Below are 72,089 nucleotides of genomic sequence, written 5' to 3' on the forward strand. Positions count from 1 at the left end.
TTTTTTTTTTTCGTTGTTAAAATTATTATTTTTTTATTTTTTTGTTAGTTTCATGGTTGTTTAAATACCCTAAAAACTATTTTGTTGAGTAAGTATTAAGAATGAAATGAAATTGGGTCGATTACAGTTAGTTTATGATGAAGGAGGAGGTAAGAAACAGATAAGGGTTAAGAATAATTAGAAACAGGATTAAAACAGGAATGTAATGGCAGTCGAGTGGTTTGTGTGAGTGTCGAGTATGCGGGAGGTCTCGAGTTCGATTCCAGGCAAAGGCATATTCTTTTTAAAGCTTGATTTTAAAGGTAGTTTTGATTATTATTATTGTTATTATTATTGTTGTTGTTATTATTATGAGTATTATTATTAGTATTGTCAATATTATGATTGATATATTTAAGTAGTATAGTTATAATTATTAATATTATCATAGGTATAAGTATTAAAAATTTTATTTTTATTATTATTATAAGTATTACTAATTACTAATGTTATTATTATTATTATTTTTATAATCTTAGTATTAATATCATTATTAAGATTACAATTAGTATTAGGAACATAATAAAATTTATTATTATTTTCATTAATATCAATACTAGTATCATTTATAAATATTAGGATTTTTATTATAAACATAAGTATAAGTATTATTATTAATATTAGTATTAGTAATAAAATGGTTAAAATTATTATTATTAAGTATTAGGTATTATTATTAAAAATGATTATAACCATCATTATTAAATTTCTCATTTTATTAAAAACTACTATAATTATCGTTATTATAAGATTTATAATTAAAACTAACATTAACAGTAAAGATTAATATTTTTATATTTATTATTATACCATTATCACTAAGATTATTAACAATATTATTTTTTTTATTAGTAATATTAAGTATTATAAATATTATCATTTTTACCGTTACAAATATTATTTTAGTATTATTACAATTAGTAGTTTAAACAAACAAATGATATATAAAAAAAATATATTTAACTTATATAACTTAACTATATTAACACTTTTATATACAAAATGAATATATTTAATGAAACAATGAAAAATATATAAGTTAATAACATAAAAATTATATCATTAATAATAACATATATATTTATTCGATTACGATTACGTGCGTTAATATATATACAAATGATATAGGTTCGTGAATCTGAGGCCAACCCTGCATTGTTCAGTTCCGTCGTATGTATATTTTTACTACAAAATATCGTATTGTGAGTTTCATTTGCTTCCTTTTTAAATGCTTTTGCAATATATATATTTTTGGGACTGAGAATACATGCGCTGTTTTTATAAATGCTTTACGAAATAGACACAAGTAATCGAAACTACATTCTATGGTTGAATTATTATATCGGATATCGCCCTTGTTGAACTTGGTAACCTAAGAATTGGTGTTTATTATAATTGCCACCAATTGACGCGAATTCTAAAGATAGATCTATGGGCCTTGACCCACCCCAGTCAGAGAATTTGAACTGCTTTAGTACTTCGATGTTATATGTTTGGGGATATTCTAGATGCATTTTGTTAATGTCGGTTACCAGGTGTTCAATCCATATGAATGATTTTTATGTAGATGCATGATATTTATGAGAAATGGAAATGAAAATCTTGTGGTCTATTAAAATGATGAAAATGATCGATTATGATAAACTAATGAACTTACTAACCTTTTGGTTGACACTTTAAAGCATGTTTATTCTCAGAATTGAAAGAAATCTTCAGCTGTGCATTTGCACATTTTAGAGATATTACTTGGAGTCATTCATGACATATTTCAAAAGATGTTGCATTCGAGTCGTTGAGTTCATCAAGATTATTACTAAGCCAATTATATTTGGATATATTATGAAATGGTATGCATGCTGTCAACTTTTGATGTAAAGAAAGTTTGTCTTTTAAAAATGAATGCAATGTTTGTAAAATGTATCATATAGAGGTCAAGTACCTCGCGATGTAACCAGATGTAATGTATTTGTCCAGATGGATTAGGACGGGTCTCTACATGTGGTATCAGAGTGGTGGTCTTGGCGAACCAGGTCTGCATTAGTGTGTCTAACTGATAGTCGTTAGGATGCATTAGTGAGTCTGGACTTCGACCGTGTCTGTATGTCAAAAGTTTTGCTTATCATTTCGTGTCAAAAATTATTTGCTTATCATCCTTAAAGTCTAGACACGTCTTACTGCCTCTATTGCATAGACAGTGTATAGATAAATCCATATCTTAGCGTATCTGTTATTGTTACCTTTGCCTGACAGCTTCCGTAGATTCCTCCGTAACTTATGGGATTTTAGTATTATATATGCATATGTAAATTATGTATTGCAGGGTACTAATCTAAATCCTATAATCTATTTCTTATCGAAAATCCTTCATCTGATCGTACGAGATGAATCCCTCAATCAGTTCGAATTCCTCGAATTCCGACAGCTATTCCGATATGGATTCTCACTCGAGCTCCGAAAGTAGTGTGACCGGAATGGATCAACCAATTAGCCATCATCTATTCTGTATGAAGTGGAGATGGGTTCGTAGTCTACTTAGTCATTGGAAACAAGAAGAAAGGTGATCCCTTCCATCAACCACATTGCGCTCTTGGCGAAGAATCTAAAGCACTTACCGGCGAACCTATCCGAAACACCATTTTCTCTCTCATTTCCAGGGTATTTCGACATGATTATATTCTATCCACAATTCTAAACCTTATTCATCCATTCGTTCCGACCGACAATCATCCTGAAATAATAGAAGAAGTCAACGAGCTCCGCGCTCGAGTAATCAATTTGGAAAACGTGATGCAAAACCTACCAGCTTCAACAACAGCACCGGCAACACCAGTACCACCAACAACCCAAGTTTCCACATCACACGCCTCAACATCTCATTTTGTACCTCGAGCATAATCATCGTTCTACATATCGTTCTATATCATTTATCTTCGTTCTACATGACGATTATGTAATTTCTAATGTTTTAGAGATTATATATTCTAGTTCTACCGGTAAATCAAATGAGATTAATATCATATTGACTCATTAAATCCATGATTACATCTGAAGTAAATATATATGTATATATATTTTCATAAAGATTGTAATTAAAAGTCTTTAGTACAAACTGTTAATGGTGAAAATATTTTAACGGGTAGGTAATACCCGAGGAATATTTAGATTTCACATTAATAAGTTACACTATACATTCTTCGAAGCTGATTCAACAGTCATTTACTATCCTACTAACACCCACAGATATACGTATCCGTTCACCGCAGAATAACTATTTTCATTTAATTTCATATTTGGATTTTGACCTATCAGAATCCAACAAGTGGCATAATGAAGAAAACATTGGACAAAAATAAAATTTGTAAGAAACAAACAATTTAACTATGAGAAGAATTTTGATAAGAATCCATGCTAACTGTTCCTAGCTAACTGTTCCTAGATAACTGATTAATTCCGTATTATATTTTATTTATCGCAATTTAATTATCGCAATTTATTTATCGCAATTTAAATTCTCGCACTTTTATTTATCGTCATTTAATTTCTATTATTTATTTTACGTACTTTAAATATCGGGACACGTATACAATGTTTTGACATATCATATCGACGCATCTGTATATATTATTTGGAATAACCATAGACACTCTATATGCAGTAATGCTGGAGTTAGCTATACAGGGTTGAGGTTGATTCTACAATAATATATATACTTTGAGTTGTGATCGAGTCTGAGACATGTACACGGGTCACGATACGTATTAATTAATTCGAATATTATATATTAAGCTATATATGAATTATTGGACTGTTAACTGTGGACTATTAACTGTGGACTGCCGACATTGGACAATTAAAATGAATTAAAATATTGATTATAACATATGAAACTAAACAATTTTTCAAGTTTGCCACTTGATTTCGTCTTAAACCTCATTTGTATCTTGACGATTATAATCTGCGTTCAAACCTTTCATGATTCTTGAAAACACCTCAATCGAGAGAATGAACCAACCGCACTTCATCTAAAGAAGGAAAGATTTATACATATAGTTATGCACATGAAAAACTCTCGGAACCTGAGTAGACGTTTAACACGTATATGTGCTAGCTTCTTTGGCGTTGTTATTACCGAAAATAACTTTGCGATCCCTTTCAAAGTAGCAAATTTTGTCACAGCTCTAACAAGTCAACTTCGACTTTTCATTCGGATTAGCCTTATTATAACCTCGATATATAAGTTCGCCCTTCGTCATCGTTACTGGAGAACCTTTTATATCTCACCACATTAGCAGTAAACTTACCAGCAACTTCGTTACTCATTGGCTTGAGTCTCTCCGAAAAACCATTATATTTGTTCATTTAAAACCTTATCATATACTCATCCGCATCTTGTAACGAGAATTGCCATACCAATTACCGGGACTTAGCAATCAGTATTTTGAAATCTCGCAGCATGTCTGCATCAACAGTTATATATACATATAACGTCTATCTCCAAGACTTACATACTTCGAATGCGAAGTTTCTGAAAAACACCATAAACTGCGAATTAGTTCTCAAAATTTTGAAAAATGCTGATGAAGTAGCAAAAACTGTAAATGACATTAACAGCCAAAAGTTTGATGATAAAGAATAGTGTGTTGGCAAAGCTCAAAAAAAGAGAAGGTTTGGAACTGGAAAACGGATTGAGCAAACCATGAAGGAGGATGTGGACAAATCACAGAGATTAAACCTACCTTCAAAGAATCCAAATGATTCAGTGTCTGCGGAAGTTATTATCGAATACCTTGCTCATGACTCTAAACTCTTGCGGACAAATTTTCTTCATCATCCATCGATATTAGAAATTTTAAGATATCATCGTATCTTTCTTTATTAATATCCTCAATATTTCTGAAGATATCTTCATAAATATTCTCGTCCGATATTAATTATCTCTCCGTGCTATCTGTATTATATCATAAAAAGGAAACGGTTTTAGTTTTTATATTATGTGAACCTTCGAATTTAGAATATGAGTGTTTTTTGAAGTAGTGTTGGAAATTGATGCATGAGTTAGTATAATATAATGACACCTGATCAACGTGATTATATTACAGTAAGTCATGCTGAGTTTCTAATGAAACGTGATGATTCACATACCATAACATCATCATGTTCCATGTTACACGACTCTTACATTCTATCTAGTATATAAACATATCAAGAACAAAATTTCTTGATAGTTCTATCTTTTCTCTTGAGTTCTGATAATTTAACCAATCTGGATTGTGCTATTATCATCTCTCTCTTAGAACATTAGCCATGTTCATTCGAAACACCATACCTACGAATTCTGGACCTTTACTTACTGTACTTAAGGTCGAGAAGAGAAGACAAAAACATGAAGCTTCGAAGTATAAAGAGGAGTGTAAACCACATTAAATTGGAGAGAGTATTAACTGTGGATGTCAATGATTATAGAAAGACAGAAGCAGAGACATCAAAATATAAGGGAAGATATAAAGTCCAACAACAACTCAGAAATTACAAACCGTGTATATCAGTGCGTATAGCAATATAAAGACACGGGAGAATGAAAAATACTATAACCCCAAGGTAATAGTAGAAATGAATAGATTCCTCCGGTGGTAGATGAAAAAGGAGAATGATCGATATGAAAGTCAGGAATATATCCAGAATTAAAACTGAATGAAGCATATTGACTGATGATTTGGAAGTATGAATTAAAGTATAGAAAATTGGAGTGGTGGGAAATAATGGAACTGAAGAAGTTCTTTTATAGTGGAAATACCAGACAAAGCAATCGAGACAGATGATCGCATTTAATTAAAGAAATCGTAATTTCCATAAATCCCTAAGAATCATATCTTATAGATTTCCAAGATTTTCTTTTAAATCCCTTGAATTCCGGAATTCAAACGTGAATACGTCAAAAGTAAGACGAATCTTAAATTCCTCATTTCACTCTTTTGTGACAGCTTCACTGGTACGCTTCACATAATCGAATCGTTTTATCTTTTTTAATCAATAATGATAAAACTCTATTTATCAACTCATATTCGTCATGAAAACATTTTTATGGTTAGCCATGACGACCTCACTCAAATTTCGGGAAGAAATTTCTTTAACGGGTAGGTACTGTGACGACCCGGAAATTATCGACCAAATTTAAACTTAATCTTTATATAATTTCGACACGATAAGCAAAGTCTATAATGTTGAAATCTTAGAAACTTTGAACTGTGTTCATGTATTCATTTACCCTTCGACTATTTCCGACGATTCACGAATAACTATTTGTAAATAGATATGTGTGTGTATATATATATATATATATATATATATATATATATATATATATATATATATATATATATATATATATATATAATAATTGGAATCTTATGTGATGTAATTGTTAGAGATAATAATGTAAAATAAAATAATATATAATAATTATTATTTAAAACATATCTATATATGTAAATGAAGTATATTGACTATATATATATAGTTTCAAATTCATTTTTTTAATCAACGGTAACGCTCATTTGTCATTTGATCGTTATTAAACGAGTTTAATACAAACTTTTGAGGTTTTAAATAAACATTGGCTCATAAATAGGTTACGTATATTATAGGTATATTGTAATATAAATAAAATGTATAAATATTCAATTATATATATTATATAGTTAGTAAACATTACATAATTAATACATTGTAAAGATAATATATTAAAGGTAACTCCAAGTTGCAATATAGTTATTATATTAATATTATTATTACTTTCATTATTATTGAAATAAATATTAAATACAAACGTTAATATTAGTATTAATAATATTATTATATATAATATATATAGATATGAAACTTGATATATTTGTTGCTAATTATTGTCATCATTACTAATAACATTATTATTATTATGATTATTATGATTTTTTAGTTATTATTAGGATTAGTATTATTATTATTATAAAAAATTATTATTTTTATTATTGTCATTATCTTTACTTTTATCTTTATTATCATTAGTATTATTGGATGTTATTAATTATTTCTATCATTAAGACTAATATTATTTCTATTATTATTAGTATTTTTATTATTATTATTAATCATTAATTTTAATTACCATATATATAAAATCTACTAAATAACGCATGAAATCTATTTTCTATCAGTGTCATCTTATATTTCTGCCCTTGAAATTGTACATGTCGAATTCTGTCAACCTCAGAGTTATTTTTATTCATAAATTCCCTATCTGCTTTATATTGTTTTTGGTTGTTACTCCCTGTCCCGAATAAGCTGTCGATTACTTTAAATCTTATATAGTAAACGATTATTGTTGACAGAAATCAATCAACCTTTACCCCTATCATTATTAACTATCGATTTCATCTGCAAAAGGTAACAGAAAAGAAAGGAAAACAGGTACATCTCCTGTACGCGTATTTTTTTTTCAATAATCCAATTTCGAATGAGGTTTCAAAATCTGTAAATGTAGTTAGGATAGGATTCATCAAGTCAATCTATCCGTAAAATTTCAGATTCTAATTCTTCGAATTGAATACGAATTTTCGAGTCAAAGTTTTCGAGTAAAAAGTCAACTAGATCGTTCTTCATGAAATTCGAGTTATAGTCAATGTTTTTGGTTCAATTGATAATGCTAATGTATTTTAATGAGCATTTGAAAGATAGTTCATGAAGATAACATGGTCTCAAAATGTTTCAATTGAGGAATCAATTTTTTTTTATTTTTTTTTCAAACCGACGAACAAACAGACATTGTATTACTGTTTTTCTTTCATTTTTTTTTCCGTTGTTAATTTTTTTTTATTTTTTTTTGTTAGTTTCATGGTTGTTTAAATACCCTAAAAACTATTTTGTTGAGTAAGTATTAAGAATGAAATGAAATTGGGTCGATTACAGTTAGTTTATGATGAAGGAGGAGGTAAGAAACAGATAAGGGTTAAGAATAATTAGAAACAGGATTAAAACAGGAATGTAATGGCAGTCGAGTGGTTTATGTGAGTGTCGAGTAAGCGGGAGGTCTCGAGTTCGATTCCAGGCAAAGGCATATTCTTTTTAAAGCTTGATTTTAAAGGTAGTTTGGCCCGGACCGGACCGATACCCAAAAAAATGGAAAAGTATAGACCAAGGACCGGACCAAATAACTTCGGGTATTTCGATTTTGGGCCGGTTCCTCATCGGTTCTCGATTTTTTTCGGTTCTACCCGAACCATGCACACCCCTAGCTATAATAATGTATTCCAAATAAATAACTAAAACTTGACCAACCTCATTGACAAAAAATAAAAAAATTAATCAACATGTTTATTTTGTACAAGTATCTGGGAAATATTCATTTACATCATTAATTTTGCTTGAAAATTAGGAAATAGATCTTATCTCTTGAATCAATATAATCAATGGCTATTATTAAAAACGCGGGACAATCACATGTGATTGACTATGAATAACAACACAGGACAATCATATGTGATTGTTATGACAATCACATGTGATTATAAGATCCAATAACATTTAATTGTGATTGTAAGATCCTAAACAAAATTAAGAATTCAAATGACTATTTTACACAACTATATATATTATTTCTGAATCCATGATAATTTGTTTGTTATGTTGATCAATATTTGAAAGTACTCTCTTACTTCCTGGACCTAGGGAGACCCCCTTTTGTTTTTGACTGCAAGAATCTTTGTATGTCCACCATGGGCTATTAAAAATAATACAAACACTTTTGTTCACAACTTGAACGATCAAGTTGTTTAAGACCACAGCTAGTGTTATGTTGAGTTGTCATGATTAACCGCCAAGATCATTATTTAATTATTATTATAATTGTAGTTAAACGAAAAGGCTAGGATTCTAGCTAAGCACCATACAAACTGTGAGAGTATTAATTATCACAAAGATAATCGTTAGTGGGAGTGAACATGTGAAGATGTACTTTAAACATACTCTAATCGGGCAACCCTTAGAGTTCTTGAAAGGCAATATAGGCCTTTGATCAAGACCAAAAGAATATATAGCTGTTAAACTTAATTAATTGTGATTATATTTCAAGTTAATTGGAAGATCTCTTTTAAATCTATACAATCATATATGTAGACTTGTGTGATAATTTCAAATATTATAACTTTGATTTTAGATCCAATCACCTAGGAGCCGTACAATTCTTTTAAGTTTTTAGTGCAATGTGAGGTTATCTTTACTGGTCAAAAGTAGGATCACTATACATAAATTTTTATCATGATCTTTAGACACCCATATATATTTATAGTTGAATTTTCAATTGCTATATTAGGTAGTAACCAATTTATTAGTACTAGCTAAGCTACTAGCTACTAACCTTTGAGGCGATACTCAAATTTCCAATTCAAATTAACAAAATTTCAATCAACTAACCCTAACATGTGTAACTTACCTTCCGAAAGTGAATTTGTATTCGTGATCAAATTACTTATCGTGATATTACATACGTATGTGAATATGAAAGAATCAAATACATTCGGGTTCACATATATACACGTTAAAGAGTGAAGTACTATACCTCTATAGAAATTTTTGCAGATGCAAAGTTCATTGGAGGACAAGAAAGATTGAATAACTTAACTCCTAGCTAGCACGGCAGCTCATAAATACTATTGGGATTGTGTTATTGTGGTTCTTGATCTTGTTCATATTAGCGTTTGTTATCTTTGTATGTTTGTTGCTCGATTGGTTCTGGTTTTGTCACGACCCACTAAAATCGCTATTAACGCAGTCATTAACAAACGCTCTCATCGTATGCGTTATGTCCTCTATATGAGACATTAATTATTAATTAACCATATATACTCATAGCCACCAAACTTTTTGTAGTTTCAATGTATTTGGGATGTAGTTTTGCATTTGCGTTCACACTGCATTCGACCCCTCATCTTTGCCTCAATTTACACAACGACCCCTCAAAGTGTAAATATTCAATTAATTATTAACCATTAATTAACCATATATGCTAATAGCCACCAAACTTTTTGTAGTTTCAATGTATTTGGGATGTAGTTTTGCGTTTGCGTTCACACTGCATTCGACCCCTCATCTTTGCCTCAATTTACACAACGACCCCTCAAATTTACATTTTCTCGGGGGTAAAAAGTGTAAATATACAATTTTATTAAAATAAAAAAAACTAACTCCACTCAACTGTTTAGCGGGCTCTATCTTCTTGCTCGGTGCGAGTTAAATTTTTACGAGCCCACCGTTCAACTCAAAAAAATCCTACGAACACAACGAGTATGCTAATAGCCACCAAACTTTTTGTAGTTTCAATGTATTTGGGATGTAGTTTTGCGTTTGCGTTCACACTGCATTCGACCCCTCATATTTGCCTCAATTTACACAACGACCCCTCAAATTTACATTTTCTCGGGGGTAAAAAGTGTAAATATACAATTTTATTAAAATAAAAAAAACTAACTCCACTCAACTGTTTAGCGGGCTCTATCTTCTTGCTCGGTGCGAGTTAAATTTTTACGAGCCCACCGTTCAACTCAAAAAAATCCTACGAACACAACGAGTATGCTAATAGCCACCAAACTTTTTGTAGTTTCAATGTATTTGGGATGTAGTTTTGCGTTTGCGTTCACACTGCATTCGACCCCTCATCTTTGCCTCAATTTACACAACGACCCCTCAAATTTACATTTTCTCGGGGGTAAAAAGTGTAAATATACAATTTTATTAAAATAAAAAAAACTAACTCCACTCAACTGTTTAGCGGGCTCTATCTTCTTGCTCGGTGCGAGTTAAATTTTTACGAGCCCACCGTTCAACTCAAAAAAATCCTACGAACACAACGAGACTAACTATACGCGAAACGGACACTTAAAAAAACGCTCAATACCTCGGACTATATTCAATACATATACACACCTATAACACGCTCCGTTAACTATGAATACGCAACCCAAAGGTCCCGCGGCATCGCGCGGGCTCATTTTTCTAGTTTTAATCAAAAAGTGCATTATTTAAACAGAGGTTTTCAACTCAAAGTATTGATGAACAATTCCAAAAGTAATACATATCAAATAATGTATAAAGGGTATGAATGCAACGTTTCATAAACTTTGTAGACCAATCATGCGACTCTCTCTAAGCTTGATCTCTATAGCACAGCTGAAGCAATAACTAGGTACCTGAGAAATACATGCTAAAATATGTCAACATAAAGTTGGTGAATTCACAGGTTTGTATAACATTAGCATAAAATAGATCACAAGATTTTCGTACCTGCATAAAAGACACTCCTAACCCGAGTGTTAGAGGTCAAACGATTATGCTCCCGTTTATGACCAACAGTCAAAAGTTAGACTAAACCCGGGTGGAGATTGTCAGTCTCAATAAATCTATTCATAACAGTCCGCGCTTACCAAACCCAGTAATTAACCGATATCAAGCTAGGGATTTATGGTTACAACTCACGTGTAGGAATGTAAATAATTGTACTTGTGTCTATTGCGTAAAACAGTAAAAGCATGCATGATTTCTCACCCTAAATAAAACAGTAAAAAGGGGTTGTGAACCCACCTTAAGCACATCAATGAATTACTAATTAAACAACGCGCAATAAGCATAACCGAAATTGGTCAATAGTCAACCTAGAATAATAGAATATGTTAATAACTAACTAACACTCTAGGTCGAGTCATGGTGTATTCGTAGTCCTGATACTTTAATTAATATTTAAATAAATAGTATACACATTATTAGTAACGTTAGACTTGATTTAATTAAAATAGTATTCTTGTTTTTTCAGAATAATTCAACTCAAATAGTCAGCTCAAAAAGTCAACTCAAGAATTCAACTGTCAACAATCAACTCAAAAGCCAATTTCAAAAAGTCAACATAACCCAAAAACTACTTTTAAAATCCATATATGTTTATTATATAATTATATTATCGTAGAGTAAGTCTCAGTAGTTGAATGACTCAATAATATGTAAAACTCAAAATGTTGCAAAAATGACTAAACTGCCAATTCATTAATTTTTAGAAAAATCAGCAGGACTCCGTTTGACAAACTTCCAAAGCCAAGAGTTTCTCGTTACAGCAAAGATACTATAAAACAATTTTCAGAAGCTAACTCAACCTGGGCAACTTATAACGACTGACGCGGTTTTGACATTTTAAACAAGGTGCAATCAGTTTTCCGAAAAATTTGCATATATGACCAAGTGACCCACGTTGACAATTTTTAGAAAAATCCTCGAGACTTGGATTGGCGAACAGCCAGAGCCGAGAACTTCTTCTAGTCACAAAGATATTGCATGATTTATTTCAGAAGTTAACTCACATTTGAACGACCATGACGATCGATACGATTTCGACATTTCACATAAATTCCGTCAGTTTTTAAAATAAAATAAAATATAAAACTTTAAAAATTCATATCTAATTCAGGAAATATGCAAATGACGCGTTTCAAAAGCCTAAACTTATTATATTTCGATGACGCACGCAGTCGTGAACCCAGAATTCTGATGTCAGGTTGCACGCATCCCGAGGAAGCACTTGATGAGTCCAGAATTTATTACAATTAATATCTGAAAAACCAAATTTGATATGGCCATAACTATTGACTCGTTCAATGGATTTTGACGAAATCAAAATGAAATTTAACTACTTGACGAGACCAACACAATTAGCAACAATTTACAAATTAAAAATAAACGCACGCATACCCAAAAACCTGCTCAAATCGGCTATATATATATATATATATATATATATATATATATATATATATATATATATATATATATATATATATATATATATATATATATATATATATATGTATATCAAATGTTCGTATTTTCGCACAAAGTTCAATATTCAATACCAATTCAAGCACCATAACATTAATACACTACAAAATTAAATAAATAATAAGAATTAAAAATTAAGGTTTTATAAACTTTACCCTAGAGCAAAATTGAATAGAGATACGGATAGAGAAGAACGCGAGAAATTCGAATACGTAAGCAATTTAGAGATTGGGTAATTATTGAATAGGGTTTGAGTGAGATTTTTAGTTGATGATGGCGGGGTTTTCGGTTGTAACAATCACGAGGGGGAGGGAGTAGTCGACCAAAAAAGGCAGTGGATAAATGCTTAGGTTTAGGGTTAAGGTGGTTATTTATATCTAGCAAGTTTCAACAAATGATAAAACACACCCCACACATGGGTGCCGATCGGTTTTGGGAGAAAAGGAAAGCCGAAAACTTATAATTTTTCTTATTTTGGTCACTAACATGTAAAAGCTCGTCATTAGGAGTCTTCGAAACGTAAATCGAACGCAAAAATGCTACGTGGATAAATGTTTAAAATAAAGAATAAAAATCCTCAAATAACTATTATAAATAATTTTATTAATTTAGTCCGACATATAAATGCCTTGGGATTATTCGGATTCTTAAAAGTCTCAAAAGACGTTGTCGAGTTTGAAAACTGAAAGGATTTCTAAAATAATCGTCACCGTATCACATAAACACATAATATAACATGAAAGATATAATTATGGTTTTCAATTAATATTAAAATATTATTAATTATGTCGGAGTCACATATATGAATATACTATGAGTAAAGCCCCTGCGATGCACGGGTTCTTTTCTTCATTCTAATATTTGCGTATTAATTAGCTATTTTATTTTTTCGGTACCATTAAAACTATGTTCAAATTTATATAATCACATATATGATTGTTATTAAAAAAAACCCCAATAACATATAAATGTCGATTGTGCTTCTTATTTGTGACTTGTTGAAAATCAAAGTATCACATAAACTAATTTACCACTACATTGTTTGAATCTTACACAACCGTATTGTTATTGCATCGAATATTTTTGTCATCTAAATACAAAACTATGTTATGGACTTCAATTTCTAGATGCAATGTACTTTTTAGATATCATAAACACATGTAAATATATGAATCAAAACCTTCTCATATCACATATACACAATAAAATACAAAATCAAATGTATAAAAATCAACGTACCTTATTTAAATCTTCATCACTATTCGAACCATCTAACTTTGAGTTGAGTTGTGTTGATGTTCACTACTATTGTGAAGATTATTATATCATTTTACTTGAGTGTGTGTTCTTATTCCCCATTTGAAGTTAAGTTACTAATGTTTCTACATAAAACTTTTCATTTTCTTTTCTAAGAAAGTTAAATATTATACATGTTAAATATAATATAGGTTACTTATTATTATTTCGTTTATAATGATTAACTATAATAACAAAGTTGATTATCCGATGCATTCTAAATCAATTTATATTTTATATTTATAATTATTACCAATTTCAAAAATTTATTACATTAAGACTCAAAAAGGGAAAGAATAAAAAAGAAAAAAAAAACCTGACTACATTAGGAGTCAAAAAGAAAAGATAAATAAACCTTGTAATTTCATGCAGGTTTTAAACTATACCAATTTTTTTAAACAAAAATCTAATTTGAATTTGTTTATATATATATATATATATATATATATATATATATATATATATATATATATGTGTGTGTGTGTGTGTGTGTGTGTGTATATATATATATATGTGTGTGTGTGTGTGTGTGTGTGTGTGTATATGTGTGTGTGTGTGTGTGTGTGTGTGTGTTTTCACGAAAAAAAAATATTAAGGAAGAAACAATAATTTTGAATTGAAAAGTGAATATATCTTGATTGTTAGTTAAGAGATGCAACAAATAATAATTTGAAAACTAAAATACAAATGCTAATAATACTTAGATGAAATCTCTAAAACCAACTTAATACTTCGTAGAAACACTAAAGAAAACATACTACAGTATTTACTTAACTATAAACAAAATTGTACACGAAATTATACATCTATAGATGAACTTCAAATGACTTAAAGATGATAAAAAAAACTACAAAAATCGAAGAAAAACATTATATGTACAATAATAATATTTTAATGAAGTGATAACGCAATACACACAACGTTATGTGAATCATGAATTGGACATTAGAAGAGCAAATCAACTTATATAAGTGATGTTCATGATGAGTTTCACACTTTCATTTATGAAATGTGAGTAATGTGTAGATGAAAATTGAGTATTTATAGGAGAAAATGTAATAACTCAAGGAAAATGAAAGGAATAGAAAAAATGAGGTATTTAATTTAAGAAAAATGAAAAATTTATAACTCTTGCTATTATTTATGACATAACTTAATTAAGTTTAAATTTTATTTACTTTAAGAGTAATGTTTGGTTAAATGGTTAAAAGTTCATTAATATATCATATATATGACTCAACTTTATGAGTATTGTAAAGAACTTAACTTTAAAAGTATTGTAGATAGATTGTAAATGTAGATGTAGCTTTGAGATGCTATAAAAAAATTTACGATAATTTAAGATTAAAGAATCATCATAAACTAACAATGAACGGATTGAATAATTAGTTAAACTAATAGTTAATAATTAAGTATAATAAAATAGGACTAATAATTTTTTTTACTATAACTTAATTTTATCATAATTAATAATTAAGTATATTGAAACTATTACTATTATGTATGACAAAATAATTAATCATAAGATTGTTAAATAACAATTATACTTGAAATATTTAAAATATGTTAATCAAAATATTTCACATTTTAAATTTTAAACATCCTTTATCATAATGGTTAATCAATCATTGTTACCTCTAGAAATTAATAATTTATGTATTTATTTTATCATGATTATTATAATACTATTTTATATAAGAAAAATAAAAATATTAAAAATATTAAGTAATTGAATTAATTGTGCTTATTTATTGTCCTGGAAGTCAATATTTAGTTATGTATAGATATTAATAACTTATGAATACTTAATGAACAGTGAGTTTAATACACAATAACATATAACAGTCTTAAATGTTTTTTAAAAAAAATCCTGGTGTAGAAAAACATAGAATTTAACTAACGACCGTCAAGTATTTAACGAAAAAGTAAACAAAAAATGTCAGGTTGTTATAGGTTTGTTGCGGTAGTATTAGGAGTTTGTTCGTTGTTTAGCTTCTTTTCCTTTGTTTTGGGGTCATTTTTTCGTACTGGTTAGGCTCATTAGTAGATAGCGTTTTCTAGTCGATTTGGTAGTTTTCTAGTCGATTTGGTTAGTGTAGTTTTTTAATTACAAGCCTTCTGTTCCCGTTTTGTAACTTTTGTTGGTGCCTTTCATCTTTCGATGAAAGCTCCTTCAAATATAGTCTTCATTATATTCGTCAAAAAAAAAAAATCAATGCTTGTAGGAGTGCTCTTAGACCGCTCACACCGTGTTGATGGTTAGGAGTAAATAAGTGAATTGGTAGCTCAGTGTCATCATTTTCTTAGTCAGTAAGACTGAACACTAACTATCATGATATTATTCAAAGATGAACTATTATGTGTTCTACATTTACTAATAATATATTTGATATGTGTAAAAAAATTACTCAGTTGGTCCCTGTGGCTTAACCCAGATTACGCGGGTGGTCCTTGCAATTTTTTGACGTGGTTAGTCACTGTCGGTTGCAAACGTTACGCGGGTGTCCCTGTCACCCTCCACCATCTCATTCCTTCGTACAAGCAATGGTCTCATACAACATGGCCTAGATGAACCGTAACACAATCAAAGTAATTTTATCTTTCACAATAGTCTGTAAAATTTTACGCGTATATACAATCCTATGTGTTTTTAATAATATTTGCTTTTTGAAAAAAAAAAGAAAAAAAAAAACAATCCTATGTGGCTATATAGTGTGCATATTTGTTGTAGCTTCCATTTATTACATAAATCTCTTCAAGTTACTTGGCCACCAGCTTTTGTACGTATTAGCTTTTGTACGCATTTCTAAGTACAACTACAACTATACATAATTTTATACTCCGTAGCTTTCTAGCACTAGCATATGTTACATGTATATATATTTCATCTGCGCTTCAAGTAGTTAAGCGACTGCTTTACAATTGGATCCTTTATTACACAAAAAATTTGAGAAACCTAACATCATACAGATAGATTTTGCATCATAAGTTGGGGATCCATGTAATTACTAGTAATATATTAGTATATATTAATAACTCATCATAAATAAATAATACGTGGTAATAATAATAATAATAATAATAATAATAATAATAATAATAATAATAATAATAATAATAATAATAATAATAATAATAATAATAATAATAATAATAATAAATTAATAATAATAATAATAATAATAATAATAATAATAATAATAATAATAATAATAATAATAATAATAATAATAGTATGAAGCTGGGTTATCCACCCAGTAGTTCTTTAAACCCAGATCCACTGTTTCGTTAATTGCACATCATCGTTAATTATTTGTTGGTTGGAAGAACTTTTTAATCCGTCGTTCTAGGGTTGTACCAAATTGGGTGTGACCCGTAATTTGTGGCTACGATTGACCGGGAAAAAAAAAAAATTAGGCCGCCGGTCCCAAGTTCGCCGGTTATTTTTTCTTGGTTGGTGGCTGTCGGTAGCGACGGTGTTCATCATCTTCCTTTAACAGTGAGTTTGGTATCGATTCATTCCCTTCAATTTGTTTGTTTGCTTTTTTGCTTCATTTATTTGGTGAATGGATTGAGGGTTGTAGCAGCTAGCAGGAAGATTTTGGGAGAAGATTGAGTTGTATCATTACTCAATTGAATTTGTGCCCACAAGGTGTTTGTTAAAAGTCCCCTATGAGTTTTTTCTTGGCTTCATGGTTATAATTTTATTGGTGTATGGGGATTTTGTCTCTGTCATTTTAGCTATGCACTACAACTAAAGGTTGTGTGCAGTTATGTCGCATGCCACAGTGAAGTTTCATTGTCCCTTTGTGGGTCTTAGTGGCTGTCAAAATGGGAGTGGAAATGGGCTTGTTAGAAGTTCTCTTATCAAGCATCTTAGTGATCGTCATTGTGGTATCGATGCGCGGGATATCACTCGACATTCTCTTACTTCTAATTTGGGTGTTTATACTGAGGCTGATGTTACTTTTAGGCGTATGGGGATTTGGTTATGTGGTGTTTGCTACAAAACACACACGGTACGTGCTAAGTGCCGTCATGGTAGGGGCCCGGATGTGCCGCCCCCCGATGAGGGAAATGGTGTTGTTCGTTTTGTGCTTCATAATTTTTCCAAGCCACTAGCTCCCTCTTCTCCTGCTCGACTTTGTATTGAGGATGGTTCGGTGCGTGATCATAACGATGGTTTTGACGTGGCTCTCCTGGATCAGTTGTTCTCTAAGGGGTTTCGCACGGTTAAGTCTATCCCTCCCAAGTGTCGTTTGGGGTTTTCTCGGGTTTTGAAAGGTGCTCTTGATAAGGTGATCTTTAAGCCTGATGACATTTCTAGTTGGGTCTCTTTGTTGGTGTTACCCCTTTGTACCCTTAAAACCTTTCGGCCACGGAGTAGTCGTGAGTCTAGGTCTTCGATAAAGCGTCGGCATCAGGAAGAGAATATTTCCCGTGCTATTTGCTCTTGGGGGGCAGCGGGTGGGAGTTTACAGCTTGTGAGGGAGTATTTGGCAGAGGATTCTCCTATGTTGTCAGTGGTTGATGATGAGGTCCTTGATTTGGAAGAGCGTAATATTAAGCAGTGTCGTAGGAAGATTTGTGATGGCCATTACACCGCTGCAGCTCGTGTTCTTTCTTCATCAGGCGTTGCTCCTTATAATGACGCCACACTGGCGGACTTGCTGTCTAAGCACCCTTCTTCTATCGCTCCATCCTTGCCTGATATGACGGTTGATCACCTTCACCTCGTTACAACTTCTGCTGTTGTTTTGGGCCAGATTAAAAGTTTTCCTCGGGGCACTTCATGTGGTAGGGATGGTTTACGTGCACAACACCTTATGGATTGCTTGAGTGGTGCTGCTGTGGCAGTCTCAGATGAGTTGGTTGGCTCTATTACCGGAGTCGTTAATCTCTTTCTAGCTGGAAGGTGCCCTATGGAATTAGGAGAGTATATTGCTAGTGCTCCCCTCACACCGCTTGTCAAGCCCGGCGGTGGTCTTCGTCCTATAGCTGTGGGTACTGTTTGGCGACGTCTTGTTTCGAAGGTTGGCGCTGCTATGGTTGGCCAGTCTTTGGGAAGTTACTTCGATGGTCTTCAGTTTGGTGTTTGTGTTTCTTCAGGAGGTGAGGCTATTCTTCATGCTGTGAATCGGCTGATTGAGGATCGTGGCTCTGATGTTGGCCTCTCTATGTTATTAGTTGATTTTCAAAATGCCTTCAATCTAGTTGATCGTACGGTCATGTTACGTGAAGTTCGCCGCCTTTGTCCGAGCCTTTCTCGGTGGGTTGAATTTTGCTACTCTAATCCAGCCAGATTGTATTATGGGAACCACACATTATGGTCTTCTCAGGGGGTGCAACAGGGTGATCCCCTTGGTCCGCTGCTTTTTGCTTTGGTCCTACAACCCTTGGTTTCTAAAATCAGAGATAATTTTGAGGTTTGTCTTCAGGCGTGGTATTTGGATGATGGTACTATTATTGGGGACACTTTGGTGGTGGGGAAGGTTTTGCATTTGATTATGGAGGATGGGCCTCGTTTTGGGCTGCATCTCAACGTTGAAAAAACAGAAATTTTCTGGCCTACGGAGGACCCTCGCAGCAGGCAAGTAGGTGTCTTTCCTCCTAATATTGCTCGGCCTTTAAATGGTGTTAAGTTGCTTGGGGCCCCCGCAAGTTCTGATCCTGGTTTTAGTAGTGAACTGGTGATGCAAAGGGTGACCAAGTCCATTGCGCTTATGGATAAGGTTGCTAAGCTTGATGATCCTCAGTGTGAGTTGTTGTTGCTTAGGGCATGTACGGGAGTTTCTAAACTCTACTTTTCCTTGCGTACTTGTCCTCCTAGTATATTTGAGGCGGCTCAACGCACTTTCGATGGAGCCCTTCGATCTTCCTTGGAACGTATTGTTACTGCTTCAGGGCCTGGGTTTGGTGATTGGCAGTGGCGGCTTGCCACCTTGCCATTTGCATTTGGAGGGCTTGGTGTTTATTCTGCGGGAGATGTTCGTCATTATGCTTTTCTGGCTTCTCGATTACAGTCTGCTGGATTGCAGACCAAGCTACTACGTCATGCGAGTATTGTTGGTCTTGGTCGTGCTTTTGAAGATGCATTGGGTCTGTTTAATAAAACAGTTGGGTTTGATATTTTAGGTAATCCGAGTGAGGTCGCTGCCCCAATACTCATGAAGAAATTGGCAGATGTTTATTTCACAAAGGTTACCGCTTCTGCAGAATCCACTTTTTCGTTATCTCTCCGACAATCGGCCTTATGGAAATCGCAGCAGGGTGATCACACCTCTGCTTGGCTAAGGGCAGTCCCTATTTTGGGGTTGGGTCAGACGATGAACGCAAAGACTTACCGATGTGTGTTGTGCTACCGGTTGGGTGTTCCATTGTTCTCTATCTCGACGGCATGCTCTGCCTGTTCAAGGGTTTTTACTGGGGATATTTTCGGGGATCACGCGGTGTCTTGTGCTGGTATGGTGGGTATTAAGCATCGACATAATGTTGTTCGGGATTCCCTTGTTGATGTTTGTTATCGATCTGGGATTTCAGCGAGAAAGGAGGTTGACATTGGGTTGTCTGGAGGGAACGACAGGGCCCTCAGACCTGCAGATGTGTTACTTTATTCCTGGGATTGTGGTCGCGATGTTTGTGTTGACTTGACAGGGTCTTCTCCTTTGACACAGTCTGGGCTTTCTGACTTTGTCCCTGGACGTGCTGTGGTTGATGCGGCTCGTCGGAAGCGGGTCAAGTACGAATCTAGCTGTCAGACGATTGGTTATGGTTTCATTCCTTTCTCATTTTCTTCCCTTGGGGAATTAGAAAAGGATGCTGTTTCTTTGCTAAAGCGGGTTCAGAAGAGTTCGATGGCGCAAGATATTGGTGCCGGTGCTGCTGCTCATATTTTTACTAGGATAGGTTTTGCTATTGCTAGAGGTGTGGGGGCCCAGATTGTCTCTAGGCTCCCTACTAATTTTTTGTAAGTTTTAATACTTTTAAGTTTATAATAATAATAATAATAATAATAATAATAATAATAATAATAATAATAATAATAATAATTGTGTGCGACCGTGAGAATCTATTTATAGTAAATATAAATGACAAAGGACCTCGATTGTATTTATCAATTATTTCTAAAAAGTACCCTCAAACTACCATCCATTTCCACTTTCTGCTTTTATCATTTTTAAAAAATATTTTAGTTTCTTTCAAGTCCCAAAATATAAATATATCTGGAATATCCCACTCGTATGGGTTGGACACTGCCACTTGAAGCTTATTTTCGCATTCACTAATTCTTACAACTCAACTATAAATACTATATATACCTTATTTCTTCCATTCACAAGTCCCTCACAAAAAACACAATTCATTTGTCCTTAACATCTCATAACTAGCATTATAATGGCAAAGAGTAACTCAGTTTTGTTTTATTGTGTGATTTTATTCATTTTAATATTGCTTGCAAGTGAGATCGAGTACGTTGAAGGAAGGCGATTGAAGTACAAAAAGGCCCGGGAAAATGTAGAGAAGGTGAAGATCAATGTGGCCTCATTTGAATATCAAAGGACATCATCCTCTGAAGTGATGGTAACTAGTAAGATGGAAAGCATTGATGATTTCAGGCCAACCGCACCAGGACATAGTCCCGGTGCTGGTCATTCTATTCATAACTAGTATAATCTCAAGACTAATGTCCGTATTATGTTAAATGAGTCATTGTAATTAACTATAGTTTCGACATTGTAATCAAGTTTAATGAACATATTATTTCTTCTTTAGCTACTTTCTCGGAGTGAAGTAATATGCCTAAACAATATAGTTGTAAGCTAGAAATGCCTATAATTAAGACTTCAGATAATCATATATAACTTGAACCGATAAAAAGTTTACCATAAAAGGGGAATCTCATACAGTAACATTGCAACATTTTAGGACATAAAATGATAAACACATATGATATGATATACATATTATACGCATATGATATCTATATGCTCGTCGTTTCTCTTCAAGAGCTAGCTAAAGTAAAACCTTTTTATGTACTTTAGTATTTTGTAAGTCACTTTTCAGTTAAATAGATAAAATTAACTTTCTAACGCGAGCAAACAATGCATCTTTTTTTACATGTAACACATAGATATAAATAAACTAAAGGGACCCAAGAATAATAAGGAAAAGTTTCATAGGGTAAGTGAAATATTTAACTTTCTGAAAGGCACCCACTATTTAATTTAATTTAACTAGTTTAACTGGTACATCAAAAGGAAGATGAAGGATGTCCATTTTTTGATTAATTACAAAATAAAAATTGCAATATAAAATAAGAGGGGTAATAAATGTTTTGATTTGAGCCTTTGGTTAAGTTAAAATGTGTTTATTTACCTCTTTATTCAATGGTTTAGTGCTGGATGCTGAACAATTCAGTGTACAACACATTTGTTACTTATCTATGAATCACATATGATGCTGATTGGTTTAACATTTAGTGTTCAACCATTTATTTAAAATTAAAACAATCTCTTAATTATTAAACACTTAGTTATTCTCTAATAAGGGGTGGTGCCAATTGCGCAGAGAGGTTCACCTCACCCCTATGAATGGCCAAAAACAATGTCAAAATTTTAGGAATTTAAATTTGACCCAAACCCATAAAGTTTGAATTGGTTAACCTGGGCCAGAAACATTATCGTTCTTTTGTTTGTGTACAGCATCTTGTTTCATCCATCGGGACTGATTTTGCCCTCATTCTTCATCTTCTACATAGTATTCTCAAATTTCAACAACTTTATTTAGATTAAACTAGATCCGGATCAGCCCGTGCGATGCGGCGGGGCTTTCCCGGTTTAATATTCATATTTAAAGTAATGTTTTGTATTTATAGAACTAAAAACGCGTTAGCGTTTTGTATTTATAGAATTAAAAACCCGTTACGGCGGGTGTGTTAGGATACACTTGATTAGTACTTAGTATACATGATGCCATGAGCGTCTTTAACGCCTGAAAAATCGCGTAATTGAGCTGTTTATTATACGTTTATGTATATATATAAAATGATAGCCCGTAGCGGTTTTAGAAAAATGTCCGTTTTGCGTATAATTAGTTGGGTTGTATTCGTAAATTTATTTCAAGTTGAACGGTGGTGTCGGAAAAATTTAACGTGTGACGAGCGGACAAATATGAGACGTTAAAAATTTGAGTGGGGTTTGTTTGAGTTTTTTAAATAAAATAATAGTTGGACATTTTTTGCCCTGAGAAATTGACAAAGCTAACTTTGTATGAGGACCAGGTTTGTAAGTTGGTTGTTTTTGTCGTTTGGAAAAGATGGAGAGGGTAAAACGACCTAAAACCACAACTGTTTTAGTAATATAACTGTTTTAGTCAAGGTTGCAAAAGACGTGAGACGGGGTCGAGACGGTCGGGTCCTAAAAAGGTCGAGACGTTCGAGACGGGGTCGAGACGGACGTTGACCAAAGTTGACTTTTAAATATATAAGTATATAAATGTATATATGTGTACATATTTTAAAGCCAAAAACTTTAATTAACTAATTTATACTCATACTTACTATCACCGTTAATATAATGCAGAAAATTCAAACTAAAATTCGACAAATTTGACCGATTTTACCGACTTTCTGGCTTTTTCGAATTTTGAGAGACTTTGACCTGATTTTTTTCAACTTTGACTCGAATTTTGACCGTTGACTGTCATATTAGACGGTTTTTTTCGAGACGAGACGGGCTAGTCACCAAACCGTCGCAACGGACGTCGAGACGGCTCGAGACGGGGTGTTTTGCAACAGTGGTTTTAGTAAATATAGGGTTAAAATGATAGTATTCTATTTACTTAATTAATTTAGGTTTTATAAAATTTATGTGAAATATAAAATACAATATTTAATTTGAATGTGGATCTCTTTAATTGATGTGACTATTTGATACTGCTAAATTAATTGAAGTGATTAATCGTAATGTGAATATGAGATACATTCTTAGGTTGAATGACACCGTCTTTTAATCGTAACTAGTCCGGACCGGCCCGCGCATTGCGGCGAGATCTTTCGGGCTATGTATTCGTATTTAACGTAGCGTTGTGTATTTACAGAGGGGTTCACGACCCATGTGTTAAGCGTCGTTTTATATGTCGTGTTAAGCGCTTTTTAAAAAGTATCCGTTTCGAGCGTAGTTAGTTTTGTTTTGTTCAATAAATTTTTCCGAGTGTAACGGTGCTGTCGGAAAAATTTAACTCGCGGCGAGTAGAAAGATACGGGCTGTCGTGTTTAGCGTTTTTTAAAAAGTATCCGTTTCGAACGTGGTTAGTTCCGTTTTGTTCATAAAAATTATTTCGAGTTTGACGTTGTCGTCGAAAAAATTTAACTCATGGCGAGCGGGAAGATACGGGTTGTCGTTGTATTTAGCGTTTTTTAAAAAATTGTCCGTTTCGCGTATAGTTAGTCCCGTTGGGTTGGTAGGATTTTTCGTAATTGAACGGTGGTCTCGAAAAAATTTAACACGCACCGAGCGAGAAGATAGGGCCCGTTATAAATTCGGGTGGAGTTAGTTTCTTTTATTTTAATAAAATTATATATTTACACTTTTAACCCCTGAGAAAGTATAAACTTGAAGGGTCGTTGTGTAAATATAGCCGAAGTTGAGGGAACGTTTGTAATTTGAACACGAAACTACAATCTAAATTAACTAAAACTACAAAGAATCCCACCGCATCTAGTGTGCAAGGGTTAATTAATTACGAAATAATTGTTGACGGATTATTGTCTTTAACAAATTTATGGAATGCTTTACACAGATTGTATATATATTTAATAAATCTAATGAGGATTTTACGCAATTCTTAAAAAAATTACACAATTGCATCGGGGAGAAATTATTGAATAGTTCACAGTAGAAAAATAGCCTTTTCAATTAACGTCTTCAAAAGATGCCTTATTGTATAGGAAAAGTTTGGGATGTTGGTTGTGCAATTTTGTCACTTTTTTAGCTGTGTTTGTGACGTTTTGGGCTGTTTTTAAACAGATCTTAGCAATGGCTCTTAAGTTAGTGGCTTCTACAGTCATTTACGTCAGTTAAAAATCTGGATACCTCTTTCAAATGAACCAAACTGCACTCGAGCTCAACTCAACCACCTAAAGCTAAGCTGAAACTCGATTTTGTATCATGACTTCCACTTTCCTACCAAATCTCTCGGCACATGGATAAAGGGATCAAAGAGATTATGGCAGATCATGAGGCAAGTTTGATTGGAGTTTCGAAATGCATTTGAGGAACTCATTTAAGAAATCTTAAATTGAACTCCATCCAATAACACAATTACTTTCGACTAGGAAAAGCTTGAGCCGAGCTTGAGCTTGAATGACTGGACAACAACTTTACTCTTTGGCACCCTTAGCTTTACACGGAGTCGTGCATATTAGCACTTGCATGTTAATCAGAACTATAAGAAATCAATGACCATTCAAGTAACATCCTTATATGAGCTCAAATCGACTTATTATAGGTCAAGTACAACTCATTCAAGCTAGATTAGAATTTGAACTAGAATAAGTAAAGCTCAACATGGTTGCTACCATGATATCAGCTGTCATGTTCAATTCCTCAACTTTATAAGATCCACCCTCCTTAAGCCGAATGCTTTAAATGTGTACAAACCATGTGAAAGACGGTTCATATAAAAACTCACTCACTAAATAAAGGTTAAAACCATAACAGCAACCTAAACCTTCTTTACTCAAATACGCATTCTATTCATTCTTATAAAAGAAGGATGTGATTTGTAAAAAAAAAATTACGGGCTCAAAGTTAAAATGTAACAGATTTATAAACGAAAGGATGTTTCTGAAAAGTTTGGCCAAAACCAAGAGTCATATAAGCATCTTTAGTGTTCGATATCTTCATTAGACTGTTCAAAAGATACACGCCGTAGCGTTATAACAGGGGCGGTTAGATATCGAAGCAAAATTTCCCAAAAATTTATGCTCTCAAGTCTTAACTAGCAAGACTCACCTTTCTGCCTTAATGAAATGAGTAGCTAAAAGTTTTGCAACGCTAAATCCTACGAATGTTTCGACGTCAAAGAGCTCTTTCAGCTTCTCATCACACAAAATTCTTCTTTTGTCAGATGGATCCTTCAAATCAAACAGATGATGCAACTGTTAACAGTTGCCACTATTGCATAATTTTTACATATGAAGAGGTATGTATGGCGTACATTACATACCTGAAGGTTATTTTGTTTAATGTAGTCCCAGATTCTCTTCACAACATCTGAACGTGCCAACGCGTTTTCGCCCGTTCCAAGAAACTTAACCAAAGCATCTGAAAGTGGAATCAGAGCAAGAATACCCGAAGAACCACCAGCACTTTTCTGCCGTTTCTCCTTTCGTTTTGGCTCATCTGAATCTGTCAAATAGCAATTTCAATCAAGTGATAGAAAAAAGAAAATGAAAACGACTATGCACTTCTATGGTGCTCTAAGGTGATGTTTGCTTTTTTAAGATGTTTTTGTCTGGAGATCTGCGGACCATGTTAGTAGAGATGATGTGTCTAAAGGTCTGTATGCTGAATAGTGCTGAATAGTGATGTTGGTTGTTTTTATGTCGAAAAATAACTTAATCCTGTCTACAGCACTAAGAAGCACATTTCTAAGTCTACAGGTTTGCAGACTAATTAAGACATAATTTTATCTTATGTCTTCAGAAAAACAAACAGTATGCGGTAAAAACGTATGCGAAAGATCAACAAACTGAAAAAAAAAAAAAAAAAAAAAAAATCCTAAATTTTATACACACATATCTTTTTAATAAAATACTTGAAATACTTGTAAGTTGTAAACTATACTCATAAATCATTAATATTTTACCTTCTTCCCGTTCCTTCTTTGGTTTCTTTTCCTTTGGTACTGCACTAGCTGGTGAAGCTGCAGATATAAAAAAAATGTTTAATAAGACCCCAAAGAAGATGAACATCAAGGTAAAATGATAAACAGAACACGAAAAAAATAAGAAAAAATATGGTATTCAATATGAAGTGCAAAAAACCGATGGCTTGTACAATAAGAATGTGACCACATAGAGAAATAGCGAATGAAGTACCACCATCGGAATTCAAAGGCCATATATGCTTTGTAAGGGCCTTATTCATTTGAAACATGTCAATAGTATCCACACCAAAAAGTTCACGAAATGGTCCATCACAACGTATGTTCCTTTTATTAGCTGGATCTTGCAGATTGTGTTCTCTTATGTAGCTCCAAAGTTGTTTAACAACCTATAATTAACGTGATACGTATAAATTTACACTGATTACAAAAGCCCCCATAAAAATAAAATAAACAAATGAACATGTATGCAAAATACTATTGCTATACTACCTCTGTTCTGGCTAATTCAGCTACCCCTGTTAACTGCTGAAGTTGTGGAGAAAGACTACACAATTTGGTAAATCCACCCCCTTTTTTCTTCACCTCTTTGTCCTCCTTTTTAGACCTGATTTAACAAAGAGGTATATATTTACACAAAGTAACATTTTTTGTTATTAAAGAAAAACTCAAATTAAATTGTACTAAGTTGTAGATTCACCACCCTTTTTTTGGAAACAGATTATGTAAGTCAAGAAAGGCTAAAACACAACAAAATTGATATTCCAGGACAGGTAGAGCAACTGAACAAGGTTATTGATATTTACAAGTAAAAAAAGATCACATTTTTAACGTAAATCATAGGCTTTTGGCCACTATCTACATGGTTCTTCATTATTCCTTGCAAAAGATATGCATATACCTTCGAGGAATGTTAATAGTTAACCTATAATAACATGCATTCACCTTCTAGCATTTCTTGGACTTCAAGGTTTATTCAAACAAACATATTTATATTTAATATTTAAATAATACATTCAAATTGAAGTTATAGATACACCACACTTTGTAATGGAAGAACCAAATCAGGAAAGGTGAAAAGTATAACAAAGTTGCATTTGCAAGACAAGTAAAATAACCAAATAAGGTTACTGAACCTCCATGGTTAAATAAGATTAATATTTTTGTTTTTATTTGAGAACCATCCAACTTTTAAGAGCAAAAGGTATCGACAAGCAGTTTCAGCGACACTTCCCGAATGACAACGAAAACTGACCATCAACGACACCCCTTCAGTGTCAGTTTCGGTGTCTCCATTCCAAAGTTATGTGCTCGACGCTGGTCACTTTGTTGAGAGTGGGTTCCAAATTCGAAAATTTATCCGTTGGACATGGGTTTTACATTTCTTTTAATCAAATAATAATACAAAATTAATTTTCTCTCAACAAGACACTGAAAGTGGCACTAAACCACTCCACTTTCTCACCAATGTCAGTTTTTCAGTGTCAGTCAAGTCAGAGCCCGGTCATCAAAACTGACCATCGCAACACCCAATGCTCTAAGGATTCCACATCTTCTACATTTGTTTTTCATTAGTAACAAAGTTTTTTTTTTTTTTTAATTTCAAAGCAAACTGCATTCTAACACTTTTTAAGTGCCTAACCTAAGTACCACTCTTCTTGTTATATCACCATCATCACTCTATTAATAGTAGCAAGTGTAATTATGTTTCATTCATTTTTAGTAATCCTAAAATCTATATCAATTTAGGGTAACAGATTACACCATCATTCTAACTTCACTTCCTCCAATTTCAACCAAAAAAAACAATTAACTCAATAAAATATTAAAAATCGATAATAATTAAATCAAATTGAAACCCTAACCCTTTTTTTCTGCTCCCGCCACTTTTGCTATTACTATCTTCAATTTCATCATCAGTTTCTGCTTCTTCAAGTTCTGCTTCAATTTCTTCTTCAAGTTCTGCTTCAATTTCTTCTTCAAGTTCCTGTTTTTGTACCTCTTCTTGTTGTTTATTTTCGAGATACAGATCGACCTGTTCGCGAATAAATGCTTTTTTATCGGTTAAATCGATTTCAAAATCTTGTTCTAGCTGCCGGCGAACGGTGGCGGTGGTGGTAGTGGTGAGATCAGCCGTGTCTAAGTACTCATGCAACCGGCTGATTAGGTCTGAATCCGATACCATTGTTCGCCGGCGTCGGCGACGGAGAGAATTGGTAGTGTAGACGGTGACGGTGGTTGTAACGTTGGTCTGAAAATGAAAAATAGGGTACAAGTGGTTGTAAAATGTAAACTACCACGAACCAAGTAAATACTTACAATTTACTACCCTGTACTCTAAGTTATGTGTATTTTAATCTCAAAATATAAACGCACTAGATTTTAAGAGCCCGTGCGTTGCACGGCAGCTATAAAAAATAGTTTTCGTAATTGTTACTATTTGTATAGCATTGTTTGTTGTTGATAGCATTTTAATGACGAAACACTTTAGTAGTATATGTATTAAAACTAAAGAATTTATAAAAATGCATTTTGAACAAATAAACCACGCGTGAAGTCACTTATTATTTTTATATTTCCATAAATTTCAACCAAGTAACATATATATGTTAGGTTTCACCTAAGGTTATGAGCTCGTGCGTTGCACGGCAACTCTATAAAATAGTATTTGAAAACGTTAGTATTAATATCGATTAGCTCTTTGATACAATTACAATGACAAAAACCGTCATTATTGATAATATTTGTATTGAAAGTAAATGTTTTGAAAATATTAGTATTGTAAACGCTAATAATAATGAATACAATTACAATGCAAAGTTCATAGCTTTGGGTACTTTTTATTATAGCATGAAACAAAAGAGGTTAAAAACTTGTTTATATATATATATATATATATATATATATATATATATATATATATATATATATATATATATATATATATATATATATATATATATACTTGATTTAACACTTTAAGGCAATATCATAACATTACAACTTGGTTTAGCACTTTAATATCTTATATAATCTGCAATACATTAAACAATTATACAGAATTCAAATGCTCCATTGCAGGCGTCGAGACAGCTGAAAAAGTCCGAGTTTCGATCAGGAGTTCTACGATCTCGGGATTAGCAACCATTCATCGACAGTGAACAAAAAATATTGTATCTCTGGTACATAAATATACACAAACTTAGCATATAATATAGCTTATATATCAGTTTATAATTTGATTTTCCTTGTTACAAATGATAACAATATAGAAACTTACTTGGTTGTTTGTGTAGACTGTATGTCTTGTTGCACCTCAAAAATGTTACTTTGTTGAATCTGCTTCAATGAAATGAGCTATACAATGGCCTATAGTTGTGGTTGCCATCTAATAGCCCTTACTGAGAGAATAAACAAAGAAAATGATAATAATGAACTAATATGATAATAATGGATGAGTAGGTATTCATCTAATCTTCCATTAATGTATTCTTATAACCGAAAACGCTAAAAATAAAATAAACAAAAATTACCTTAAGCACAAACAAATGGCTCAAATATGAAATGATACTTGCAATACGATATAATGAATCATTCATATCAACTGTAGACTCATGATAGCAATTTTTCATTCATATCCACTGTCGCTTTATTTTTTCAAACAATAGAAAGAAAAAAAAACCCTGCATGTTTCCTTAGCCAGCAAGCGACAGGATGAAGAACACGGTTAATACGATATAATGAAAAAAAACAAATCAAAGTGAATGAAAAACTCTTACTCAGTCGATTTTATTGAAATAGGACTTCAAGGTAAAGATCGGCATGTTGGTTGCCATCTCGATCTGATCCAAATAATGTTCAACTTAATACTTCATTTGTATCCTATACTTCATATAAAGAAAATGAATAAATCAAGGGACATATGGTATTGACTATAACTAAAAATATTTGATGAGTTGCAATAACAATAACAAAGACAACAACAACAAATACCTTATTTTATATCGAATTTCATAGCCATCTTATCATTTGTATTACACAAAAATAGAAAAAAGTATAATCATCATATTATGTATATGATGACACATACCTTTACATATATACTTATTCCATCAAGTTCAGAGCAAGAGAGTTGAATCAATACTTCAGACCAACTTGACCAACAACTTGCGATAAGGGAAGCTCATTGTGTATCAAAATTCTTTGGATACTCTAGTTGTTGATTTAGAACCCAACAGCTCCAATAACCTGCAAGTATGGTAACTGTGAATAACATTGATAGTATCTACCTCACTGACTCTCTAGGTCAAACAAATTTTAAAATTCCAACGAAAGATTGATTTGTTATTCTTACTTTTAAGTTTAAATACATTGGAATTCATGACAAATGCCAAAAATAGATACTCTTTGATGTCAAGTACCACCCATAATCCCATATAGTTATCAACGTAGATATTAAGGTAGCTATGTTTGACTTTGAAGTTTAGTATAGTTTGAAAGGGTAGTCATATATAAACATAAAGAAGGAAAAGAAAACCTGCATCGAGTTGAAAATATTCTAAGTTTCTAACTACATATTATGTGTGTGTGTCTATCCCATTTCTATCACATACTGAGTACTTCTAACAACTTAAACAATAAACAACAATGGCGTAAGTTTTTTGTTCATAACCTAACTACATTTGATATGTCAATGATCCAACACCAGACTTGGTAATACAATTACCAAGTCGTAGTTTTAATCAAGTAGCATCTTAACTCCTTAAAGTGTTCATGTACTTACAAATGGCATCATCGTACAACAGAACTCGTGGTTTGTAAGCACGGAGCAATATTTTAAAGCCATCCACCAAAACCATCAGATAGAAATAATGATGTATGTGAACTCAACTATTGATATGATCATATATCTAGCTCTCTAATCCTCCAATTTAATAACTCCTATTTCTCAATTCTTAATTAACAATATTATGCATACCCATCATCAAGAAAATAGTATAAAACTGAACCTACTTCCTACTGGAATCAAATGCAAATCTTGATTTATCATCATCTTTTTTTAAGTTTATTGATTGACGGCAAACCTCTTCAAAGTGAGCATTAGTACTGAAGGTTGTTCATGTATCTGTAATGACCCAAAATTTTCCGACCAAATTATACTTATGAGATTAATATTTACATAAATTAAACCATACCAACATGATAAGCAATTCAAATTGTTGAGACTTGTGTTTTTGAAAAGAGTTTTACACAACGTTTGACCGTCCAATATGACCGATGATATCACGAACTATATAACATATGATAATTATACGTTTGTGTATATATATGTATTTATATATATTTAACATGATCTAAGGATGGTTTAACATCTCATTGTGTACTAATGACAATGAGTTATAAGTATATTTTGAAACTAGTAACTTAAGTTTTCAAAACGATAATTATACGTAACATTCTTTGATATATATACTTATAATCTATAATGCTTATACATGTATCGTATAGATATGTATTTTATCACTTTTAAAGGATTTATATACATAAAACAATATAAGTATATTTACAAAAGATAGCTATATTTGAATCCTCGTTCCGTTTTCTCAAGATTTTTATACGTATATCTAGGGTATATGTACCCGTATCATACCCAGCTTATATACGTATTTACTATTGGTATATACACATCACAATCACTTTATTAGCAGCCATGAGTCAGCCAATTTTGGATCTTAGCATGCATGATTAATCAATTTGGCATATTACAAGACTTTTGCACAATATTACAAATTTATACATCTTTTCACCACCATTTATACTCCATTCCATTTTCATTTTTACTACACATTTTCTCTAACCAAAAACACACTCTTAGGAACCTTAAGTGTTCTTCACAATCTCAGCAAATAACCATGAAGATCTAGCTTCAAAAATAACCCTTAATCATCATAAGAAAATCCATTCAAGAACACTTCAAAAATCCTTCCAAGTAAACATGTTTACTTCCAACCTTTCAATCCAACTCCACCACTCTTTTGATTCTAGGATTTTTCTCATATCTTACAGTAACTTTATCCAAGTAACTTGAGGTAGTAACCTTATTCATAATCTTATTCAATTCATATTCATATAGCTATCTTATTTTGTGGTATAAAATTTTAACAACAAGAACATAGTTTGAATGATTTCAAACTTGTTCGCAAACTAAATAGATCCTTCTAACTTGACTTTTAAAACACTTCAAGACCTGTAATATATCATAATGATATGCTAACTTAACAAGATATAACTTGGTTTTACAAAGAACACCTTAAAAACTGAATCTACGTCGTCGGAGTGCAACCGGGGGCTGTTTTGGGTTGGATAATTAAAAACCATCTTAAGCTTTGAATTGGAAGTTCATATTCTGGAAAAATGATATTTCTTATGAATATGTTAACACATAAAAATTTCATGGTTTAACTCAAAGTGTAAGTATTTTTAGAAAAATGATCATTAAATGTTGTTTTTATGATGGAAAATGATGACTTTCATAAGTTTCACCAAAGTTTGACCTATAACCTTTGATTTCGAATACAACCTAAGGTATTTTCAGTTCATATTCTTAAAATTTGACTCGATCCAAGGAAGTGGCAAGTTGAACCAACAAAAACGGAGTTGTAATGAAGAAACTACGACTAAAACAAGATCGGGTATGCGAAGCTAGTTTAGCTACGAAAATATTTGGAGAAAAATTAAATTAATCATATATTTCTAATTAATATGATATTTCATATATATTTACTTATGATTTGATTTTATATATTTCAGGACCACCCGTAAACAACACGAGAAGATTAATCATAAGACCTCATGATTGTACGCAACACGTCATTTGACAACACGGTACTTTATGTACGCAACACGTCATTTGACAACATGGTACCATGGGTCAAGATTAATTCTGATCAATACGAATACGATGGGGTCTTTATTTATTTTATTGAGCAACTAATTGTGGACCACTAACATCGAACTGCTAACTACGGACTAAGAAAATATTAAAAGTATTAAAAGTATATATATATATATGTAACGATTACTTAAAAAGAAAATATGTTGATATATTATTTATATGGTTAGGTTCGTGATATCTATCGGAGACCAAGTCGAATTAAATACATTCAAGGCAAAAGTGAGTTTCATTTGCTCCCTTTTTAATTGCTTTTGCAATATATATTTTTGGGCTGAGAATACGTGCGCTGCTTTTATAAATGTTTACAAAATAGACACAAGTACTTAAAAATATATTCTACGTTGAGTTGTACCACTGGCATATTTCCCTGTAGCTTGGTAACTACTATTTACATGGGTATTGTAAACGCGAATCCTGTTGATAGATCTATCGGGCCTGACAACCCCAACCGGACTGGACGACCAGTATTCAACGGTTGCACAGTACTTCGTTTTGGTGACTACACTTGGTACGGTGTAGTGAGATTTCATAATAAAGGGAATATACGACGTTGATTAAATGTTAAGTATGGTTACCAAGTGCTCAACCACTTAGAGTGCTTTACATACACTTGCGAGTGTATTATGTTTATGATTATAAAATCTTGTGGTCTATTAACATATTGAAATGATTGTTATGATAAACCTATGAACTCACCAACCTTTTGGTTGACACTTTAAAGCATGTTTATTCTCAGGTACGAATTAAGTCTTCCGCTGTGCATTTGCTCAATATAAGGACATTACTTGGAGCTGATCATCGCAATGGGACCAAATGTTGATGACTTCGTCCAGGTGGATTAGGACGGGTCCTTTCAGTATCCATATACACAATAAAATTCACATATTATAGATAACAATGCCCAAATACATCCAAACTACATATGTCAAAAACACTACCTAATCCACCTTATCATATCAAAATAAAATCCTAAGTTTTTTGTAGAAGAAGCTAAATCACGAAAGGTGAAACTTCTAGCCACATTAGCTCTCCGAGCACACAATGCATTACATTTTTCTTTGACAGTCTACATTTTTCGATCTACATAAGTTGCAACAAAACATACATCAAAACACATTAAACTTCCAAAAAGAATGAAAACATGATAATATGTTTCAGTGAAATTCACACACAGAAAATAGAGAACTTGACAATCCATATCAGTAGACTAAATACGGTCGACTTGCTTCATTCTAACATAAAGAAAACATACCTAGGTGCACCACAATTGGAAGTCAAAGAACTCAAAGAGGACCTAGTTAAGATGGAAGATTTCCTCATTTGTCTTGATCTGTGGATAGAGATGGAGCAGAACTCATGGATGAGAGTATCTCAATAGACTCATCTGCAGCTTGGCGCAATCTTTCTTTTCTCGATTCAATGAAAATCTACAGAATAATCAAGATTATAAGGCTTCGTATAGCTCTTTTGGAATTCAAATAAGAATGAACCATTATCCGAATCAAGAAAACTAATCATCATTTAATCATTAATTTATATCAAAATTCACGAATTTTAGAACATATTTAATTTATATATACACTCTCAATCATTTAAGGATTTCATTAAAAAAAGCTACAATCATCATTATATTATATTATATCATTATATTATAGTAAAATAAAATACATAAACAAACATCGATTGAACCCCATGATTGTGCACAACTAAAAAATAATGATTTTTAAATGGAGGTTATCAAAACACATATAAAAAATAATGATCTTTAAATGATGATTACATTACTTACAGCCATCAAATTTGACGATTTGTTTTGAAGCCTTAATCCATTAATCGTAAAAATACTCCAGCGAAACACAAAGCAATTATGAACCTAACCTCTTGCTGTTGTTGGAGATGTTATATAAACGTCACGATTTGTTTTGAAGCCCTAATCCATTGATCGAAATCCCATTCCAGCAGAAGATCTAATATGCAATTTTACTCAGGTGAAATGGAATGGCATGGCGTAGATGTAATTAGAGTTTGTAGCAGATGAATTAGTGATGCGGTGTATGAGAGGATTAAGGATGCAGTGTACGGAATGGCATGGCGTGGATGTAATTAGGGTTTCTTACACAAATCGTTCGTGGATGGATGGATTTGATGAGAAGCTTCAAAGGTAGCCAAAAATCGCAATAAAGAAACCCTAATTTTTGTTTAATCAAAACTAAAAGGAGAAAAGATGATAATTGCGATTTTTGATTTGTAGATAACGATTGATTTTTATACGTCGGAAAAAGCAAAATTTGTACCGATCGGTGTCTAATTTTGTAATGATTTAATGATTTGTAATGGTGGTTGCTAGAATCGACGGTTTGTTGTTCCGGCGGCCGGATTATTTTTTGAAGATGTGATAAGTGGAAGATAGAGATTTAGGAGATTAAAATAGAAGAGAAAGGAGTTGAATTTTAGAAAACGTTTTTTACAGGGACAGGTGTCAATGTTTTTTCTGAATGAAGAATTGGTTAGTGTGCAAATAAAAGGTACACGTGGACTTGAGGATATGGAGTGTGTGTCAGACTTACACGTCGGATTTGTTTTTTACGCTTTGTAAATTGTAGAGATGTATATTTGTTGGATTAATTTATAGGACTAATCGCTGCACAGCCTTTTTTCATACATTAACAAATTCAATTTTTTTTTTAGTACTTTTGGCTTTTATTATTTTTTGAACGGCTAATATTTTATTAAAATAGCTATAAGCTAGAAAAAATTTACAAAAATACAAAAATTACAGAGGCAAAGGAAACATCATCCAATTACATCTCTTCTTTTTATATCCAACATCCAACCAGTTAAAAGTCGTTGTCACTATGGAGTAAAAAACGTAACACTTTTGAAAAGAGCGATCTTTGAAGATTATACTGTTTCGGAGTCTCCAAATAATACTACTGCCTTTTTAAATTGAGAAAAGAGAGTGTGATTCGGCAATTAATTGAAAATGGTAAAAACGTTCCAAAAGTTTTTTTCTCTGGTGATGTACTCAAATAGAAGTTGGTTTATGGATCAACTCCGTACAAAAAATTATAACATTTATTACTCCTATGATATAAACTTAGGTTTTGGTGTAGTCACAAATAGAGGAAGATCAACACGCCCTAGGACTACTCAAAACATATGAGCGAAAAACTAGAAAGATATAGCATCATTTCAGCGTCATGTCAATAGTTACTCAATCTTTTAGAACAAAGATTTAACTATAACTCAGTTTTACTTAGTGCAATCAAATGACTGAAATTGAAACTTTGATGAACTCCACATTAACTAAGAATACTTTATGCACACAAAACAAAATCAGTAGTAAGAGGCGGTAACAAAATAATATGGACCTCACTATTATATCGGATTTCTTCGTGTTTCTATGACTTCTTCATTCTAAAGACAAGCGGCAGAAGATTTCGTACCAACCATCGACGCAATAGATGGAATGAAGAAGGGCCAACGATGTCATTGATGAAAGAATTAAAGAAATTAAAAATAATTAAAAGCTACTTAAACGTAATACGGAGAAACTTGTTGATCACGCTTTATATGTTAAAATGAAAATACAAAAAGACTCACTTGTGACGTGCAGTAAATTTTTTTTCTTCTTTGGACAGCTGTTAGGATCACCTAGGGGACTTAACCACCCACGCACGCGTTAATCTCCTATACAATTATACATGTCCCCAACTGCGTGCCCAGGAGGAGACCCGCATCAATCTCATACGGGACATGGACGGTAAAATCCCCCCTCCCCTTTACCCCCAACGCGATGTGAAAAAGGTGTCATGGGTGGAAGTTCATGGCAGAGATGAAATTGTGGGTTAATATATAGTCAACGGGGGTCGAACTTCTGACCTACCCTAAAGGAAGCAGACAACAACCGCTGAAGCACATCACAACTTCGTGACGTGCAGTAATTATACACAGTCGATTTTGTATTTTCATTTTTAGGGTTATTATAGTTATCACAATCACAATTTATTTTGTAGTAGTAATTGTGCCGTTATTTTGTTAGCCGATAGTATTGCTATTATTTTTATGCTTTGTAAGCCCATGAAGGTGGTAGGTGGCGGCAGAACAAGCATCATACGCTCATGCTACAATTGATGATGGATCTTTTGAACTTTTTATTTTATTTTTAAAACAAGGATAGATTAAAAGTTACATAAGGTTAACGGCTGTGCTAGGGTTCTTTTTCCAGCCGGATAAACAAAAGAAAAGATTAAGGATATGGACCGGGTCCTCGGGATCATACCCGCTCGGACACCATGTTAAAGAATGAAATCCCGTGAATATTATTGATGATCATAATCACTATTTATCAAGGTTGTAAAAGTCGCGAGTCGGGGACGCATCGGTCGAGACCTAAAAAGGACGCGTCGGCCGAGTCGGGGGACGCGTCGGGGACGCATCGGTCGTTGACCAACGTTGACTTTATTAATAATTTCTTAAATATATATTTATATATATGTAAAATGGTTGATTATGTACCATAAATTTCTTAAATAAGAACTTGAATTTAAAAACAATCAAATTTTAAACTCAATTAATGTTACCGAGTACATAATCAGTAAGGACACGGAGAAAAGAGCGGCCTAAAATATGAAAACAAACCCTAATTTTAAAATATATCAGATCTTGACGAAAATTTGACTGACTTTGACCGTTTTGACGGTCTTTGACAGACTTTGACCGAACTTTTAGCTCCGACCGTCTTTTGAGTCGTTTTCAGAAAAAACGGGACGGAGAACCCAAAAAAACGACGCATCGGCCGACGCGTCGGTCAAGTCGGACGACTTTTACAACACTGCTATTTATAGAGTACGAATCTAGCTGTCAGACGATTGGTTATGGTTTCATTCCTTTCTCATTTTCTTCCCTTGGGGAATTAGAAAAGGATGCTGTTTCTTTGCTAAAGCGGGTTCAGAAGAGTTCGATGGCGCAAGATATTGGTGCCGGTGCTGCTGCTCATATTTTTACTAGGATAGGTTTTGCTATTGCTAGAGGTGTGGGGGCCCAGATTGTCTCTAGGCTCCCTACTAATTTTTTGTAAGTTTTAATACTTTTAAGTTTATAATAATAATAATAATAATAATAATAATAATAATAATAATAATAATAATAATAATAATTGTGTGCGACCGTGAGAATCTATTTATAGTAAATATAAATGACAAAGGACCTCGATTGTATTTATCAATTATTTCTAAAAAGTACCCTCAAACTACCATCCATTTCCACTTTCTGCTTTTATCATTTTTAAAAAATATTTTAGTTTCTTTCAAGTCCCAAAATATAAATATATCTGGAATATCCCACTCGTATGGGTTGGACACTGCCACTTGAAGCTTATTTTCGCATTCACTAATTCTTACAACTCAACTATAAATACTATATATACCTTATTTCTTCCATTCACAAGTCCCTCACAAAAAACACAATTCATTTGTCCTTAACATCTCATAACTAGCATTATAATGGCAAAGAGTAACTCAGTTTTGTTTTATTGTGTGATTTTATTCATTTTAATATTGCTTGCAAGTGAGATCGAGTACGTTGAAGGAAGGCGATTGAAGTACAAAAAGGCCCGGGAAAATGTAGAGAAGGTGAAGATCAATGTGGCCTCATTTGAATATCAAAGGACATCATCCTCTGAAGTGATGGTAACTAGTAAGATGGAAAGCATTGATGATTTCAGGCCAACCGCACCAGGACATAGTCCCGGTGCTGGTCATTCTATTCATAACTAGTATAATCTCAAGACTAATGTCCGTATTATGTTAAATGAGTCATTGTAATTAACTATAGTTTCGACATTGTAATCAAGTTTAATGAACATATTATTTCTTCTTTAGCTACTTTCTCGGAGTGAAGTAATATGCCTAAACAATATAGTTGTAAGCTAGAAATGCCTATAATTAAGACTTCAGATAATCATATATAACTTGAACCGATAAAAAGTTTACCATAAAAGGGGAATCTCATACAGTAACATTGCAACATTTTAGGACATAAAATGATAAACACATATGATATGATATACATATTATACGCATATGATATCTATATGCTCGTCGTTTCTCTTCAAGAGCTAGCTAAAGTAAAACCTTTTTATGTACTTTAGTATTTTGTAAGTCACTTTTCAGTTAAATAGATAAAATTAACTTTCTAACGCGAGCAAACAATGCATCTTTTTTTACATGTAACACATAGATATAAATAAACTAAAGGGACCCAAGAATAATAAGGAAAAGTTTCATAGGGTAAGTGAAATATTTAACTTTCTGAAAGGCACCCACTATTTAATTTAATTTAACTAGTTTAACTGGTACATCAAAAGGAAGATGAAGGATGTCCATTTTTTGATTAATTACAAAATAAAAATTGCAATATAAAATAAGAGGGGTAATAAATGTTTTGATTTGAGCCTTTGGTTAAGTTAAAATGTGTTTATTTACCTCTTTATTCAATGGTTTAGTGCTGGATGCTGAACAATTCAGTGTACAACACATTTGTTACTTATCTATGAATCACATATGATGCTGATTGGTTTAACATTTAGTGTTCAACCATTTATTTAAAATTAAAACAATCTCTTAATTATTAAACACTTAGTTATTCTCTAATAAGGGGTGGTGCCAATTGCGCAGAGAGGTTCACCTCACCCCTATGAATGGCCAAAAACAATGTCAAAATTTTAGGAATTTAAATTTGACCCAAACCCATAAAGTTTGAATTGGTTAACCTGGGCCAGAAACATTATCGTTCTTTTGTTTGTGTACAGCATCTTGTTTCATCCATCGGGACTGATTTTGCCCTCATTCTTCATCTTCTACATAGTATTCTCAAATTTCAACAACTTTATTTAGATTAAACTAGATCCGGATCAGCCCGTGCGATGCGGCGGGGCTTTCCCGGTTTAATATTCATATTTAAAGTAATGTTTTGTATTTATAGAACTAAAAACGCGTTAGCGTTTTGTATTTATAGAATTAAAAACCCGTTACGGCGGGTGTGTTAGGATACACTTGATTAGTACTTAGTATACATGATGCCATGAGCGTCTTTAACGCCTGAAAAATCGCGTAATTGAGCTGTTTATTATACGTTTATGTATATATATAAAATGATAGCCCGTAGCGGTTTTAGAAAAATGTCCGTTTTGCGTATAATTAGTTGGGTTGTATTCGTAAATTTATTTCAAGTTGAACGGTGGTGTCGGAAAAATTTAACGTGTGACGAGCGGACAAATATGAGACGTTAAAAATTTGAGTGGGGTTTGTTTGAGTTTTTTAAATAAAATAATAGTTGGACATTTTTTGCCCTGAGAAATTGACAAAGCTAACTTTGTATGAGGACCAGGTTTGTAAGTTGGTTGTTTTTGTCGTTTGGAAAAGATGGAGAGGGTAAAACGACCTAAAACCACAACTGTTTTAGTAATATAACTGTTTTAGTCAAGGTTGCAAAAGACGTGAGACGGGGTCGAGACGGTCGGGTCCTAAAAAGGTCGAGACGTTCGAGACGGGGTCGAGACGGACGTTGACCAAAGTTGACTTTTAAATATATAAGTATATAAATGTATATATGTGTACATATTTTAAAGCCAAAAACTTTAATTAACTAATTTATACTCATACTTACTATCACCGTTAATATAATGCAGAAAATTCAAACTAAAATTCGACAAATTTGACCGATTTTACCGACTTTCTGGCTTTTTCGAATTTTGAGAGACTTTGACCTGATTTTTTTCAACTTTGACTCGAATTTTGACCGTTGACTGTCATATTAGACGGTTTTTTTCGAGACGAGACGGGCTAGTCACCAAACCGTCGCAACGGACGTCGAGACGGCTCGAGACGGGGTGTTTTGCAACAGTGGTTTTAGTAAATATAGGGTTAAAATGATAGTATTCTATTTACTTAATTAATTTAGGTTTTATAAAATTTATGTGAAATATAAAATACAATATTTAATTTGAATGTGGATCTCTTTAATTGATGTGACTATTTGATACTGCTAAATTAATTGAAGTGATTAATCGTAATGTGAATATGAGATACATTCTTAGGTTGAATGACACCGTCTTTTAATCGTAACTAGTCCGGACCGGCCCGCGCATTGCGGCGAGATCTTTCGGGCTATGTATTCGTATTTAACGTAGCGTTGTGTATTTACAGAGGGGTTCACGACCCATGTGTTAAGCGTCGTTTTATATGTCGTGTTAAGCGCTTTTTAAAAAGTATCCGTTTCGAACGTAGTTAGTTTTGTTTTGTTCAATAAATTTTTCCGAGTGTAACGGTGCTGTCGGAAAAATTTAACTCGCGGCGAGTAGAAAGATACGGGCTGTCGTGTTTAGCGTTTTTTAAAAAGTATCCGTTTCGAACGTGGTTAGTTCCGTTTTGTTCATAAAAATTATTTCGAGTTTGACGTTGTCGTCGAAAAAATTTAACTCATGGCGAGCGGGAAGATACGGGTTGTCGTTGTATTTAGCGTTTTTTAAAAAATTGTCCGTTTCGCGTATAGTTAGTCCCGTTGGGTTGGTAGGATTTTTCGTAATTGAACGGTGGTCTCGAAAAAATTTAACACGCACCGAGCGAGAAGATAGGGCCCGTTATAAATTCGGGTGGAGTTAGTTTCTTTTATTTTAATAAAATTATATATTTACACTTTTAACCCCTGAGAAAGTATAAACTTGAAGGGTCGTTGTGTAAATATAGCCGAAGTTGAGGGAACGTTTGTAATTTGAACACGAAACTACAATCTAAATTAACTAAAACTACAAAGAATCCCACCGCATCTAGTGTGCAAGGGTTAATTAATTACGAAATAATTGTTGACGGATTATTGTCTTTAACAAATTTATGGAATGCTTTACACAGATTGTATATATATTTAATAAATCTAATGAGGATTTTACGCAATTCTTAAAAAAATTACACAATTGCATCGGGGAGAAATTATTGAATAGTTCACAGTAGAAAAATAGCCTTTTCAATTAACGTCTTCAAAAGATGCCTTATTGTATAGGAAAAGTTTGGGATGTTGGTTGTGCAATTTTGTCACTTTTTTAGCTGTGTTTGTGACGTTTTGGGCTGTTTTTAAACAGATCTTAGCAATGGCTCTTAAGTTAGTGGCTTCTACAGTCATTTACGTCAGTTAAAAATCTGGATACCTCTTTCAAATGAACCAAACTGCACTCGAGCTCAACTCAACCACCTAAAGCTAAGCTGAAACTCGATTTTGTATCATGACTTCCACTTTCCTACCAAATCTCTCGGCACATGGATAAAGGGATCAAAGAGATTATGGCAGATCATGAGGCAAGTTTGATTGGAGTTTCGAAATGCATTTGAGGAACTCATTTAAGAAATCTTAAATTGAACTCCATCCAATAACACAATTACTTTCGACTAGGAAAAGCTTGAGCCGAGCTTGAGCTTGAATGACTGGACAACAACTTTACTCTTTGGCACCCTTAGCTTTACACGGAGTCGTGCATATTAGCACTTGCATGTTAATCAGAACTATAAGAAATCAATGACCATTCAAGTAACATCCTTATATGAGCTCAAATCGACTTATTATAGGTCAAGTACAACTCATTCAAGCTAGATTAGAATTTGAACTAGAATAAGTAAAGCTCAACATGGTTGCTACCATGATATCAGCTGTCATGTTCAATTCCTCAACTTTATAAGATCCACCCTCCTTAAGCCGAATGCTTTAAATGTGTACAAACCATGTGAAAGACGGTTCATATAAAAACTCACTCACTAAATAAAGGTTAAAACCATAACAGCAACCTAAACCTTCTTTACTCAAATACGCATTCTATTCATTCTTATAAAAGAAGGATGTGATTTGTAAAAAAAAAATTACGGGCTCAAAGTTAAAATGTAACAGATTTATAAACGAAAGGATGTTTCTGAAAAGTTTGGCCAAAACCAAGAGTCATATAAGCATCTTTAGTGTTCGATATCTTCATTAGACTGTTCAAAAGATACACGCCGTAGCGTTATAACAGGGGCGGTTAGATATCGAAGCAAAATTTCCCAAAAATTTATGCTCTCAAGTCTTAACTAGCAAGACTCACCTTTCTGCCTTAATGAAATGAGTAGCTAAAAGTTTTGCAACGCTAAATCCTACGAATGTTTCGACGTCAAAGAGCTCTTTCAGCTTCTCATCACACAAAATTCTTCTTTTGTCAGATGGATCCTTCAAATCAAACAGATGATGCAACTGTTAACAGTTGCCACTATTGCATAATTTTTACATATGAAGAGGTATGTATGGCGTACATTACATACCTGAAGGTTATTTTGTTTAATGTAGTCCCAGATTCTCTTCACAACATCTGAACGTGCCAACGCGTTTTCGCCCGTTCCAAGAAACTTAACCAAAGCATCTGAAAGTGGAATCAGAGCAAGAATACCCGAAGAACCACCAGCACTTTTCTGCCGTTTCTCCTTTCGTTTTGGCTCATCTGAATCTGTCAAATAGCAATTTCAATCAAGTGATAGAAAAAAGAAAATGAAAACGACTATGCACTTCTATGGTGCTCTAAGGTGATGTTTGCTTTTTTAAGATGTTTTTGTCTGGAGATCTGCGGACCATGTTAGTAGAGATGATGTGTCTAAAGGTCTGTATGCTGAATAGTGCTGAATAGTGATGTTGGTTGTTTTTATGTCGAAAAATAACTTAATCCTGTCTACAGCACTAAGAAGCACATTTCTAAGTCTACAGGTTTGCAGACTAATTAAGACATAATTTTATCTTATGTCTTCAGAAAAACAAACAGTATGCGGTAAAAACGTATGCGAAAGATCAACAAACTGAAAAAAAAAAAAAAAAAAAAAAAATCCTAAATTTTATACACACATATCTTTTTAATAAAATACTTGAAATACTTGTAAGTTGTAAACTATACTCATAAATCATTAATATTTTACCTTCTTCCCGTTCCTTCTTTGGTTTCTTTTCCTTTGGTACTGCACTAGCTGGTGAAGCTGCAGATATAAAAAAAATGTTTAATAAGACCCCAAAGAAGATGAACATCAAGGTAAAATGATAAACAGAACACGAAAAAAATAAGAAAAAATATGGTATTCAATATGAAGTGCAAAAAACCGATGGCTTGTACAATAAGAATGTGACCACATAGAGAAATAGCGAATGAAGTACCACCATCGGAATTCAAAGGCCATATATGCTTTGTAAGGGCCTTATTCATTTGAAACATGTCAATAGTATCCACACCAAAAAGTTCACGAAATGGTCCATCACAACGTATGTTCCTTTTATTAGCTGGATCTTGCAGATTGTGTTCTCTTATGTAGCTCCAAAGTTGTTTAACAACCTATAATTAACGTGATACGTATAAATTTACACTGATTACAAAAGCCCCCATAAAAATAAAATAAACAAATGAACATGTATGCAAAATACTATTGCTATACTACCTCTGTTCTGGCTAATTCAGCTACCCCTGTTAACTGCTGAAGTTGTGGAGAAAGACTACACAATTTGGTAAATCCACCCCCTTTTTTCTTCACCTCTTTGTCCTCCTTTTTAGACCTGATTTAACAAAGAGGTATATATTTACACAAAGTAACATTTTTTGTTATTAAAGAAAAACTCAAATTAAATTGTACTAAGTTGTAGATTCACCACCCTTTTTTTGGAAACAGATTATGTAAGTCAAGAAAGGCTAAAACACAACAAAATTGATATTCCAGGACAGGTAGAGCAACTGAACAAGGTTATTGATATTTACAAGTAAAAAAAGATCACATTTTTAACGTAAATCATAGGCTTTTGGCCACTATCTACATGGTTCTTCATTATTCCTTGCAAAAGATATGCATATACCTTCGAGGAATGTTAATAGTTAACCTATAATAACATGCATTCACCTTCTAGCATTTCTTGGACTTCAAGGTTTATTCAAACAAACATATTTATATTTAATATTTAAATAATACATTCAAATTGAAGTTATAGATACACCACACTTTGTAATGGAAGAACCAAATCAGGAAAGGTGAAAAGTATAACAAAGTTGCATTTGCAAGACAAGTAAAATAACCAAATAAGGTTACTGAACCTCCATGGTTAAATAAGATTAATATTTTTGTTTTTATTTGAGAACCATCCAACTTTTAAGAGCAAAAGGTATCGACAAGCAGTTTCAGCGACACTTCCCGAATGACAACGAAAACTGACCATCAACGACACCCCTTCAGTGTCAGTTTCGGTGTCTCCATTCCAAAGTTATGTGCTCGACGCTGGTCACTTTGTTGAGAGTGGGTTCCAAATTCGAAAATTTATCCGTTGGACATGGGTTTTACATTTCTTTTAATCAAATAATAATACAAAATTAATTTTCTCTCAACAAGACACTGAAAGTGGCACTAAACCACTCCACTTTCTCACCAATGTCAGTTTTTCAGTGTCAGTCAAGTCAGAGCCCGGTCATCAAAACTGACCATCGCAACACCCAATGCTCTAAGGATTCCACATCTTCTACATTTGTTTTTCATTAGTAACAAAGTTTTTTTTTTTTTTTAATTTCAAAGCAAACTGCATTCTAACACTTTTTAAGTGCCTAACCTAAGTACCACTCTTCTTGTTATATCACCATCATCACTCTATTAATAGTAGCAAGTGTAATTATGTTTCATTCATTTTTAGTAATCCTAAAATCTATATCAATTTAGGGTAACAGATTACACCATCATTCTAACTTCACTTCCTCCAATTTCAACCAAAAAAAACAATTAACTCAATAAAATATTAAAAATCGATAATAATTAAATCAAATTGAAACCCTAACCCTTTTTTTCTGCTCCCGCCACTTTTGCTATTACTATCTTCAATTTCATCATCAGTTTCTGCTTCTTCAAGTTCTGCTTCAATTTCTTCTTCAAGTTCTGCTTCAATTTCTTCTTCAAGTTCCTGTTTTTGTACCTCTTCTTGTTGTTTATTTTCGAGATACAGATCGACCTGTTCGCGAATAAATGCTTTTTTATCGGTTAAATCGATTTCAAAATCTTGTTCTAGCTGCCGGCGAACGGTGGCGGTGGTGGTAGTGGTGAGATCAGCCGTGTCTAAGTACTCATGCAACCGGCTGATTAGGTCTGAATCCGATACCATTGTTCGCCGGCGTCGGCGACGGAGAGAATTGGTAGTGTAGACGGTGACGGTGGTTGTAACGTTGGTCTGAAAATGAAAAATAGGGTACAAGTGGTTGTAAAATGTAAACTACCACGAACCAAGTAAATACTTACAATTTACTACCCTGTACTCTAAGTTATGTGTATTTTAATCTCAAAATATAAACGCACTAGATTTTAAGAGCCCGTGCGTTGCACGGCAGCTATAAAAAATAGTTTTCGTAATTGTTACTATTTGTATAGCATTGTTTGTTGTTGATAGCATTTTAATGACGAAACACTTTAGTAGTATATGTATTAAAACTAAAGAATTTATAAAAATGCATTTTGAACAAATAAACCACGCGTGAAGTCACTTATTATTTTTATATTTCCATAAATTTCAACCAAGTAACATATATATGTTAGGTTTCACCTAAGGTTATGATCTCGTGCGTTGCACGGCAACTCTATAAAATAGTATTTGAAAACGTTAGTATTAATATCGATTAGCTCTTTGATACAATTACAATGACAAAAACCGTCATTATTGATAATATTTGTATTGAAAGTAAATGTTTTGAAAATATTAGTATTGTAAACGCTAATAATAATGAATACAATTACAATGCAAAGTTCATAGCTTTGGGTACTTTTTATTATAGCATGAAACAAAAGAGGTTAAAAACTTGTTTATATATATATATATATATATATATATATATATATATATATATATATATATATATATATATATATATATATATATATATATATACTTGATTTAACACTTTAAGGCAATATCATAACATTACAACTTGGTTTAGCACTTTAATATCTTATATAATCTGCAATACATTAAACAATTATACAGAATTCAAATGCTCCATTGCAGGCGTCGAGACAGCTGAAAAAGTCCGAGTTTCGATCAGGAGTTCTACGATCTCGGGATTAGCAACCATTCATCGACAGTGAACAAAAAATATTGTATCTCTGGTACATAAATATACACAAACTTAGCATATAATATAGCTTATATATCAGTTTATAATTTGATTTTCCTTGTTACAAATGATAACAATATAGAAACTTACTTGGTTGTTTGTGTAGACTGTATGTCTTGTTGCACCTCAAAAATGTTACTTTGTTGAATCTGCTTCAATGAAATGAGCTATACAATGGCCTATAGTTGTGGTTGCCATCTAATAGCCCTTACTGAGAGAATAAACAAAGAAAATGATAATAATGAACTAATATGATAATAATGGATGAGTAGGTATTCATCTAATCTTCCATTAATGTATTCTTATAACCGAAAACGCTAAAAATAAAATAAACAAAAATTACCTTAAGCACAAACAAATGGCTCAAATATGAAATGATACTTGCAATACGATATAATGAATCATTCATATCAACTGTAGACTCATGATAGCAATTTTTCATTCATATCCACTGTCGCTTTATTTTTTCAAACAATAGAAAGAAAAAAAAACCCTGCATGTTTCCTTAGCCAGCAAGCGACAGGATGAAGAACACGGTTAATACGATATAATGAAAAAAAACAAATCAAAGTGAATGAAAAACTCTTACTCAGTCGATTTTATTGAAATAGGACTTCAAGGTAAAGATCGGCATGTTGGTTGCCATCTCGATCTGATCCAAATAATGTTCAACTTAATACTTCATTTGTATCCTATACTTCATATAAAGAAAATGAATAAATCAAGGGACATATGGTATTGACTATAACTAAAAATATTTGATGAGTTGCAATAACAATAACAAAGACAACAACAACAAATACCTTATTTTATATCGAATTTCATAGCCATCTTATCATTTGTATTACACAAAAATAGAAAAAAGTATAATCATCATATTATGTATATGATGACACATACCTTTACATATATACTTATTCCATCAAGTTCAGAGCAAGAGAGTTGAATCAATACTTCAGACCAACTTGACCAACAACTTGCGATAAGGGAAGCTCATTGTGTATCAAAATTCTTTGGATACTCTAGTTGTTGATTTAGAACCCAACAGCTCCAATAACCTGCAAGTATGGTAACTGTGAATAACATTGATAGTATCTACCTCACTGACTCTCTAGGTCAAACAAATTTTAAAATTCCAACGAAAGATTGATTTGTTATTCTTACTTTTAAGTTTAAATACATTGGAATTCATGACAAATGCCAAAAATAGATACTCTTTGATGTCAAGTACCACCCATAATCCCATATAGTTATCAACGTAGATATTAAGGTAGCTATGTTTGACTTTGAAGTTTAGTATAGTTTGAAAGGGTAGTCATATATAAACATAAAGAAGGAAAAGAAAACCTGCATCGAGTTGAAAATATTCTAAGTTTCTAACTACATATTATGTGTGTGTGTCTATCCCATTTCTATCACATACTGAGTACTTCTAACAACTTAAACAATAAACAACAATGGCGTAAGTTTTTTGTTCATAACCTAACTACATTTGATATGTCAATGATCCAACACCAGACTTGGTAATACAATTACCAAGTCGTAGTTTTAATCAAGTAGCATCTTAACTCCTTAAAGTGTTCATGTACTTACAAATGGCATCATCGTACAACAGAACTCGTGGTTTGTAAGCACGGAGCAATATTTTAAAGCCATCCACCAAAACCATCAGATAGAAATAATGATGTATGTGAACTCAACTATTGATATGATCATATATCTAGCTCTCTAATCCTCCAATTTAATAACTCCTATTTCTCAATTCTTAATTAACAATATTATGCATACCCATCATCAAGAAAATAGTATAAAACTGAACCTACTTCCTACTGGAATCAAATGCAAATCTTGATTTATCATCATCTTTTTTTAAGTTTATTGATTGACGGCAAACCTCTTCAAAGTGAGCATTAGTACTGAAGGTTGTTCATGTATCTGTAATGACCCAAAATTTTCCGACCAAATTATACTTATGAGATTAATATTTACATAAATTAAACCATACCAACATGATAAGCAATTCAAATTGTTGAGACTTGTGTTTTTGAAAAGAGTTTTACACAACGTTTGACCGTCCAATATGACCGATGATATCACGAACTATATAACATATGATAATTATACGTTTGTGTATATATATGTATTTATATATATTTAACATGATCTAAGGATGGTTTAACATCTCATTGTGTACTAATGACAATGAGTTATAAGTATATTTTGAAACTAGTAACTTAAGTTTTCAAAACGATAATTATACGTAACATTCTTTGATATATATACTTATAATCTATAATGCTTATACATGTATCGTATAGATATGTATTTTATCACTTTTAAAGGATTTATATACATAAAACAATATAAGTATATTTACAAAAGATAGCTATATTTGAATCCTCGTTCCGTTTTCTCAAGATTTTTATACGTATATCTAGGGTATATGTACCCGTATCATACCCAGCTTATATACGTATTTACTATTGGTATATACACATCACAATCACTTTATTAGCAGCCATGAGTCAGCCAATTTTGGATCTTAGCATGCATGATTAATCAATTTGGCATATTACAAGACTTTTGCACAATATTACAAATTTATACATCTTTTCACCACCATTTATACTCCATTCCATTTTCATTTTTACTACACATTTTCTCTAACCAAAAACACACTCTTAGGAACCTTAAGTGTTCTTCACAATCTCAGCAAATAACCATGAAGATCTAGCTTCAAAAATAACCCTTAATCATCATAAGAAAATCCATTCAAGAACACTTCAAAAATCCTTCCAAGTAAACATGTTTACTTCCAACCTTTCAATCCAACTCCACCACTCTTTTGATTCTAGGATTTTTCTCATATCTTACAGTAACTTTATCCAAGTAACTTGAGGTAGTAACCTTATTCATAATCTTATTCAATTCATATTCATATAGCTATCTTATTTTGTGGTATAAAATTTTAACAACAAGAACATAGTTTGAATGATTTCAAACTTGTTCGCAAACTAAATAGATCCTTCTAACTTGACTTTTAAAACACTTCAAGACCTGTAATATATCATAATGATATGCTAACTTAACAAGATATAACTTGGTTTTACAAAGAACACCTTAAAAACTGAATCTACGTCGTCGGAGTGCAACCGGGGGCTGTTTTGGGTTGGATAATTAAAAACCATCTTAAGCTTTGAATTGGAAGTTCATATTCTGGAAAAATGATATTTCTTATGAATATGTTAACACATAAAAATTTCATGGTTTAACTCAAAGTGTAAGTATTTTTAGAAAAATGATCATTAAATGTTGTTTTTATGATGGAAAATGATGACTTTCATAAGTTTCACCAAAGTTTGACCTATAACCTTTGATTTCGAATACAACCTAAGGTATTTTCAGTTCATATTCTTAAAATTTGACTCGATCCAAGGAAGTGGCAAGTTGAACCAACAAAAACGGAGTTGTAATGAAGAAACTACGACTAAAACAAGATCGGGTATGCGAAGCTAGTTTAGCTACGAAAATATTTGGAGAAAAATTAAATTAATCATATATTTCTAATTAATATGATATTTCATATATATTTACTTATGATTTGATTTTATATATTTCAGGACCACCCGTAAACAACACGAGAAGATTAATCATAAGACCTCATGATTGTACGCAACACGTCATTTGACAACACGGTACTTTATGTACGCAACACGTCATTTGACAACATGGTACCATGGGTCAAGATTAATTCTGATCAATACGAATACGATGGGGTCTTTATTTATTTTATTGAGCAACTAATTGTGGACCACTAACATCGAACTGCTAACTACGGACTAAGAAAATATTAAAAGTATTAAAAGTATATATATATATATGTAACGATTACTTAAAAAGAAAATATGTTGATATATTATTTATATGGTTAGGTTCGTGATATCTATCGGAGACCAAGTCGAATTAAATACATTCAAGGCAAAAGTGAGTTTCATTTGCTCCCTTTTTAATTGCTTTTGCAATATATATTTTTGGGCTGAGAATACGTGCGCTGCTTTTATAAATGTTTACAAAATAGACACAAGTACTTAAAAATATATTCTACGTTGAGTTGTACCACTGGCATATTTCCCTGTAGCTTGGTAACTACTATTTACATGGGTATTGTAAACGCGAATCCTGTTGATAGATCTATCGGGCCTGACAACCCCAACCGGACTGGACGACCAGTATTCAACGGTTGCACAGTACTTCGTTTTGGTGACTACACTTGGTACGGTGTAGTGAGATTTCATAATAAAGGGAATATACGACGTTGATTAAATGTTAAGTATGGTTACCAAGTGCTCAACCACTTAGAGTGCTTTACATACACTTGCGAGTGTATTATGTTTATGATTATAAAATCTTGTGGTCTATTAACATATTGAAATGATTGTTATGATAAACCTATGAACTCACCAACCTTTTGGTTGACACTTTAAAGCATGTTTATTCTCAGGTACGAATTAAGTCTTCCGCTGTGCATTTGCTCAATATAAGGACATTACTTGGAGCTGATCATCGCAATGGGACCAAATGTTGATGACTTCGTCCAGGTGGATTAGGACGGGTCCTTTCAGTATCCATATACACAATAAAATTCACATATTATAGATAACAATGCCCAAATACATCCAAACTACATATGTCAAAAACACTACCTAATCCACCTTATCATATCAAAATAAAATCCTAAGTTTTTTGTAGAAGAAGCTAAATCACGAAAGGTGAAACTTCTAGCCACATTAGCTCTCCGAGCACACAATGCATTACATTTTTCTTTGACAGTCTACATTTTTCGATCTACATAAGTTGCAACAAAACATACATCAAAACACATTAAACTTCCAAAAAGAATGAAAACATGATAATATGTTTCAGTGAAATTCACACACAGAAAATAGAGAACTTGACAATCCATATCAGTAGACTAAATACGGTCGACTTGCTTCATTCTAACATAAAGAAAACATACCTAGGTGCACCACAATTGGAAGTCAAAGAACTCAAAGAGGACCTAGTTAAGATGGAAGATTTCCTCATTTGTCTTGATCTGTGGATAGAGATGGAGCAGAACTCATGGATGAGAGTATCTCAATAGACTCATCTGCAGCTTGGCGCAATCTTTCTTTTCTCGATTCAATGAAAATCTACAGAATAATCAAGATTATAAGGCTTCGTATAGCTCTTTTGGAATTCAAATAAGAATGAACCATTATCCGAATCAAGAAAACTAATCATCATTTAATCATTAATTTATATCAAAATTCACGAATTTTAGAACATATTTAATTTATATATACACTCTCAATCATTTAAGGATTTCATTAAAAAAAGCTACAATCATCATTATATTATATTATATCATTATATTATAGTAAAATAAAATACATAAACAAACATCGATTCAACCCCATGATTGTGCACAACTAAAAAATAATGATTTTTAAATGGAGGTTATCAAAACACATATAAAAAATAATGATCTTTAAATGATGATTACATTACTTACAGCCATCAAATTTGACGATTTGTTTTGAAGCCTTAATCCATTAATCGTAAAAATACTCCAGCGAAACACAAAGCAATTATGAACCTAACCTCTTGCTGTTGTTGGAGATGTTATATAAACGTCACGATTTGTTTTGAAGCCCTAATCCATTGATCGAAATCCCATTCCAGCAGAAGATCTAATATGCAATTTTACTCAGGTGAAATGGAATGGCATGGCGTAGATGTAATTAGAGTTTGTAGCAGATGAATTAGTGATGCGGTGTATGAGAGGATTAAGGATGCAGTGTACGGAATGGCATGGCGTGGATGTAATTAGGGTTTCTTACACAAATCGTTCGTGGATGGATGGATTTGATGAGAAGCTTCAAAGGTAGCCAAAAATCGCAATAAAGAAACCCTAATTTTTGTTTAATCAAAACTAAAAGGAGAAAAGATGATAATTGCGATTTTTGATTTGTAGATAACGATTGATTTTTATACGTCGGAAAAAGCAAAATTTGTACCGATCGGTGTCTAATTTTGTAATGATTTAATGATTTGTAATGGTGGTTGCTAGAATCGACGGTTTGTTGTTCCGGCGGCCGGATTATTTTTTGAAGATGTGATAAGTGGAAGATAGAGATTTAGGAGATTAAAATAGAAGAGAAAGGAGTTGAATTTTAGAAAACGTTTTTTACAGGGACAGGTGTCAATGTTTTTTCTGAATGAAGAATTGGTTAGTGTGCAAATAAAAGGTACACGTGGACTTGAGGATATGGAGTGTGTGTCAGACTTACACGTCGGATTTGTTTTTTACGCTTTGTAAATTGTAGAGATGTATATTTGTTGGATTAATTTATAGGACTAATCGCTGCACAGCCTTTTTTCATACATTAACAAATTCAATTTTTTTTTTAGTACTTTTGGCTTTTATTATTTTTTGAACGGCTAATATTTTATTAAAATAGCTATAAGCTAGAAAAAATTTACAAAAATACAAAAATTACAGAGGCAAAGGAAACATCATCCAATTACATCTCTTCTTTTTATATCCAACATCCAACCAGTTAAAAGTCGTTGTCACTATGGAGTAAAAAACGTAACACTTTTGAAAAGAGCGATCTTTGAAGATTATACTGTTTCGGAGTCTCCAAATAATACTACTGCCTTTTTAAATTGAGAAAAGAGAGTGTGATTCGGCAATTAATTGAAAATGGTAAAAACGTTCCAAAAGTTTTTTTCTTTGGTGATGTACTCAAATAGAAGTTGGTTTATGGATCAACTCCGTACAAAAAATTATAACATTTATTACTCCTATGATATAAACTTAGGTTTTGGTGTAGTCACAAATAGAGGAAGATCAACACGCCCTAGGACTACTCAAAACATATGAGCGAAAAACTAGAAAGATATAGCATCATTTCAGCGTCATGTCAATAGTTACTCAATCTTTTAGAACAAAGATTTAACTATAACTCAGTTTTACTTAGTGCAATCAAATGACTGAAATTGAAACTTTGATGAACTCCACATTAACTAAGAATACTTTATGCACACAAAACAAAATCAGTAGTAAGAGGCGGTAACAAAATAATATGGACCTCACTATTATATCGGATTTCTTCGTGTTTCTATGACTTCTTCATTCTAAAGACAAGCGGCAGAAGATTTCGTACCAACCATCGACGCAATAGATGGAATGAAGAAGGGCCAACGATGTCATTGATGAAAGAATTAAAGAAATTAAAAATAATTAAAAGCTACTTAAACGTAATACGGAGAAACTTGTTGATCACGCTTTATATGTTAAAATGAAAATACAAAAAGACTCACTTGTGACGTGCAGTAAATTTTTTTTCTTCTTTGGACAGCTGTTAGGATCACCTAGGGGACTTAACCACCCACGCACGCGTTAATCTCCTATACAATTATACATGTCCCCAACTGCGTGCCCAGGAGGAGACCCGCATCAATCTCATACGGGACATGGACGGTAAAATCCCCCCTCCCCTTTACCCCCAACGCGATGTGAAAAAGGTGTCATGGGTGGAAGTTCATGGCAGAGATGAAATTGTGGGTTAATATATAGTCAACGGGGGTCGAACTTCTGACCTACCCTAAAGGAAGCAGACAACAACCGCTGAAGCACATCACAACTTCGTGACGTGCAGTAATTATACACAGTCGATTTTGTATTTTCATTTTTAGGGTTATTATAGTTATCACAATCACAATTTATTTTGTAGTAGTAATTGTGCCGTTATTTTGTTAGCCGATAGTATTGCTATTATTTTTATGCTTTGTAAGCCCATGAAGGTGGTAGGTGGCGGCAGAACAAGCATCATACGCTCATGCTACAATTGATGATGGATCTTTTGAACTTTTTATTTTATTTTTAAAACAAGGATAGATTAAAAGTTACATAAGGTTAACGGCTGTGCTAGGGTTCTTTTTCCAGCCGGATAAACAAAAGAAAAGATTAAGGATATGGACCGGGTCCTCGGGATCATACCCGCTCGGACACCATGTTAAAGAATGAAATCCCGTGAATATTATTGATGATCATAATCACTATTTATCAAGGTTGTAAAAGTCGCGAGTCGGGGACGCATCGGTCGAGACCTAAAAAGGACGCGTCGGCCGAGTCGGGGGACGCGTCGGGGACGCATCGGTCGTTGACCAACGTTGACTTTATTAATAATTTCTTAAATATATATTTATATATATGTAAAATGGTTGATTATGTACCATAAATTTCTTAAATAAGAACTTGAATTTAAAAACAATCAAATTTTAAACTCAATTAATGTTACCGAGTACATAATCAGTAAGGACACGGAGAAAAGAGCGGCCTAAAATATGAAAACAAACCCTAATTTTAAAATATATCAGATCTTGACGAAAATTTGACTGACTTTGACCGTTTTGACGGTCTTTGACAGACTTTGACCGAACTTTTAGCTCCGACCGTCTTTTGAGTCGTTTTCAGAAAAAACGGGACGGAGAACCCAAAAAAACGACGCATCGGCCGACGCGTCGGTCAAGTCGGACGACTTTTACAACACTGCTATTTATAGAGTACAATATTCATATAAAACCCTAATGGACCCAATCCACAATTAGACTTGGGCCAACCTATAATAACCCATCTAACACTCCCCCGCAGTCCGAGCGGCGAACTCGCGAAAGCTCGGACTGGAAGAAAACACTTACAGTTAAATAAAATAAACAAAAGTAACTTCTTTTTTTATTATTTGTCGCATTAAATAAGCTGATATTTGTTTATGGAGTTGCAGATTTCTTGACGGTTTCTCCTTTTCCGTAGCGTTTTCTTTTTTTCTTTTACGCCGTGGCTTGCTATGCCTAAGGATCAAGTACCGCTTTGATATGCTACTTTTGTCGACGATAACAATATTCTTCAGTGCTGCAAATAAGGATTTTGACTATATATATTCTCTTTTTTTCGGGGTTTGGAACCTAGTCAAGCTAGACGGCTCAGCCCCACGCCGATTATTATATTATTATTTAATAATAAACATAGAAAAGAAAAAGAAAGATCGATAAGATACGCCTTCTAAACAAAGATATTAAAAGAAGATCTACTTTTTTTTTTGTCAGAAAGAAATTAGGATCAAAGATTTGTCTAATGTAACTATGAAAGTGTGCACATGATAAATGTTCTAGGTGGCAGTAAATGGGTATAATACACATACGCCCATTTTTAATTATTGCATGTACCCTTCGGTTGTCGTTGGTGACGGGAACAACATTCCCGTCACTAACACTGGTCATTGCGTGTTGCCTAATATCCACCGACCACTTTACCTTTCTAACGTTCTTATAACACCTAACATTGTAAAAAATCTTATTTATGTTCGTCGTTTTGCACGTGATAATAAAGTGTCTGTTTGTTTTGACGAGTTTGGTTTTTCTGTCAAAGACTACTTGACTCATCGTCTGCTCCTCCGGTGTGACAGCACCGGAGATCTCTACCCGTTCACACCACAGTCATCTACACATGTCCAACATGCTCTCCTCACTACCTCCACTACATGGCATCAACGTCTCGGACATCCCAGCGTTGAATCATTTCGTCGTCTTGTTTCTAATAACTACATAGCTTGTAACAAAACGAAGCCTCCCGAGTTCTGCCATGCATGCCAACTTGGCAAACACGTGAGACTTTCATTCAGCAGTTCTAGTTCACAAGTTACTTCTGCATTTGATATTATTCATTCTGATTTATGGACTTCTCCATTTTTAAGTCTTAGTTTAAATATTATGTTATTTTCTTGGATCATTACTCGCATTATTTATGGGTGTTTCCTTTACGCAATAAATCTGAAGTATTCAATATATTTGTACAATTTCGCGCATTCATTAAAACACAATTCAACACTCAAATTAAAGCTTTCCAATGTGATCAAGGGGGAGAATTCGATAACACCCCTTTTCACCAACTGTTCCAATCAAATGGCATTCAACTTCGTCTATCTTGCACTCAAACTTCCCAACAAAATGGTAAATCTGAAAGAATGATCCGCACCATAAATAACCTAATCTGCACCCTCCTATTTTGAGCAAACCTACCTCCAACTTTCTGGACAGAGGCACTACACATGGCTGCCTACCTTCTAAATCTACTTCCATCTTCCGCCATTAACTACGATATTCCTCACACACGACTCTACAAAAATCCACCAAACTATTTCACACTACGTGTTTTCGGTTGCCTCTGTTACCCTCATTTAAACACAACCAACAAACTCGCTCCCCGCTCTATCCCATGCATCTTCCTTGGATACCCATCCAATCATCGAGGCTATCGATGCCTTGATCTCTCCACCAAAAAAATAAAATTATCACGCCACGTTACTTTCCATGAAAATCTGTTTCCATACAGTTCCTCCCCACCCTCTCCTACTCCTCCCACCACTACCACTTCCTACGACTTCCTAGATCCACCACCTAACTCGTTCTCTCGTAGCTTCGCTGAAAGTAACTCTCCCTCATCAATAACTACATCTGATCACACAGCACCAACCTCACTCGAAAATGTCACACCTCCCTCACCACCACCGCAACCACCTCATATCTCAGCAGATCCACCAAATCCACCAAATCCAACCACTACTAACACTTCCTCCACCCATCTCATGGTCACCCATCACCGCCTTGGCCCCACCAAACCCGTACAACGTCTAAATCTTCATGTTTCCACCACCTCTCCCATTCCTACCTCTTACTCTCACTCGTTTAAAGACCCTAACTGGCAACACGCTATGACCGAAGAGTACAATGCTTTAATTGAAAATGGTACTTGGACTCTTGTGCCCCGACCTTCGGACACGAACATAATTCGCTCCATGTGGTTATTTAAGCACAAGTTTAATACTGATGGGACATTGAGCAGGTGTAAGGCTCGACTAGTTTCTAATGGTCGCAGCCAGCAGGTTGGTATTGATTGTGATGAGACGTTTAGCCCGGATGTTAAACCGGCCACCATTCGGACTGTTCTCAGTCTTTCCATTTCTCGACACTGGCCCGTTCATCAGCTAGATGTCAAGAATGCTTCCTTCATGGTCATCTTTCCGAGACTGTCTATATGCATCAGCCTCCAGGTTTTCTCAACCCTTCACGACCAGATCATGTGTGTCTCCTGCAGAAATCCCTCTACGGATTGAAGCAAGCTCCACGCGCATGGTACAACCGATTCGCAGGCTATGCTCAGAGTGTCGGATTTCAGCAAAGTCGATGTGACACTTCCTTATTTATTTATCAACATGGTACCGATACTGCATATCTCTTATTGTATGTGGATGATATTATTCTGACTGCCTCATCGACAGAGTTTCTTCAGCGGGTTATTGCCTCTCTACATCGGGAGTTCTCCATGACCGATCTTGGCCCGCTGAACCATTTCTTGGGTATTTTAGTTACTCTTACCTCTTCGGGGATGTTTCTATCTCAAAAGAAGTACGCTACCGAGATTCTAGAGCGCTCAGATATGATGGGGTGTCACCCATGCAGAACTCCGGTCGAAACCAGCTCCAAGCTTAATACGTCAGGTCCACCGGTTGCTAATCCCACATTGTATCGCAGCCTCGTCGGGGCTCTTCAGTACCTCACTTTCACGAGACCAGACATTGCTTACGCAGTACAGCAGATATGCTTATTCATGCATGACCCACGAGAGCAACATTTTTCTGCACTTAAGCGGATTCTCTGGTATATTCAGGGTACACTTGATCTAGGCCTACAACTCTTTGCATCATCTACCACATCTCTGACAGCCTACTCAGATGCTGACTGGGCTGGTTTGTAACGACCCTGGATTTTCCAACGATTATTTATTAATAATTGTTATTATTAATACTTGTGATTAAACGAATGTATGTTATTACATTTACATGTTGACATGATTGCCCGTACTTGACTTTAAATGCCCGAAACGTCTTTGTGACACACGAAACTTTCACGAATAATATTTTCAAGTATTATTTACATTCATGATTGATTTTATTAATCATTTTAATAAACTATGGTGATTAGTTAGTTACTTGGGCTTTAATTGGATTTATTTGTTAATTAATTGAACTTGGGCTTGTTTAATGTTAATGGACTCATGAATATAGGCTTATAAGCCCACCCTACACCTTATTGGATTAACTAGCCCATTTTTACAACATGTAAGTATTACTTGTAAGTGTAACTAGTTAGTTTAAGCACATGGAATCTAGTTAGCACCTTATCCCCATGAACTAACACCTAATGACCAACTTTTTCAAGCTTTTCATGCTAGTGACCAAAGAACACTTCCCCCTCCCCCTTGGAGCTGCTGACCGTCGGCCTTTGTGGCCTAGATGGGTGTTTTTTGTTTCAAATTTCATTAACATATCTACTTGTAAACTTCATTCTTTCCAAAACACATTTACTTGCATTTCCCTCTCAAGCTTTTTCTCTCATTTTACTTTCTAAATTGTAAGTAACTTGAAGACTTTTTCTCTTCTTCTTTTCTTTCTAAAACCGTGACCATACACACCCTTAATCATCATCATTCTTTATTTGTTTCAATCTTTTGTTACTTGTGTTGATTACTAGTAGTTGTTTGTTACTTACTTACTTGGTTTCAAGAATCAAACTTACTAGTTTCATTCTTCTTTTATCTTGTTTTTACAAGAACACTCAAGAACATAAACTTACTAGTTTATGTTCTACACTTAATGTATCAAAAGATTGTAAGTTCATAGTTGTTAAACTCATACTTGTAATTCATGTTAGTAAACTTTAAAGTTTACTTTCTTAAAGATCAAACTTTGGTTTGAATCTTTAAAGTATGAACAACAATGAACTAGTTACTTGCTTATTTAGTTTATTACTTCATTTACTTGCACTTTAATTTCATATTTGTTGGTTGTTATTGGTCAAGTGTTACTAGTTAACTTTGATCTCATTAATCTTGAACTAAAAGTTAACTTTGAAAGTTCAAGAACACATAAGTAAGCTTTCTTAAATTATAACTTTGTACACTTATGTTAGATCTAGACTTTTGAGTCTTGGATCTTCAAGATCTAACTAAGAACTATGTTCTACAACTTAAGATCTTGATTTCATAAGTTCACTTTCAAGTTTGTAACTTAATATTAGTTTTAAAATTCATGTATGTGTTAGATCTAAGACTTTGATGTAACTTTGGTTCATCAAAACACTTGCAACACTTAAGTGAGTTGTGCTTCATGTCTTAGACTTACACTTGGGTTATGATGGTCAAACCTTGGTGAAAATGATGCAAACACATCAACGAGTTGTACACTTGAAGCTATATGCATCAAGGATGAGAACCATGATAAGCATCGAGCACCAAGAACCACCGGAACCTACTGACCCTACTGTTCTACTGCTTCTGTGTCTGACCCATACGACCTGGTCTACTGTAATTAAGATTTTCAGATATCTCTGTTCGAGTAGATAACTTTTCATATAGGACTCGTCTTAATCCGAGTTACGGTTTAGGATTTATGGCCCTCCGATCGTCACTATGTCCATTTAACGTTGTGCTGAAAATTCTGATATACTTGCACTTAAACCGTCGCCACGGTCAAACGAAGACGAGTTTGCTTCTGGGATTTTTATCACAACTAAAGGACTCATATACGGAGCCATGACCACTGGTCTCACCTTATTTAAGTAGGTATAGAGGCCGTGGTGACTGACCTAACTCAGCCTTTGTTTTAAACTACTTTCATGAACGGAACTTACTTTACACCTTTTGTTTAATGATGAATGATGATGACCTTTAAGACCTTATTTACATACTTTTAAACCTATTCGGACGATTTACTGACTTAGTACTATTTGACTTAGGTTGAGGACCCGTTTGGATAACCTTCATTACTTGCTTACTTTCCGAGTCATACTTTACCGCTACTTTATCATTGTGAGTTATAGCATTCCCTTTTTACTTTAACTTATTTTGGGAACTGAGAATACATGCGGATTTTATGTTTTACATACTAGGCACGAGTACTTAAACTTATATATGTGTGGGTTATACAACGGCATAAACATTCCCTTTAGCTCGGTAACGTTTAATCATTGGTTTTTGAACCGTGAACGCGAATCTTAGATATGGATCCATATGGTTTGACATCCCCACTCGGGCTAGTAGCGCTAGCATTTAACGAGTGTTTAATACTTCGTAGACATACGCACTTGCCAAGTGTACTTTCAGGAGGTATAAACGTTAAGTTAGTTACCAAGTGCCTACGGTTAACATATACTTTATCATACTGTTTTGAAACGCTCTTTGTAGCACTGAAATCTCGTGGCCTACCTTACATACTGTTATACTTAAACTATAGCTCACCAACCTTTGTGTTGACATTTTTAAGCATGTTTTTCTCAGGTGCTTAAGGTTATTTGCTTCCGCTGTCGTGCTAGTCTTGCCGTAGACACCCGCTGCTCTAGTGTTATCGTTGCATGAACTACTTTATCTTGCATTCGAACTTAATTACATTTGAAACTATGTTTTGTAACGACCTAAGGGTCACATACATTTAATCATGCTTGCTATTAGTAGAAGCATACTGTTGGTGTAAAACAATTGACGTCGGTTATGACGACATCTTTTTATCGTGAATGCAACTTCTTTTATTACATCATATAGTACTTAACCTTGTAATGATCCTGTTGTTGATGATTCGTACACGATGGTTTTGTACGGGGCATCACATTTGGTATCAGAGCATTGGTTGTAGGGAATTAGGTTGCATTAGTGAGTCTAAGACCGACCCGAGTAGGATTCACTAATAGGACTAATCTACAACTTGCTAGTTTACGTGTTTCTGCTGAACTTACTGCATGCTGCTGCTTGCTTTTACTGCTATATGTCGTATGCTACTACATGATTTCACTACTGTATGATATCACTTGCTTTCGATTGCATGCTACTTCTGTACGATTCGTTATTATTTCCATGCTACTTATTGTTATACATGATTTAAACTGTTGGCCTAATACGTGCTTGCTTTATGACTTACTGACATGGAAAAATTTATTTTTCCTTGTTCAGATGTTGGATACTCCACCTGCTATCGTTTTAGGCAGTCCAGACTCGTCAGCCACCCCACATGTCGGCACCGATCCCGATACGCACGAGTGACCCCGGCGCTTCATCTTCCGGGACTAGCAGCCAGCCGCCTGCACCAATGGCTACTATTGACGGACACGTAGACCCTACGGAGATTCCAGCTCTGTCTGCTCCCGGACCCTCGGAGCCACAGCCCCGCATCGGTGGTGTTGTGATTCCCGCAGAGTTCGGGGAAGGGCCATTCCGTAACCATATGCGCATGCCGTGCGGACGTTTAGTGCCGATTCTGCCAGGCAGATACAGACAGATGATGGCCGCCCACGGACTGCCAGTTCAGCCACCCGTACATCCACCACATGATTCGGACGACCCGTCATCCACTGATGCTTCATCCGACGACACCTCCTCAGATGACTCCAGTGATGATGAGGACCCTGCTGATGTACCTATACAGGCACCCTCCACCCCGCCGAAGAAACGGTACCATTTTGATGGCACCATCATTCCAGGGGTGAATGGAGGTCGTGCTTTCACTGACGCATTTGGTCGGCGTCGTAGGGTTACTGCTCGTAAGCGACTAGTGTCGTACCCTGCTGACCCACAAGTACGTAAGGTTCCCCGTTACGTAATGACTATTTCTGGAGCTGGAACGTCTGCACCTCGTTTCGTGAGGTCTGCACCACCCGCACCACCGGCACCACCTGCACCGCCGGCACCACCTGCACCGCCGGCACCGCCTGCCCCACCATCTCCCACAGTCGAGGAATTGACAAGGGAGGTGGAGATCCTCCGAGCTCGGGTAGCTGAGCTTGAGGAGCAGATGTCTCAGGTTATGGACATCCTTCACCCACCTTCATTGTAGGACTTTTGTATTTAGATTTCGTTATGTAATCTAGTTGTAGTTTTATGTTTCACTTATGTATTGTACGAACTTATTCAGATGTATGAAACTTATTATTATTAATGAATGGAACTTTGCGTTATTTAATTCTTTCACGATGTTCTATTTACATTACAGTATGATGATTCTGTGGTATTTTTACCTAGATGTATTATTTAATAACATGTGATGTTTTGATTCCATGTTGGTTACTATATACTGTATTATTACTATTTGCATACTGAATTTTGACTTGAGTCAAAAATTTTGTTTAGAACATCATGGCTAACGGTCGATCCACACCTACTGCTGCTCAAATTGAAGAGATGCTCCAAGAACGTGTAGCCGCAGCCATTGCGGAAATGCAACCCCAAGCTCCACCGCCACCGCCACCACCACCGGTTATTCAACCCATTCGAAATGGGTGTACTTACAAGGAATTCCAGAGCTGTAAACCACACAACTTCAGTGGAATCGAGGGACCGATTGGTCTCACCAGATGGTTCAAGAAACTTGAATCAGTATTCCGAGTTAGCAACTGTTCGGAGGACAACAAAACTAAATTTGCTTCTTGCACGCTGTCTGACGGCGCGCTCACGTGGTGGAACACAATGGCACAGGCACAAGGCATTGATGAGGCGTATGCTACGCCATGGGAAGAATTTAAGTGTGCCATGATTGAGGAGTATTGTCCGAGAACCGAGATACAAAAGATGGAAATGGAATTCATGCAGTTAAAGGCCATTGGGAACGACCTTGATGGTTACAACATGATATTTTTGGAATTAGCCCTGATGTGTCCGACAATGGTCACCCCGGAATTCAAGCGAATGAAAAGATACTTCTGGGGACTCCCTAAGAGCATTAAGGGAAATGTTACCTCATCCAAGCCACCGAATGTTCCCGAAGCGATGCGCATGGCGCATACTTTAATGAATCAAATTACCATCGATGAACCAGAAAAAACTAAGTCTGAAGCGGGTACTAGTGAGAAGCGCAAATGGGATAACCACAACAACAACAACAACAACAACAGGGGGAGAACCTATGACCAGACCCCCGCCAAGAGGCACAACAACGGTGGAAACCCTAACCCCAACAACAACACCAACTCCAACCCGAACTACAAGGGAACCTTACCACAATGCAAGCGGTGCTACAAGCACCATACTGGATATTGTAATGTTGTTTGTGAGAAGTGCCAACGGACTGGGCATGTTGGAAAAGACTGCAAGGTCACCACTTTGAATGGGAAGCCGAACCCCACAGGGCCGAGGAAGTGTTACGAATGCGGACAGATGGGCCACTTTAGAAATGCGTGTCCCAACAAAAGAAAAGATGGTGGACCACCCCGTGGACGAGCTTTTAATGTTAATGCAAGAGACGCTCGAGAAAACCCCGACTTGGTGACAGGTATATTCAAAATCAACAATCTTTTAGCTTCTGTCTTGTTTGATACTGGTGCAGATAGAAGTTATGTATGTAGACATTTTTGCGATAAGATTAATTGGTCATTAGTCCCGTTAAAAGAGAGTATGCTTGTCGAGGTCGCCAACGGTAAACTTGAAAAGGTTGACCATATTAGTCGTGGAGCTATTATCAACATAGCTGGTGCATATTTCGAAATCGATTTGATACCTATCAAATTGGGAAGTTTTGACGTGATCGTCGGTATGGATTGGTTGAGTAAGATAAGGGCCGATATTATCTGTGGAGATAAAGCACTTCGCATACCACACGGAGATGGTGAGCCACTGATCATCTACGGAGAGAGATGTACCTCGAAGTTGTACCTCATTAGTTGCGTGAAAGCGCAAAATATTATGAAGAAGGGACGTCTTGCTGTCCTAGCGCATGTGAAAACAGTAGAAACTGAGGTGAAGAGCGTGAATGACGTTCGAATTGTGAACGAATTTTCCGATGTCTTCCCTGAAGAATTGCCTGGATTACCGCCGCCAAGAGCAGTAGAGTTTCATATTGATTTAGTGCCAGGAGCTGCACCTGTAGCTCGCGCACCATATAGACTCGCACCTTCCGAGATGCAAGAGTTACAAAGCCAACTACAAGAACTACTTGACCGTGGATTTATCCAACCAAGTTTCTCGCCTTGGGGCGCACCTGTTCTGTTTGTGAAGAAGAAGGATGGATCCTTCCGTATGTGTATCGACTACCGTGAACTCAATAAATTGACAATCAAGAATCGGTATCCTCTTCCCAGAATTGACGATCTTTTTGATCAACTACAAGGATCGAGCGTTTACTCGAAGATCGATTTGCGATCCGGTTATCACCAGTTGAGGGTGAAGGAAAGTGACGTGATGAAAACTGCATTTAGAACCCGCTATGGTCATTATGAGTTCCTTGTAATGCCATTCGGTCTGACCAATGCACCTGCTATATTTATGGACCTTATGAATCGTGTCTGCAAGCCGTACTTGGATAAGTTTGTTATAGTCTTCATAGATGATATCCTCATCTACTCTAAGAGCGAAGAAGAGCATGAGCAACATCTTCGACTAGTACTTGAACTCTTGAGACAAGAGCAACTTTACGCCAAATTCTCCAAGTGTGAATTTTGGTTGAAGGAAGTTCAATTTCTGGGTCATGTTGTGAGCGACCAGGGTATCAAAGTTGACCCCGCCAAGATTGAAGCTATCAGCAGGTGGGAGACCCCCACTACTCCAACTCATATTTGCCAATTTTTAGGTCTCGCCGGTTACTACCGAAGGTTCATTGAAGGATTTTCTCTGATTGCGCGTCCTTTGACCGCGCTGACTCACAAGGGCAAGAAGTTCATTTGGGAACCCGCACATGAATCAGCATTTCAAACTTTGAAGAAGAAGTTAACCACCGCACCTATCCTATCACTTCCTGAGGGCAGTGACGACTTTGTTGTTTATTGTGATGCATCGAAGAGTGGTTTTGGTTGTGTACTGATGCAACGATCAAAAGTTATTGCCTATGCCTCCCGCCAATTGAAGATTCACGAGCGGAACTACACTACTCACGATCTTGAACTTGGAGCCGTTGTCTTTGCGCTTAAATTGTGGAGACATTATTTGTATGGAACTAAGAGCACTATCTTCACCGATCACAAGAGTCTCCAGCACATCTTCGATCAGAAACAACTGAATATGAGACAGCGTCGATGGATCGAGACGCTCAACGACTACGATTGTGAACTCCGTTATCACCCTGGCAAGGCCAATGTTGTAGCTGATGCTTTGAGCCGAAAGGAGAGGACGGAACCTCTTCGTGTTAGGGCTCTGAACATCACCATCCATTCGAACCTCAACAGCCAGATCAGAGTAGCCCAAGATGAGGCTCTCAAGGAGGAGAATATATCTCACAAACATTTGAACATACTTGTCTCTCGATTCGAGGTTAGGGAGTCTGGATTCCGATGTTATGCCGGAAGAATTTGGGTACCTTATTATGGAGATCTACGGAACCTTATACTTGATGAAGCCCACAAGTCGAGATATTCGATTCACCCTGGAGCGGGCAAGATGTACCATGACCTTAAAGAACAGTATTGGTGGCCAAATTTTAAGAAGGACGTTGCAACTTATGTTGGTAAGTGTTTGACTTGCTCGAAGGTTAAAGCCGAGCATCAGAGACCTTCTGGGTTACTTCAACAGCCGGAAATCCCGCAATGGAAGTGGGAAAGGATCACAATGGATTTCATTACTAAGCTGCCGAAGACAGTGGGCGGATACTATACTATTTGGGTTATTGTTGACCGCCTTACTAAATCTGCACACTTCCTAGCGATGAAGGAAATGGATACGATGGAGAGACTTGCTCAATTATACATCAAGGAGGTTGTATCTCGTCATGGTATACCTTTATCGATCATCTCAGATCGCGATCCCCGTTTTGCTTCTAGATTTTGGCGTTCTTTGCAAGAAGCCATGGGAACTCGTCTTGACATGAGTACTACTTATCACCCTCAGACTGACGGGCAAAGTGAACGAACGATTCAGACCTTGGAAGACATGTTGCGTGCATGTGTCATTGATTTCGGAAAGGCCTGGGAAAGGCATTTGCCGTTAGCCGAATTCTCGTACAACAACAGTTATCACTCGAGCATTAATGCTGCACCTTTTGAAGCATTGTATGGCCGCAAGTGCCGATCTCCTATTTGTTGGGCCGAAGTAGGCGAAAAGCAAATCTCCGGACCCGAGGTAGTCCATGAAACAACGGAAAAGATTGCTCAGATTCAAGCTAGACTTAAGACTGCTCGCGATCGTCAAAAGAGTTATGCCGATCTTAAATGTAAAGACTTTGAATTCAACGTTGGTGATCGTGTAATGTTGAAGGTTGCAACTTGGAAGGGTGTGATTCGCTTTGGAAAACGTGAAAAGTTAAACCCACGATACATTGGTCCTTTTGAAATCTTGGAACGTGTTGGACCCGTTGCTTACCGTTTGGATCTACCAGCACAATTGAGCTCAGTTCATCCTACCTTCCACGTGTCGAACTTGAAGAAGTGTCTTGCTGCACCTGAACTTATCATACCACTTGAGGAACTTACAATTGATGACAAACTCCACTTTGTGGAAGAACCTGTTGAAATTATGGATCGAGAGATCAAAACTTTGAAACGCAACAAGATTCTGATTGTACGAGTATGATGGAATGCCAAACGAGGACCAGAGTTTACTTGGGAGCGAGAGGATCAAATGATGCAGAAGTATCTTCACCTTTTCCCGACTCCTCCATCTACCTCAGCTTAAATTTCGGGACGAAATTTTCTTTAACAGGCGGGTAATGTAACAACCCTGGATTTTCCAACGATTATTTATTAATAATTGTTATTATTAATACTTGTGATTAAACGAATGTATGTTATTACATTTACATATTGCCATGATTGCCCGTACTTGACTTTAAATGCCCGAAACGTCTTTGTGATACACGAAACTTTCACGAATAATATTTTCAAGTATTATTTACATTCATGATTGATTTTATTAATCATTTTAATAAACTATGGTGATTAGTTAGTTACTTGGGCTTTAATTGGATTTATTTGTTAATTAATTGAACTTGGGCTTGTTTAATGTTAATGGACTCATGAATATAGGCTTATAAGCCCACCCTACACCTTATTGGATTAACTAGCCCATTTTTACAACATGTAAGTATTACTTGTAAGTGTAACTAGTTAGTTTAAGCACATGGAATCTAGTTAGCACCTTATCCCCATGAACTAACACCTAATGACCAACTTTTTCAAGCTTTTCATGCTAGTGACCAAAGAACACTTCCCCCTCCCCCTTGGAGCTGCTGATCGTCGGCCTTTGTGGCCTAGATGGGTGTTTTTTGTTTCAAATTTCATTAACATATCTACTTGTAAACTTCATTCTTTCCAAAACACATTTACTTGCATTTCCCTCTCAAGCTTTTTCTCTCATTTTACTTTCTAAATTGTAAGTAACTTGAAGACTTTTTCTCTTCTTCTTTTCTTTCTAAAACCGTGACCATACACACCCTTAATCATCATCATTCTTTGTTTGTTTCAATCTTTTATTACTTGTGTTGATTACTAGTAGTTGTTTGTTACTTACTTACTTGGTTTCAAGAATCAAACTTACTAGTTTCATTCTTCTTTTATCTTGTTTTTACAAGAACACTCAAGAACATAAACTTACTAGTTTATGTTCTACACTTAATGTATCAAAAGATTGTAAGTTCATAGTTGTTAAACTCATACTTGTAATTCAAGTTAGTAAACTTTAAAGTTTACTTTCTTAAAGATCAAACTTTGGTTTGAATCTTTAAAGTATGAACAACAATGAACTAGTTACTTGCTTATTTAGTTTATTACTTCATTTACTTGCACTTTAATTTCATGTTTGTTGGTTGTTATTGGTCAAGTGTTACTAGTTAACTTTGATCTCATTAATCTTGAACTAAAAGTTAACTTTGAAAGTTCAAGAACACATAAGTAAGCTTTCTTAAATTATAACTTTGTACACTTATGTTAGATGTAGACTTTTGAGTCTTGGATCTTCAAGATCTAACTAAGAACTATGTTCTACAACTTAAGATCTTGATTTCATAAGTTCACTTTCAAGTTTGTAACTTAATATTAGTTTTAAAGTTCATGTATGTGTTAGATCTAAGACTTTGATGTAACTTTGGTTCATCAAAACACTTGCAACACTTAAGTGAGTTGTGCTTCATGTCTTAGACTTATACTTGGGTTATGATGGTCAAACCTTGGTGAAAATGATGCAAACACATCAACGAGTTGTACACTTGAAGCTATATGCATCAAGGATGAGAACCATGATAAGCATCGAGCACCAAGAACCACCGAACCTACTGACCCTACTGTTCTACTGCTTCTGTGTCTAACCCGTATGACCTGGGCTACTGTAATTATGATTTTCAGATAGCTCTGTTCGAGTAGATAACTTTTCATATAGGACTCGTCTTAATCCGAGTTACGGTTTAGGATTTATGGCCCTCCGATCGTCACTATGTCCATTTAACATTGTGCTGAAAATTCTGACCTACTCGCACTTAAACCGTCACCACGGTCAAACAAAGACGAGTTTGCTTCTGGGATTTTTACCACAACTAAAGGACTCATATACGGAGCCATGTCCACTGGTCTCACCTTATTTCAGTAGGTATAGAGGCCGTGGTGACTGACCGAACTCAGCCTTTGTTTTAAACTACTTCCATGAACGGAACTTACTTTACACCTTTTGTTTAATGATGAATGATGATGACCTTTAAGACCTTATTTACATACTTTTAAACATATTCGGATGATTTACTGACTTAGTATTATTTGACTTAGGTTGAGGACCCGTTTGGACAACCTTCATTACTTGCTTACTTTCCGAGTCATACTTTACCGCTACTTTATCATTGTGAGTTATAGCATTTCCTTTTTACTTTAACTTATTTTGGGAACTGAGAATACATGCGGATTTTATGTTTTACATACTAGGCACTAGTACTTAAACTTATATATGTGTGGGTTATACAACGGCATAAACATTCCCTTTAGCTCGGTAACGTTTAATCATTGGTTTTTGAACCGTGAACGCGAATCTTAGATATGGATCCATAGGGTTTGACATCCCCACTAGGGCTAGTAGCACTAGCATTTAATGAGTGTTTAATACTTCATAGACATACGCACTTGCCAAGTGTACTTTCAGGGGGTATAAACGTTAAGTTAGTTACCAAGTGCCCACGGTTAACATATACTTTATCATACTGTTTTGAAACGCTCTTTGTAGCACTGAAATCTCGTGGCCTACCTTACATACTGTTATACTTAAACTATAGCTCACCAACATTTGTGTTGACCTTTTTAAGCATGTTTTTCTCAGGTGCTTAAGGTTATTTGCTTCCGCTGTCGTGCTAGTCTTGCCATAGACACCCGCTGCTCTAGTGTTATCGCTGTATGAACTACTTTATCCTGCATTCGAACTTAATTACATTTGAAACTATGTTTTGTAACGACCTAAGGGTCACATACATTTATTCATGCTTGCTATTCATAGAAGCATACTATTGGTGTAAAACAATTGACGTCGGTTATGACGTCATCTTTTTATCGTGAATGCAACTTCTTTTATTACAGCTTATAGTACTTAACCTTGTAATGATCCTGTTGTTGATGATTCGTACACGATGGTTTTGTACGGGGCATCACATGGTTGCCCCAGTACTCGCTGCTCGACCTCAGGATATTGTGTATTTTTGGATAATAACCTTCTGTCGTGGTCCTCAAAGTGACAGTTGACGCCATCTTGCTCTAGTGATGAAACAGAGTACCGCGGGGTTGCTAATTGATAGTGCTCCAAATGAACATATATTTAGGCACAATATCCTTCCAATA

At 34.5% G+C, this 72,089-nt stretch overlaps 2 protein-coding genes and 2 long non-coding RNA genes across 8 annotated transcripts; all 4 read right to left on the reverse strand.

Moving 5' to 3' along the window:
• Nucleotides 1-25,573: 25,573 nt before the first annotated feature.
• LOC139858076 (uncharacterized) lies at nucleotides 25,574-29,348 on the reverse strand. Of its 2 annotated transcripts, none has more exons than XM_071846928.1 (6): nucleotides 28,941-29,348; nucleotides 27,568-27,682; nucleotides 27,293-27,464; nucleotides 27,058-27,114; nucleotides 26,416-26,597; nucleotides 25,574-26,323 (listed from the first exon to the last, which is right to left on the reverse strand). In XM_071846928.1, the coding sequence occupies exons 1-6, from the start codon at nucleotides 29,258-29,260 to the stop codon at nucleotides 26,198-26,200; spliced, it is 972 nt and encodes a 323-aa protein (XP_071703029.1). In that variant the 5' UTR covers nucleotides 29,261-29,348; the 3' UTR covers nucleotides 25,574-26,197. The 2 variants fall into 2 exon arrangements, with proteins under 2 accessions (XP_071703029.1, XP_071703028.1); XM_071846927.1 differs by having other exon boundaries at nucleotides 25,587-26,323; nucleotides 27,290-27,464; nucleotides 28,941-29,344.
• Nucleotides 29,349-30,380: 1,032 nt separating this feature from the next.
• Nucleotides 30,381-36,525, reverse strand: LOC139858079 (uncharacterized). 2 transcript variants are annotated; one of them, XR_011762806.1, is made up of 5 exons: nucleotides 35,820-36,525; nucleotides 35,283-35,457; nucleotides 31,166-31,323; nucleotides 30,855-30,957; nucleotides 30,381-30,769 (listed from the first exon to the last, which is right to left on the reverse strand). It is a non-coding gene; the product is annotated as an uncharacterized lncRNA (long non-coding RNA). The 2 variants fall into 2 exon arrangements; XR_011762805.1 differs by having other exon boundaries at nucleotides 30,381-30,957.
• Nucleotides 36,526-43,524: 6,999 nt separating this feature from the next.
• LOC139858078 (uncharacterized) lies at nucleotides 43,525-47,300 on the reverse strand. 2 transcript variants are annotated; one of them, XM_071846930.1, is made up of 6 exons: nucleotides 46,893-47,300; nucleotides 45,520-45,634; nucleotides 45,245-45,416; nucleotides 45,010-45,066; nucleotides 44,368-44,549; nucleotides 43,525-44,275 (listed from the first exon to the last, which is right to left on the reverse strand). In XM_071846930.1, the coding sequence occupies exons 1-6, from the start codon at nucleotides 47,210-47,212 to the stop codon at nucleotides 44,150-44,152; spliced, it is 972 nt and encodes a 323-aa protein (XP_071703031.1). In that variant the 5' UTR covers nucleotides 47,213-47,300; the 3' UTR covers nucleotides 43,525-44,149. The 2 variants fall into 2 exon arrangements, with proteins under 2 accessions (XP_071703031.1, XP_071703030.1); XM_071846929.1 differs by having other exon boundaries at nucleotides 43,539-44,275; nucleotides 45,242-45,416; nucleotides 46,893-47,296.
• Nucleotides 47,301-48,330: 1,030 nt separating this feature from the next.
• Nucleotides 48,331-54,475, reverse strand: LOC139857693 (uncharacterized). Of its 2 annotated transcripts, XR_011762627.1 has the most exons (5): nucleotides 53,770-54,475; nucleotides 53,233-53,407; nucleotides 49,116-49,273; nucleotides 48,805-48,907; nucleotides 48,331-48,719 (listed from the first exon to the last, which is right to left on the reverse strand). It is a non-coding gene; the product is annotated as an uncharacterized lncRNA (long non-coding RNA). The 2 variants fall into 2 exon arrangements; XR_011762626.1 differs by having other exon boundaries at nucleotides 48,331-48,907.
• Between the last annotated feature and the right edge of the window lie 17,614 nt (nucleotides 54,476-72,089).

Source organism: Rutidosis leptorrhynchoides, chromosome 7, assembly GCF_046630445.1.
Source record: "Rutidosis leptorrhynchoides isolate AG116_Rl617_1_P2 chromosome 7, CSIRO_AGI_Rlap_v1, whole genome shotgun sequence".
In the NCBI taxonomy this organism is placed as follows: domain Eukaryota; kingdom Viridiplantae; phylum Streptophyta; class Magnoliopsida; order Asterales; family Asteraceae; genus Rutidosis; species Rutidosis leptorrhynchoides.

Coding starts and splice junctions, on each gene's coding strand:
- LOC139858076 (XM_071846927.1), bottom strand. CDS start 29,260: ATGGTATCGGATTCAGACCTAATCAGCCGGTTGCATGAGTACTTAGAC. Junction 27,115..27,289: donor GCCTTTGAATTCCGATGGTG/GTACTTCATTCG, acceptor TTATATCTGCAG/CTTCACCAGCTAGTGCAGTA. Junction 26,598..27,057: donor AAAGAAGGAACGGGAAGAAG/GTAAAATATTAA, acceptor GCTATTTGACAG/ATTCAGATGAGCCAAAACGA.
- LOC139858078 (XM_071846929.1), bottom strand. CDS start 47,212: ATGGTATCGGATTCAGACCTAATCAGCCGGTTGCATGAGTACTTAGAC. Junction 45,635..46,892: donor GGCGGGAGCAGAAAAAAAGG/GTTAGGGTTTCA, acceptor TTGTTAAATCAG/GTCTAAAAAGGAGGACAAAG. Junction 45,417..45,519: donor CTGAATTAGCCAGAACAGAG/GTAGTATAGCAA, acceptor CGTTAATTATAG/GTTGTTAAACAACTTTGGAG.